Genomic DNA, 72,089 nt, shown 5'->3' on the forward strand with positions numbered 1-72,089 from the left:
AGAATCTCTCACCCTATTTCCTATTACGACATTAAAGGTTAATAAATGATAAAATGGTATGTTATGAATTAATAGATATGTATAATTAATTAAGGTTGTTAATGGAGGCCGAATCTGATGTATTTTTCGGTCAGGTGTTGTTTAATTTATTTTACAGTTTTGAATGTAGTATAGTGCCTGATGTGTTTATTCTATAGTTTCGTATGTATGAATCACAGTTTCATTTATTATGTTTTGAATTATTGTAAACCCGATGTTGTGTTGCCTTATTTTGTGTCCATTACGGGTTTACGTTTGATTGGATAATTGAGATTAAGAAAAATGAAAAAAGGTATGTGAATTGATAAATGGATAATGTCGATAGCCTAACTAGATATTCTGGGAGATGGTGGACGGATCGGGTCCATAAGGAACCCTACCGGGAACGTGGTCTCTCATATCGGACGGGGTATGGAGACTTTATGTGTTTTGGCGCCCATACCAGACGGGTTATGGGGACGACCCGTTTCACCCTCATACCGGACGGGGTATTGAGGTTTATGGTTTTGGCGCCCATACCGGACGGGGTATGGGGATGACCCTGAAATTAGCGGAGACCCTCTATGGATCCCTATAGATACTAGTAGGTTGATAACAGAGAAAATTTGTTGCCTGATGATTGAAATACAAAAGTATGATATGTGTTATGTTACAGAGTGTGTATGATCTTATGATATTTATGATGTTATTGTTTCTCATAAGTTGTTTTCATGAATCTCATCGAGATAAGTTGACAGTAAAGGTTTTTATTATTGATAAATGAGTTTGTTATAAATTATGTTTCATTGGTCGTTTTTGTTTTCTACCAACATTTACTTATGTGACAGTGAGATAGTGTGATGTCTTTATTAGGTTAGTGTAGCTCATTCCTTACTTAACCATTTCAGATCAGGAAAACTTGGTTCCCAAGCCCGTCTCGCAGGAAAACAGCGAGTAGATGTCTAAAAATTTCATAATTTTATTTATAACATTCATCTATAATATATACTTTATTTAGTTTATTCTTTCATACGTTTAGTACGTTTGAATTATTGTGTAACAGATATTAATCAAAATTTTTATTCCGCTTCCGCACTCAAAATTTTTCTTATATATACATTTCTCTTTAAAATTCCAGGACCGTTACAGTGCAGGACATAAATTAAATTGTAATTAACATGCCGATATATTATTTGCAGTACAGACTGTCCTCTTGATAGAAGAATCAATGTGAGATCATTAATGTGTGTGTGTGTGTATATATATATATACACATATAGCTAATGAGATCTTTAAAAGAACATATACGAGATCGTCAGCGATGCTACAAAGGTGGGTCTTCTCACCACTCATCAATCTTGTTATTTTAGCGAGATATATAAGTTCGCTACATGAAATATGATTGAATGCAGAAGTAAAGAACTCAGGCCAGATATTATAATATGTTTCAACATCTCATTCCGAAAGTAAATTTATCCTACAACCATATCTAATTCACAATTCAGAATCAAAATCTTTATCCTCTAAAATCAAAATCAGCTTTTATGGAATTTAATGTGAACAGCATTGTCTACTACATTTTGAAAACTTGTTTTAACCACCGCAAAAAGAATCAGATATCCTCGTAATCACAATTAAAAAATTCCAAAATGCTCGTTTCTCAGATCTAACATATCCATAATTAGTTTTACTCACATTTCAAATCTCCTTAATCACTAACATGCTGTGGAGGTTTTTATCTTTTGGGTGAGTTGGAAGTATATCTCTCATGCTTTGGCTTCTTCGGTTTTTGGAGTCTCAGTTGTCTCTCCAAGAGTGAACTTAACAAACCTCCTGACTTTTATGTTCTCTCCAAGAGCAGCAACAATTTGCTTGACCATATCTTTCACTAAGAGACTATCGTTCTTGATAAACGGCTGCTCTAAAAGTGCAAGCTCCCCGAGCCTCTTTGAGACTCGCCCCTCAACAATTTTTTCTCTTATGTTCTCCGGTTTTGATAAAATATCCTCACGCTGCATCTCGAGCTCCTTTTCCTTTGTCACGATGCTCTCTGGAATTTCTTCTATGGACACAAAATTCACCTGTGGACAGGCCACAACTTGCATTGCTAGATCATCCACCAACTCCTTGAACTTTTCACTTCTACCCACAAAATCAGTCTCGCAGTTGACTTCAATTAGTACTCCAATGCGGGAGTCATGAATGTAGGACCCAATTCTGCCTTCAGCAGCAATCCGGCTGGATTTCTTATCAGCAGTTGAAAGACCCTTCTTCCTGAGGTACTCTTGTGCCTTCTCAATGTCCCCTCCAGTTTCCGATAAAGCTTTCTTGCAGTCCATCATCCCTGCTCCTGTTTCCTCCCGGAGCTGTTTAACGAGTGCAGCAGAGATTGCTACTGTTGGTTCCCTGCAATAGAGTGTTGGCCACATTTAACACTAGCAAGGTTTTAAAGGGGGAAAATAAAGACTGGGTTTATTGTAACAAGAATTTCAACATGTCCATACTCCATTAATAAAAAATGTCACTCGAACACAAACGAAGAAAATGCACATGAAAGAAAACAACAAGTGCATTTATAGAACAGGGAGTAAATAAGCTAAAACAATTATAGGCACTCAGAAAAGCTTGAGTTTACATACGTGCAAGAGTTTTCATCTAATTTTACAGATCTGAACATTTGATAGCAAAATTATTATGCGAAAAAGCTCAAGGGGCATTACCGACAATGTTCTAATTTTCTTTTCTGAAGGAACCATCATTGACAATGTTCCATGCATTTGATGCGTTATATTCCTTAGAAAGTTTATGCATTGTATTACCGTAATCATTACTTATTTCCCCAAGTGGTATATAATGCAACTCTAGTTATAACAATAATGCTTATGCAGCATCTGATGTCATTTAATTCCATACCATCCATGTTATTTAATAATGGCAGTGAATTAATAATCACAGAATATTTCATCTAAGAAGTCCAAAATGCAGTTGCTTACTTCTCAACAATTTCTTTGTCTTCCACCACAGCAGTTGGCTTTTTCTCTGATGTAGGAACTGCTCTTTGTGCAGTCTGGGCAGCCACCTCAGCAGCAAAATCTTGGCTTTTCTTTTCCAGACCTTCTCCAAGGTTGTAGCGGACAAATCTCTTCACTTTTATATTTTCTCCAATGGTTGCAATTGTCTGCTTCACCCAATCCTTCACCACCACCTTATCATCCTTAATATATGGCTGCTCAAGCAATGCTAGCTCCTCCAGCCTCTTCCTGATCCGTCCTTCAACAATCTTTGATCGAATCTGCTCTGGTTTTGACAAAAGATCTTCTTTCTGTATCTCTATCTCCTTTTCCTTGTTTACAATCTCTTCAGGAATATCTTCTGTTACAAGATATTTCACCTGTGGGCAAGCAGCCACTTGCATGGCTAAATCATCTACCAGCGCCTTAAAAATGTCACCTCGGGAAACAAAATCTGTCTCACAGTTCACCTCAACCAGAACACCGATCCTGCTATCATGTATGTAAGAACCTATTCTTCCTTCAGCTGTGACCCTACTGGCTTTCTTTTCTGCACTTGCTAACCCTTTCTTTCGTAGGAACTCCTGAGCTTTAGTGATGTCTCCCCCAGTCTCAGTCAGAGCTTTCTTGCACTCCATCATTCCTGCTCCTGTCTCTTCACGAAGTTGCTTTACAAGAGCTGGTGATATAGCTGACATATTTCATATATGAAATAAAAATAAAATAAGAGATAGCAGGCAACCAAAGTTCTAGTAGTATGAGATGGATGGAAATGAATGGCTACAGAAGAAAGCTCTGTGAGCTTCCAAGCTTTTTTTGGACTTTAAAGCATAAATAAGCAAGATGAATAGCCAAAATGGACGAAGTATAAACCTTTTGTTGCCTCACTGGGGGAAGAACCATTTGAATTGGTAATGCTGCCATTTTTCCCAGAGGAAGATTCCACCTCTTCAACCCCAGAAGCAGGAATTTCACTCATTTCACTGTTGGCAACTAATGTTTGTGCCTCTGCTTTGTCCTCAATATTGTTATTTTGAGTCTCTGCAGCTTCTTCAACCACCTGACTTTCTGAAGGTGAAAGTTGATCATCAGCCGAGTCTGGAGATGGATCAGATATTCCATCACTTGTCACTACACCAGGCACAAGATGAACAATTAAGATAAGATAGAATGATCTTAATAAACAAATATAAGACATTGTCCATCAAATTATCCCTCACTTGTATCTCATGCCCTGGAAAGAGAAAGCAAAACATGAATCATATCAAAAGTGAAAAAGGTGGACATAAGCCTCAGCAAAAACATGCATATAGACACAACACTTTAAGAACAAACTCCGTTGTAGTTAATTCAAGTAAGAAGAAAAAGGATTTATTTCTATTTTCCAGAGTGTGGCTCTTAGTATGGCACTATCTTCAATTAAAAAGTGGAGTTTCTTTTACAATTTACTTTAGGAACCAAATTGCGGGAAATAGCCCATTTGCCTACAAACATTGGGAATTAACCTGCTTTCGTTAATTTCTTCTCTGCACATGAATATATAAATATACTCTGGACAAGAAACTCTCGGCTTTTATGTTTACTTGCATAAATTAGTTTAACTTTTCGATATGATTTTTTCTTTTTGCGATACTATGGAAGTTTTAAACAGATACAGAAATATTAAAAAGCTTATCTCCATGCACCTTTACCTTCCTGTGAAGAAGCAATATCTGATTGGACCACTGAACTGGTAACATTCTCATTTTTGTCTGAGATAGCTCCTACTTCTTCTTCAACCCGTGCCTCAGGAATAGTTTTATCATCTGTAGTACCTGTCTCTACTTGCACCTCATCTTTTACTACAATATCATCAACTTGATTTTCTGTAAGTTCATTGCTTTTAGGAGTTTCTGCAGAGAGAACCTGGCTATCTGTTCCTTGGGATGAATCGGGCAATCCATCACCTTCTACTACCTCTACTAACTGATTCTCAGTAGATAGATTCACATCAGCAACTGAAGTTTCTGAATTCTCCTCTGTCTCTTTCTCCATGGTTTGGATGGCAGCATCTATCTCCTCTGAAGAAGCTTCATCTTCTTCTACGATTTCATCCACAGCAGACGATTCACCAACCACTTGCTCGTTGATGGTCAATGGTTGGTCCTTCACTTCAGGAGTACTGGTGCCAGCATCAGCTTCTCCTGAAGTGCTTGTGTCTGCTGGTTTTCTGGCCACCTTCTCCCTCTCATCCAGAAAAGCAGCAACGTCCTCGTTCTTCCGGAAGGCCAACAAAAAGGGATTTGTAGCAGCATGGACAACCCCCTGGCTAAACTGTGCATCAAATTTCTCGTCACCTTCTCCTTTCTTCATTGTCAATGTTACTTGTCCCCTAGTGATGCGTAGCACTCGGACACTGACTTCTTGTCCAACTTGCAGTGAAGAACCTCCCATCATGCTTCCAAGTCCATCATCAGACTCCTCTGATGCAGGCAGGAATCCTTCCTCCCCTTCGGGCAGGGATATAAAAGCACCAGATCTGGTTAAATTTTTCACTGTCCCCTCTAGGTCCTGCCCCTTGACAAACTTGGAGCTTTTTACCTCCTCCCTTCTCTGACTGGACTTTGAAGTGTTCCTTCTTGTAGGCCTTTGCTTATCGCTATTAGCAGGACCGTCTTTCCGCTGTTGGACCTTGCTGGAATCATCACTCTCACGCATGGTAAGTGATATACGCCCAGTCTCCATGTTCACTTCAACTAATCTTACCTTCACCTCCTGTCCAATGGAAACCACACTTCTAACATCTTTTACAAAGCTATTGCTCAACCTGGAAACATGTACCAGCCCATCTGTGAAAGCTCCAAAATCAACAAAAGCACCAAATGGCTGGATTGATCGAACTTTCCCAGTATAAGTTGCACCAACAACTAGTTCCTCATTCTTAACAGGTGGCATTTCACTTTTCCTACCTGGTCTTGTTCGCTTCGATTGAGTTGTTGTCGGACTAGCATCTGAGTTGGTAGAGGATTTCTCACTTGTTTCGGCTGCATTTGATGGATTTTCCAAGGTTCCACTAGAATCCTCATCTGCCACAGGTGAATCAGGTTCCTCAACAGCTAAATCAGTACCTGTGGCTGATAATAAATTGGCTCCATATCTTTGGTCTAAGGGACACCATCTTCTGTATTGTGGAAACAATCTAAGGGAAGTTGAAAGAGGTAGAGAAAATCTATGTGAGGATGCTTCATGCTTTCTAGGTTTGTTTGAAAAATTGCATCTCGTCAAATAAGTGTTCTTGATAGTAAAGGTTACTCCAGGAATGAGGGGAACACTGCTTATGGAACATGGGATCACAGGTGTCATGTTGACTTGAAAATTTTAAAACATAATCAGCACCTAAATTGGCTTGCCGTTCCTATCTTCACCTGAAGAGAGTTTAAAACACAAATGTAAACTTTGCATGAGACTGAAACAGGTTACAGAATATTTGGGTAAAAATTAAAATTGAACCATCATACCTAATGTCTTTTTTTGGTTATATCTTACAGCAAGATATGGTCATTTGGTTCAACAAGTAAAATGTTATTAACACACAACATTAATAAGGTAGCAGTTTTATGATAAAACTTTGCACCAGAAATTGCCTTCATATTCCATTAGAGGGGCACAAAAACACAGGCAACACTAGCACTAGACCTAATACACTGTAACGGAATTATCGCTGACTTATAAGCATATAGAACAATAATGGACAGGAAAAAGAATATGTTACATATTGAGTCATATACTTTTCCTTTTTAGAGCACCATAATTTATTCTATGCTAGCATGTTCTTTCACTGCTACAAAACACCTGACAGACATTGTATTTAGACAACATATTTATTTTAAGGATGAAATATTAAATTACCAAGCAGGCCAGAGTTCCCAAGTACTTATAAGACAAGCAAACTCTGGGACATTAACTAGATATTGCCAAGAACGATAGAATCTATTCATGCTGATGCTAGTCAACTGCTAAAAAAGAATAGTTTTGGAGCACTGATACTAAGTAAGGATAACGAATTCTTGCTATGAGTGAAATGAAAAAAGAAAAAAAAAAAAGTTCAGTTTCGATTTTTATCAATCTTAAGCTTTTGTTGCTGAAATATACTTTTAAAGAATCACCATCTATTTAATAATTACGGCAAACTATTAAAATTGACAAGAGATAAGGACTCCACTCCTAGGTTTTATTTATTTATTTCTCTACTCCAACTCCAGGATCATAAAATTTAGCAAGAAAGAAACTTCCAATTCTCCATTTCATTCCAGCAACAATAGGACTTAGTGATCAGTTTCAATTTCCTTTGATAGCGGAAACTGAAGAGAAAGCAAATTTAAACAATACCATAGCTCTAAGTTTTCTCTCATTGAAAAAGTTAATTCAATCAATCCTGATTGTGTTACATTATGCAGGATAGAACAATGAAGTTGGACTCTGGTTTTCCGAATCCCGCTCGTTTCGAAGTTCAAAGAGCTCAATTCACGCATTTTCATCTCCAAAAATTTTCTCATCTCACCAAAATGATACCAAAAAAACCAGCCATTGCAACTTTGCTAATATATGGAATATAAAGAAATGAAAGTACCTCAACTCAGTTTCAGTACTTAGCTTGCCGTGAGTGGCGAGTGAACGGACATAGAGAGCTGCTGGGTGCAGTCGAGGAGGAGGACGAAAGAGAGTAGAGAGCTGTGTGTGAACCGTGTGGCGGGAGGGTCAGATAATGGATAGAGGGAATGGGTGACTGGATAGAAAACAAACGGCGAGGTTCGTATTAACCATTTTACCATACTGCCCATATAATCGGACAAAACTGTAACTCTACAAATTTCCCATTTCATTTTATTTTTAGCTAAAATTTTTAATTTTAATTAAAACTTTTAATATTTTTAGTATAACAATATATATATAAAAATAAACATGTAACAAAGAGGACATTTAATTAAATAATTTTTAATTGATGGATTTAGAATTAAAACAAAAAAAAATATGTTATAATGAGATGAAACTAATTGTAAAAAGTTATTTATTTTTAGGCCAAAGTGAAGTGGTCTTATTTAATTAATTTATTTTTTTTGGAAGAAAAATCGGTGGATTTATTGATTATACCAATAAACAACCATTATATTATTGAAGTTAGGAAAATAGGAGACTCCAAAAAAAAGTAAGACTATTACACAAATGAAAAATCCAACTAGATAAAATCTATGTCATGATATTATAATTTTTTAAAAATCTAAAAAAATAAAAATGAACTAAAGCATGAAGAAAATTATAAAACATCTTCCATTAGTATTCAAAACCATTTATGTAAGCATATTATATATATATATATATATATATTTGAAGATTGTTTGAGAATTATTTTCAACTAATAAGTTTCTAAGAACTTATATGATCGAAATTTTTGATTCATAAAATAACACCATAAATTTAACAAATTTCATTGAATAAGGAATTAGCACATACCTCATCCTATAAAGATAATCATATCGATCTAATCCTAATAGGTCATACTTTATTTACCGTTTCATTAAACTTTTATGATAATTTATTTATTTATTATAATTAATCGTTTACTGAAGAATAAAAATATTAATATCCATATAAAGTCATCTCATACTTTTCTCTTATTCCTTGTTATAAAACTTTTTTTATTTTTGTCATGTACATACCAAATGTTAATCTATTTAAAAAAGAAATTAAACTATATAGATTATTAAAAGTACTACAATTGAGATTAAATTGAGTATTAGAAATATCAAATTTAAGAGTTACTTATTTTAAATGTAATACCCGGAATTAATTTTAAAATATTTAAAATTAATATATAAAATATAATTTTTAAATTTATAACTTTTTATTTAATGTAAACAAATTAAGAAAAATAGGAGGAGGATGAAATTGAAAATAATTTTGAGAAAAATGGGTGAAAATTTGAGTTCTGGAGGTGTTTTTGAAAGAAAAATCAGAAACTGAAGGTTAAAACGCAATTTAGGAAAAATGTGCTACGTAGGACCGCCCACACAGCAGCCTCGAAGAACCGGAGCACATCGCGTGCCACGGCACGCTGACGTGGTGCGACGCGGGAGGCCACGTTAACAATCCGCGTACCTGCAATCGGACGGTCCGGATTTGTTCTGCTTGTGTGGACGGTCAGGATTCGTTCCCTCCTCAGACGCAATTGGACGGTCATGATTAAATGCGATGAATGGTCCAGATTCGTTCCCTAAATAAACGTGATCGTACGGTTCAGATTTATTTTCTATTTAAACACGATCGAACGGTCCAGATCAAACGCGATGGACCACCCAGATTAAAAAGAGATGAATATAAATACATCACTTCACACCAAACTCTAACCCTAACTGCCAGAGAAGAAGAATCAGTCACGGAAAAAATCAAAAATCGCGTCCGATGAGGCCCTTCCCAATTCTTGTTTTGTACAATTTTTTCACCATTGTATTCATCATTTTGTTTCTCACAGATTGACCAAAGAAAAATGCCTAACCGCGAAAGTGAGCCGGTGGAGCCGCCGCACTGGAAAATTCTATTGCCGGTAAGCTTCTGTTATTCGACTTTTCTCGGCCAACCGATGCCTTTTAACGTATTTTTTCGCAAGGATAAGTACAAAACCGACCGAAACTAGCCAAAAATGGCCAATCCGAGGTAAACCGCCGCGCAGATGGCGGTGCTGCCATACCGGAGTTTTGAAATTGGCCGAAAAAGGGTTTTAACACTATTTTAAATTTTTGGGGGTATTTTTAAGTACTTGGAGCGTGTTTTAATCTACAAAAGGAAATTCAGGGAACCTGGGAACTGCTAGTAGGCACAACTAAAAGTTAGTGTTCGGACACCGATTCGGGTAAGAATCCTTCACCCTATTTTTTGTTATGGAATTGAAGTTTAATTATAAATAATGTGGTATTTTGTACAATTTAAAAAATTTCGATAATTAATCACATGTTATTAATGGAGTTGGAACTGGTTATTATTCACTGTTAATCCTGTTTGATTGATTTTACTATTTCAAATACATAATATTACACTGGAGTTGATATGATGATTCAGTGGTGTTTTCTTGATGCATGTATTGCTTCTTTTGCGTGATTACAGTTAAATTGTGAAACTGAAAATTAAATATAAATGGAGAATTATTTGATTAAATGAATGATTGAATGATAGCCTTACTAGATATTCTGAGAGATGGTGGATGGACCGGGTACATAGAAAACCCTACCGTGAACATTGTCTCATATCGGACGGGGTATAGGGATGACCGGTTACTTGAAAATGTTAGATAAGAGTTCACGCGTAGTGATGACATCCCTATAAACTCCCATGGTATACAATAAATGATTTTATTTATTATAAATAAATTTACTTAAATTAAGAACTCAATTAGTTGTTTTCATGATTTTTACCAACCTTCATTTCTGTATCGGTGAATAGTGTGACCTTCTTACTAGAATAGTATAGCTCACTCTTTCATTAACCATTTCAGATCAAGAGGATCAAGATCCAAATCTCGATCCATAAAAAGGTTGCGAATAGGATATTTAGTTGTTTACTTTCTATTATTTCTTTGTTTTTTCGTTGTTCTTTTAGAAGTGTTATTTCCGTAGTCCTATTGAATATTATGAATTATTGTGTAAGGAATATAAACCCTAATACTATTATTTCGCTTCCGCATTCAATTTATAATTTATTTCCTTTCAAGTTCTGAGTCGTTACAGTTGGTATCAAAGTCGCGTTTCTCGGAACCATTCCTTACACAAAAATTCTAGGAAACACCAAAGAATGAATTATCACTTAACCATTCATTGTGAAATGCAGATACAGATAGATGATGAGAGGAAAACTCCTATTAAACCGAAGAGCCAAGGAGGGTTAGCTTCGAGAGGATGTTGACCGATTATTTGAAATTCTGAAGAGACTCATCATTGCCCAGTAGGTCTGAGAAGAAAGGAGGGAGCTACCTGACCCTCTCCCGCTACCACAAGTTGAGCCACCCCTACAGCGGGACGATCCTGAACTACATTGGTACAACCCTGCTCATCTGTAGTACCATCCGGCACCACTACTGTATGATCTAATGCCTCAACCACAGTACCACCCGGTACCACCACAGTATAGCCCGTTGCCCCAACTGCATCACCCAGCACCATCACAGTACAATCCGGTGCCTCCGTCATATCATCCAGTACCACCACATGGCTATCTGGTCCATCCCCAGCACAATCTAGTCCCTCTTCCACAGGACTCAGTTCCTCCTATAATGGACCCAAGCTACATTGAGTGGTATAAAAGACTAAATACATCTACTTTTATCGGGGGATCCTCATTTGAAGAGGTCGAGTACTGGTTAGCTGAGATAGAGAAGGCCTTCACGACTCTTAGGGTGATTCCCGAATAGAGTCATATTTCCACCTACATGCTAATAAGAGAGGCAGGTTGCTGGTGGCAGTTCATGCAGGACACCCTACCCGTTCTAGTCACTTGAGAATAATTCTTGATGGCCTTTGATGTAGAGTATCTCCTAGAGCATCTTCGAAATTTGAAAGAAATAGGCTTTGCACACCTGGTCCAGGGTGTCATAACTGTATCAGAATATGCTCGAAAGTTCCTAGAGTTTGGCCAGTATTTCTCTGAGAGCATGATGGATGAAGGCAGAAAAGTAAGAAAGTTCGGGTGGAGTCTCCATCTTAAGATCAGACAGCAGTTGTATGTGTTCGAATTCAGTACTTACTCGGTTGTTCTATCCAAAACACAGCTAGTGGAGATGAACCTTCGCATTTTTCCTCCAGCAATAAGAAACCTCAGGCCTTTGGTTTCATACCACAGACCAACACCTACTATACCTGTTTAGCAGAACAAAAGACCTAGGTCAATGACTCAGGCTCCCCCTTAGATTTCAATAACAGAATGCGGTAGGACTTGCCAACACTATGGCAAAGATCATGAGGACCGACTCTGCTATCACCACAACAATACTTACCGCATATGTTGGAGTGCCCAGCATTATGGGAGGAAGTGCCCGAGGAATCAAAACCAGGCTAGACCTCCTATCTAGGATAGGGCTTACAACCTCACTCAGCAGGGTGCAGAAGCCAACCCAGACGTGATACAGGGTACGTACACTATTTGTAATCATCTTGCACATATTTTAATTGATATTGGTGCCTTACATTCATTTGTTTCACATGCTTTTGTATCAAACTTGAATGTATTACCTGAAAGACTTGATTCTGTGTTGTTTGTGTCTACTTGTGGGAGTAGGACACTACTGGAGGAGGTTATATATAGAGCCTGTGTTATAGATATAACAGATAAAAAATTGAGTGCAGACCTAATAGAGATTGATACGGGGGACTTTGATGTAATCTTAGGAATAAACTGGTTAGCGACGTATCACGCCACTATAGATATTTTTCATAAGAAGCTTGTATTCAACCCTCCTAATGAGAAGTCATTTATAAATTAATAAAATTCTTTAACATTTGTTTCCTCATGAAAAATTTTTCTATTATCAAGTGCGTTAACCCGACTGTTTTGTTTAACTAGGCAAACCCAAGAAAGAAATTTATATTTAAGAGATTTTGGTAGTCTAAGACTTTTCGGGTGTGTTCCCGGATGAACTACCTAGATTGTCAGTGAATAGAGAAGTTGAATTCACCATTGACCTTCAGCTAGGCACCCAACCTATTTCAGTTGCCCCTTACTGCATGAGTCGTGTTAAGATGGAGGAGTTGAGAAAATAGATCAATGAATTACATGATAGTGGATTCATCCGATATAGTGTGTCCCTTTGGAGTACCGGAGTCACAGTTATAAGAAAGGGAGATGGGACATTAAGGTTATGTATTGACTACAGATGACTGAACCAGGTCACGATCAAGAACAAGTACCCCCTCCCCAGGATCGATGACCTTTTTGATCAGTTGTAGGGTGCCAAAGTCTTCTCCAAAATAGACTTGCGTTTAGGTTACCGTCAGGTAAAGATCAAGGTAGAAGAAATTCCCAAAACAGCTTTTTGGACCAGGTACGGACACTATGAATTCTTGGTCATGCCATTTGGACTAACCAACACACCAACCATCTTCATGGATTTGATAAATAGGGTTTTTAGATAATTCTTAGATTAGTTCGTTATTGTATTTATCGATGATATCCTGGTCTATTCAAAAAGCAGAAAGGAGCACGCTCACCACATGACTCAGGTTTTATAGGTTCTTAGATAAAAGAAATTATATGCAAAGTTGAGCAAGTGTGGGTTCTGTCTCGAGCAGACTAACTTCCTAGGGCATATCATATCAAGTGATGGAGTGTTAGTGAACCCGAAAAAGTTGAGGCAGTGTTTGGTTGGAAAAAATTAACCTCGGTTAAAGAGATTCGTAGTTTTCTGGGAATAACAGATTATTACTGCAGATTTGTGAAAGGATTTTCTAGTCTAGCTACTCATTTAACTCGGCTCACAAAGAAGAACGTCAAGTTTGAGTGAAACGAGAACTGTGAAAGGAGTTTTCAGAACTAAAAAAGTGGTTGACTACCGCACCTGTGTTGGCCTTACCGAGCGGGACAAGTGGATATACAGTTTAAAGTGATGCCTCTTACCTGGGCTAGATTGTCTTCTGATGCAGTATGAAAAAGTCATAACCTATGGGTCCACACAGTTGAAGAGTCATGAGAAAAACTACCCCACCCATGACTTGGAACTTACCGCGATTATCCACGTCTTAAAGAGTTAGCGCTATTACTTGTATGGGGAGACCTTTCAGATTTATACTGTTCATAAGAGCTTGAAACACATATTCACTCAAAAAGATCTCAACATGCGTTAGAGAAGATGAATACAACTCCTCAAGAACTATGATTGCAACATCTTGTATCACCCGGGTAAAGGTAACTTGGTAGCCGATGCACTTAGTAGAAAAAATGCAGATATACTAACTTGCCTAATAGTTTCAGAATGCAAGGCAATAGAGGCCACACAATAAGTATAACTTTAGGATCTGAAGAGAGTCACATGTTTGACCCACCTGACTGTTCAACCTGAATTAATCCAGAGAATAAAGAAAGCTCAATCCGCTGATTCCTCCCTAGCAGCCCTCAAGAAAGATGCAGAATACGGAGTTAATTTAGAATTTCGAGTCTCTGCTTATGGGTTACTTAGATTTCAGAATAGGGTGTGTGTTCTATGTGATAGTAAGCTAAAAAGGGACATCATGACAGAGGCTTATAGCTCAAAGTTTTCCATGCATCCCAGAAATACTAAGATGTATCAAAGTATGCGACCTCGATTTTGGTAGAACAGGATGAAAAGAGATGTGACCGACTTTGTTTCCAAGTGTTTATATGTTAGCAAGTCAAGGTAGAGCATCAACGCCCAAACAGACTGCTTCAGCCATTACTAATTCCAGAGTAGAAGTGGAAACATATCACAATAGATTTCATGACATGATTGCCTAGGACATGCTCGGGACATGATGCCATTTGGGTAATTATTGACTGACTCACCAAGTCTTCTCACTTCTTGGCCATTAGTATGACCGACCTTTTGAACAAGATAGCAAGAATGTATATCTGAAAGATAGTCAGATTACATAGAGTGCTAGTGACAGTAGTGTCTGATAGGGACCCCAAGTTCACTTCTCGGTTCTGGTCTAATTTTCAGCAGGCCATGGGAACGAAACTATCTCTTAGTACTGCATTCCACTCTCAGACCGATGGACAATCAAAAAGGACGATTCACACACTGGAGGATATGCTATGAACTTATGTTCTTGAGTTCGGGGGCCATTGGGATGATCATTTACCCCTAATAGAGTTTGCCTATAATAATAGCTACTAAATAAATATCGGCATGACTCTGTACGAGGCGTTGTATGACCGCCCATACAGATCGTCGATCTGTTCGGAAGAGGCGGGTGATAGAATATTATTTGGTCTAGATCTTGGTGAAGAGACTACAACCAAAATAGTTAAGATCAGGAAGAACATTCAGACGGCTCAGAACAGGCAGAAGAGTTATGCGAATACCCGGAGGAGGGATTTTAAATTTGAAAAAGGTGATAGGTTGTTCACTTAAAGTCACTTTATTCAAAGGAATCAGTAGGTTTGGCAAAAGGAGGAAACTAAATTTCTGGTTTATTGGGCTATTTGAAATCTTACATAAAATCGACATCGCCACCTACAGATTGACACTGCCTCCAGAATTTTTCAGGGTGCATAATGTGTTTCATGTGTCCATGCTACGCAAGTACAACCTAAACTTCTCTCACATCTTGGCTCATGATCCTCTTTCATTCCAGGAAGACCTGTCCTACAAGGAGGTACCGGTCGTTATTGTGGATCGAAAGAGTAGAGTATTCCACAACTGAAAAATTCTCTTCGTTAAGATCCTATGGCAGAATCACACACAAAGAGAGGTCACATGAGAGTTAGAATAAGATTTTAAAGCCCAGTATCCCAAACTGTTTGATTGAATGAGAGAAAGACAAATTTGAGAGAGTAAATTTTTTTTAAGAGGGGGAGAATTGTAATACCTGGAATTAATTTTAAAATATTTAAAATTAATGTATAAAATATAATTTTTAAATTTATGAATTTTTATTTAATGTAAAAAATTAAGAAAAATAGGATAAGGATGAAATTGAAAATAATTTTGGAAAAAAAGAGTGAAAATTTTGGTTCTGGGGTATTTTTAAAAGAAAAATTAGAAACTGGAAGTCAAAACTTAATTTTAAAAAAATATGCTACGTAGAACTGCCAAGTCAGCATTCTCGATGAACCAGTGCGTACTGTGTGGCAAGGCACGCTGATGCAGTGCCACGCGGGAGGCCACACTGATAATCCGCATGTCCGTGATCGGAAGGTCTGAATTTTTTTCCGTGTGTGTGAATGGTCTGGATCTGTTCTCTCCTCAAGCACGATCGGATGGTCGAGATTAAATGCAACGAACGGTCCAGATTCGTTTCCTCTTTAAATACGATCGTACGGTCTTGATCAAATCGCGATGAATGGTTCATATTCATTTCCTATTTAAACGCAATCGGATGGTTCATATCAAACGTGATGGACGGCCCAGATTAAAAGGAGACGGATACAAATACCTCACTTCACACTAAACCCTACCCCTAGCCGCTAGCCCCCCTCCCCCTACCGGAGAAGAAGAATCAGTCTCCAGGAAGGGAGTCGACTACTGTCTGTCGTCGCGCTATCGCCACATTCGACTGCTAAAAAAGGTAAAAAATTATTTCAGTCACTCGAAATTTTATTTTCAACACCTCCATGATCAAATTGAAGCAAAAATACCGGTGGATTAGCCAGAAATCATGAGTAAAGCCCAGCGGCATCGCCGCGAGAAAAATCAAAAATTGCATTTGATGAGGCCATTTTCGATTTTCGTTTCGTTCAATTTTTTCACCATTTTATTTATCATTTTTTTCCTACAAGTTGACCGAAGAAAAATACCGAACCGCGAAGGTAAGCCAACGGAGCTGCCACACTAAAAAACTCTGCCGCCAGTAAGATTCTGTTCTTCGACTTTTTTGGGCCAACCAAGGCCTCTTAACGTGTTTTCTCGCAAGGGTGAGTACAAAACCGACGAAAATCAATAAAAAACAACCAGCCTGAGGCAACACCGGAGTACGGCGATGTCGCTATGCCGGAGTTCTAAGAAATTGCTAGAAAAGGGTTTTAACACCGGTTTTGGATTTTTTTGGATATTTCTAGGTACTTGAAGCGTGTTTTAATTTCCAAAAAAAAATTCAAAAAACCCGAGAACTACCAATAGGTGCAGCTGAAAGTTAGTGTTCGGACACCGATTATGGTAAGAATCCCTCACCCTATTTCTTGTTATAGAGTTAAAGTTTAGTTATAAATAATGTAGTATTTTGTACAATTTAAAAAATTTTGATAACTAATCACAGGTTACTAATAGAGCCAGAACTGGTTATTATTCACTGTTGATCCTGTTTGATTGATTTTACTATTTCAAATACATAATATTACATTGGAGTTGGTATGATGATTCAGTGGTATTTTTTTTATGCATGTATTGCTTGTTCTGCGTGATTACGGTTAAATTGTGAAACTGAAAATTAACTGTAAACGGAGAATTATTTGATTAAGTGAATGATTGAATAGTAGCCTTACTAGATATCTTGGGAGATGGTGGACGGAGCGAGTGCATAAGAAACCCTACCGTGAACATTGTCTCATACCGGACGAGGTATTAAGGATTGGTATTTTGGTGCTCGTACCGAACAGGGTATGGGGATGGCCGGTTACTTGAAAATATTAAATAAGAGTTCACGCATAGTAGGGATATTCCTATAGACCCCATGGATACCAGTAGGCAGATAAAGAAGGAAATTTGTTGTTCTAGTTAATTGAATATGAGATTATGATATTGTTTGTGCTATTGTCTCTATATGTTAGTTTTAGAAATTTTGCTACAATAATGATTTTACTTATGATAAATAAATTTACTTATATTAAGAGCTCCACTAGCTATTCTCATAATTTTTACAAAACTTTATTTCTGTATCAGTAAATAGTGTGACATTCTTACTGAACTAGTGTAGTTTACTTTTTCATTAATTATTTCAGATTAAGATGATCAAGATTTAGATCTCGATCCATAAGAGGGTAGCGAATAGGATGTTCAATTATTTACTTTTTATTATTTCTTTGCCTTTTCGTTGTTCTTTTAGAAGGGTCATTTTTGTAGCCCTATTAGATATTTTGAATTATTATGTAAGGAATGTAAACTCTAACGCTATTATTTCACTTCCGCATTTAATTTATAATTTATTTTCTTTCAAGTTCCGGGTTATTACATTAAAAGACTAATAATATTGTCAAATCATTTTTAAGACAACATTTGAAATAAACCTAAAAAATTTGTGAAAATTCATTTGTAAAATTGGTTGGAAAATACATAAAATTTATGTAAGATCTCCTATTTAATTGAATTTTATTAAAACAAAATTATATAAAATTATTATTATTTTACTATTTTCATAATTAAAAAGATGTGAAAAATACTATTGGGAGTCTTGTATTTGAGAAAATATATAGAGTAAAAATAAACTCCTCATAAACAAACTTATATAAAAGATTAGTGAAGCCAATGAAAATTCTTAAATAATTGAGTTGAAAATATTTAAAACATAGACATATATTTGGTAGTCAAATCTCTATAAATAATGTTTGGACTTTCTTTACTATTAGCTATGTTATTTACAAAGTATTTCTTACTTGTTTAATACATTAAATATTTGTATATTGCATTTATTGTCATATTGGTCTAAAAAATTTTAAAAACTCAATATATTTTCCTATTAGATTCTTTAACTATATGAGCAAACACTAATAAATGAAAATTTCATTAAAGACATACCTTTAGAAGTACTTTTTATGCTATTTAGAAAAAAAAAAAATTTGATGAAAAAAGAAGATAAAGTAATTCCAATTAAAAATAAAGATCACAAATATTATAATAATAGAAAAATAATAAAGGAGATGTAAGACGTGCATTCATTTCCATAGAGAACTTTGGAGATGTAAATTGCATATTAACAATCTTATTTTTGTTTTAAAATCATACCATTTATTATAAAAATATTTTTAAACTTGATTATAGTTAGAATCTTACGTATTACATTTTGATTAAATTTTCTTTCTTAAGAGTTTAGATTAATTTTAGAAGTAAAAGTTTTGTTTAATCGAGTGCATTCATTGTTTTTAGCACTTACTTTAATAAAAAGACAAGCTAATTAATAACGTAATCTAAAATTAAAATAATAAACTTAAGCATAATGTTAATCTATTTTTCTATTTATAAATAATAAAAATTAATAATTTTTTTTTTTTTACTTTTGGTTCATAAAATTTAATAATTAAATATTTATGTCATACCCGGACCCAAAATTTGACATGAGATCAATTTTATTATTTTAAAATAAATAAAAAATTAATTATAAATTAATTTATATTCAGTTTTATTTAATTATTGAAAAAAAATAAGTAGGGATGTAAGTGAAAATAATTTTGAAAAAAAAGGATAAAAATTTGTGTTTGAGGGATATTTTTGAAAGAAAAAATAGAAATAGATGGTCAAAATATAAATAGAAAAAATTCAGCCATATAGGACCGCCCAGTCAGCAGCCCCAACGAACTGGAGCATGCAGCGTGGCAAGGCATGCTGATGTCGATGCCATGAGGGAGGCCACGCGGGCGATCTGTGTGCCCTGCGATAAGATAGCCCAAGATCGATCCCGCACGCGTGGACGACCCGGATTTATTTCTCCCTTAAGTGTGATCGGAAGGCCAAAATCAAATCGTGATAGATGACCCAGATTCATTTTCTCCTTAAGTGCAATCGGATGAATGAGATCAATCACAATGAATAACCTAAATCGACACGCGATGAGTATAAATACTTTGCGTCGCATGAGAGCCCAAACTCTAGCTGCTAGTTCCCGTCGGAGAAGATGAACCAGGCGCGCCAGAGAAGGAGGTCGATCGCCGATCACTGCCGTACCGGAACCACCATCGGTCACCCAAAAAAGGTGAAAATTCTCCCTAGCCACTCGAAATTCGATTCCGAGCATCCTTGTGGCCAAATCGGAGCAACAGGGATGGCGAATGAGCTAGAAATCATGGGCAAAACTCGACAGAGTTGCTGCGACTAAAACTCAAAATTCCCTCCAATGAGCCCCTTCCCGTTTCCTATTTCACGTAATTTTTTTATCATTGTGCTCACTGTCCTTTTTTGTATAGGTTAGCTGAAGAAGGAACCCCAGCCACGAAGAATGACCGACAGAGCCATCATACTTGGTGACCCCATCACTGGTAGGTTCAGTGTTTTTGGTGATTTTTCGATCAACCGAGGCCCCTAACGTATTTTTCTATAGGAGTATGTATAAAACCGGTCAAAACTGGCTAAAAATGGTCAAAATCGGCTAGGCCGAGACGAACCAGCGTCGGAACCCCAAAATCAACCATAAAGAGTCTTGGGCACTGATTTTGAATTTTTGTGGTATTTTTAGGTACGCGATGAGTGTTTTAAATTCTAAAAAAAATTTAAGAAATCAGGTACTTGTTAGGAGGCGTAGCAGACAGTGTAACGTTCCGAAATATCAATCCAGGTAATAATTCCTCACCCTACTCCTCATTACGATAAATTGAGGTTTAACATTGTATAATTTCGTATTTTTATAAAAAATTAAAGAACCCTAAAAATAATTACAGGTCACTAGTAGAGTCGAAACTGTTAGTTCATGATTGTCCCGATTTCCTGTTTGTATTCTTGTACTGCTCTATTTGCTTGTTATTATATAGTGCATGTTTTAAATTTATATTTTCTATAACTTTATCGATTTATCTTATTTATTCGGTTGTATACTATCAGTATGAACATAGTTTAATGGATCTATAAATAAAATATGAGATAGTGGTTTATATGGTTGATTGTTTTATTGATGGGAATCTCTATGTGAAAGACTTAATGGGTACCCAAGGAAACGGCAGACGAGCCCGATACATATGGAACCTTACTGTGAACGTTATCTCAGTCGAACAAGACTAAAAAGTTCCTTACCAGAAAGGTTTAAGAGATATGGTTCACTCTCATATCGAACGAGGTATCGAGACAATAGAATGTTTGACGCTCATTACCAGACGAGATATGGAGACGATCGGTTAATTGTTTAAATGAATATTGGGTTCACAAGTAGGAGGACATCCTTATGAACTCCCAGGGGGTACCAGTAAACAAGTAAAAAATGCAAGTTATCGTCTCTTGTTATCATATATATTAAAAAAAAAAAGTGGTATGAATATGGGTCTCCATAAGCTATTTTTAGAAAAACTCGTTACATAAGCATGTAATAAATGACTTTCTTTATATTGAATGAATTTACATCAAATTAAGGGATCAATTAGTTGTTTTTCTAATTTTTAACCAATCTTCAGTTTTCTGTATCTGGGATTAGTGTGATATTCTTACTGGGTTAGTGTAGCTGACCCTTTCATTAACCATTTCAGATCAAGAAGACCAAGATCCATATCCTAATCAACAAGAAGGTTGTGAGTAATTTACCACCTGAACTCCCTTTAAGTACTAGTGAAGGTTGCCATAGGATATTTATTATCGTTTTTCTCTAATTACCATTTGTCTTTTAGAAGGGATATTCCCATAACTCTATTGGGCATTCTAAACTATTATGTAATGAATGTAAACCATAACTCTATTATTCACTTCTGAATTTAAATTATAAATTCATTTTTCTTTAAGGTTCCGGGCCTTTATAGTTTGTATCAGAGCCGTATTTCTTGGAACCATTCTTAATACAAAGACTTAAAAAAAATACCAAATACGAATTTTCGCTCAACTCTTCCTTATGAAATATAAGTACGGATAAATTAGGAGAGGAAGGCTCCCACTAAACCAAGCAGCCTGAAAGGGTTCGCTTCGAGAGGATTTTGAGCGATTCTTTAAGATGCTGAAGAGATTCATTGCTGCCCAGCAAGCTCGGGTGGAAAGGAGGGAGATACCTGTCCCTCCCCCACTACCACAGTTTGAGCCACCTTTGCAGCGAGAAGATCCAGAGCCACCCCAGTACAACTCTGCTCCTCCACCGTACCATCCGGCACCACCTCAATATAATCCGGTGCCTCTATTGCATCATCTGATACTGTTACAATATAATTCAGTGCCTCCACCGTATTAGCCGGCACCACTACAGTGCCACCTGGTCCCTCCTCAGCACAATCTAGTCCTTTTTTCACGAGACCCAGTTCCACCCATGATGGATCCAAACTACAATGAAATGTATAAAAGACTAAACTCATATACCTTTGTAGTGACATCCTCTTTTGAAAAGGCCGAGTACTGGTTAGCTGAGACAAGAAAGACTTTCGAAACTCTTAGAGTGATTCCCGAATAAAAAGTTATACTTGCCACCTACATACTTGTGGGAGATGCAGGTCGCTGGTGGTAGCTCAAGTAGGCCACCCTGCCCGTTCCAGTTATTTAAGAACAGTTCCTGATGGCCTTCAATGCAGAGTACCTCCTAGAATACCTCTCGCATCTGAAGAAAATAGAGTTTGCACACCTAGTCTAGGGTGATATGACTGTGTTGGAGTATGCCCGAAGGTTCCTCAAGTTGGGCTGATATTTCCCTGAGAACATGATGGATAAAGGCAGAAAGGCAAGGAAGTTCGAATGGGGCATTCGTCCTGAGATTAGACAGCAGTTGTATGTATTTGAACTCAGTACTTACTCAGCCGTTTTGGCCAAGACACAAGTAGTAGAGAGGAACCTTCGCATCTTTCCTCCAGTAGTCAGGAATCTCATACCCTCTATTTCACACTGCAGACCAGCGCCCACTATACCGGTTCAACAGAACAAAATACCTAGGCTAGTGAATTAGGCTCTTCCTCAAGCTCCAGTGACAGGACGCGATATTACTTACCAGAACTGTGGTAAGGATCATGGGGACTAACTCTGCTATCGTCTTAATAATACTTGTCGTATATGAAGCAGTGCCCAACACTACACAAGAGAGTGCCCGCTAAATCAGAACCAGATCAGACCTCTTATCTAGGGTAGAGCTAACAACCTCACTCAACAGGATGCCGAAGAAGACCAAGATGTGATATATGATATGTACACTATCTGTAATCACCTTGCATATATTTTGGATACTAGAGCTTCACATTCATTTATCTCTCATGTTTTTACACCAAACTTGAATATATTACCTGAAAGACTTGATTCTCTATTATTTGTGTCTACTCCTGGGAGTAGGATACTATTAAGAGAGGTTATATACAAAGCTTTTATCATATACATAACATATAGAAAATTAAGTGTGGACCTAATAGAGATTGACACGAGGGACTTTGATGTAATCTTAGAAATGAACTGTTTAACGGTGTATCATGCCATTGTAGATTATTTTCACAAGAAACTTGTATTCAATCCTTCTAATGAAGAGTCATTTAAAAGTTAATAAAAATTTTAAATATTATTCCCTCATGGCAATTTTCTTATTATAAAGTGTTTTAACTCGGTTGTTTTCTCTACACTAGGTAAACCTACGAAAAAAAATTTACATTTAAGAGATTCCGGTAATCTGAGACTTCCTGGATGTGTTTCCTGATGAACTCCTCGGACTGCTAGTGGATAGAGAAGTTAAGTTCATCATAGATTTTCAGTTGGACCCTCAGCCTATCTCGGTTGCCCCTTACCGCATGAGTCGTGTTGAGATAGAAGAGATGAGAAAATAGATCAATGAATTACAGGATAATAGATTCATCCGACATAGTGTGTCCCCTTGGGGAGCTAGAATCACATTTGCAAGGAAAGGGAATGGGACATTAAGATTATGTATTGACTACAGGGGATTGAATAGGGTCACGATCAAGAATAAATACCCCATCCCAGAATTGATGACCTTTTGACCAGTTTTAGGGTGCCTAGGTCTTTTCCATAATAGACTTACATTCAGGCTACCATTAGCTAAAGATCAAGGCAGAAGACATTCCCAAGACAGCCTTCAGAATAAGGTACAAACACTTTGAGTTCCTGATCATGTCATTTGGACTAACTAACACACCAGCTATTTTTATGGACTTGATGAATAGGGTTTTCAAACAAATTTTGGATCAGTTCGTCATTTTATTTATCAATGATATCCTGGTCTATTCAAAAAGTAGAGAGGAACACGTTCACCACTTGACTCAGGTTTTATAGGTTCTTAAAGAAAAGAAGTTGTATGTAAAGTTGAGTAAGTGTAGATTCTGACTCGAGTAGACTATCTTCTTAAGGCACATCATATCAAGGGATTGAGTGTTAGTGAACCCCAAAACGATTGAGGCAGTGTTTGGTTAGGAGAAATTAACCTCGATCAAGGAGATTTGTAACTTCCTAGGAATGACAGATTATTACCGCAGGTTTATAGAAGGATTTTCTAGCCTAATCGCTCCTTTGACCCAGCTCACAAAGAAGAACGTTAAGTTTGAGTGGAATTAGGACTATGAAAAGAGCTTTTTAGAATTGAAGAAGCGGTTAACTACTGCACCCGTGTTGGCTTTACCGAGTGGAATAGATAGATATACAGTTTATAGTGATGTCTCCTACCTAGTGTTGGGTTGCGTTCTGATGCAGTATGAGAAAGTCATAGCCTATGAGTTCAGCCAGTTGAAAAGTCATGAGAAAAACTACCCCACCCACGACTTAAAACTTGTCGCTATTATTCACGCTTTGAAGACCTGAGGCCACTACTTGTATGGGGAGACTTTTGATGTCTATACCGATCATAAGAGCTTGAAGTATATATTCACTCAGAAGGATCTCAACATGTATCAGATGCGTTGGATAGAGCTCCTCAAAGACTGCGATTGCAATATTTTGTATCGACCAGACAAGGGCAATATGGTAGCCGACACGCTCAGTAGAAAAAGTACAGGTATGTTGACTCACCTAATAATTTCATAATGCAGGGTAATAGGGGCCGCACAATAGATACGACTTCAGAATTTGAAGAGAGTTATATATTTGGTCCACCTGACTGTTTAACTAGAATTGATCAAAAGAATAAAAGAAGCTCAATCTACCGATTCCACCCTAGTAGTTCTCAGGAAAGATGTAGAATAGGGAGTAAATTTAGAATTTTGAGTCTCTATCGATGGATTGTTCAGATTTCAGGACATGATGTGTGTTCTAGGTGATAGTAAACTGAAAAGGGACATTATAACAGAGGTAGCTAGCTTTGTTTTTAAGTGTGTAGTATGTCAATAGGTTAAGGTAGAACATCAACGCCTAGGTAGGCTACTTCAGCTATTACCAATCCCGGATTGAAAGTGGAAACATATCATAATGAGTTTTGTAACAGGGTTGCCTAGGGCACGCTCATGACATGATATTATTTGGGTAATTGTCGATCGATTCACCAAGTCTTCTCACTTCTTGGCTATCAAGATGATCGACCCCTTGGATAAGCTAGCAATAATATATATCCGGGAGATAGTCAGGTTATATGGAGTGCTAGTGACAGTAGTATCTGACAGAGACCCCAGGTTAACTTCTCGATTTTGATCTAATTTTTAGCAAGTCATGAGAACGAAATTATGCTCTGAGCTTGTGTTCTAGACTTCGGGGGCCTTTGGGATGATCACTTACCTTTAATAAAGTTCACCAACAATAACAGCTACTAGACAAATATCGGCATGGCTCTGTATGAGACATTGTATGACCGCTTATGTAGATCGTTGATCTGTTGGGAAGAAGTGGATAATAAAAAATTATTCGGCTCAGATCTTATGGAAGAGACGACAGCCAAGATAGTTAAGATTAGAAAAAACATTCAAACAACTCAGAGTAGGCAGAAGAGCAATGCGGACACCCAGATAAGGGATTTGGAATTTGAGAAAGGTTATCAAGTGTTCCTTAAGGTCACCTCTTTCAAGAGAATCAGTTGGTTTGGCAAGAGAGAGAAATTAAATCTCCAGTTCATTGGGCAATTTGAGATCTTAGACAGAATTGATACGGTCGCCTACAAACTGACACTACTTCCAGAGCTATCCAGGGTTCATAATGTGTTTCATGTGTTTATGCTATGCAAGTACAACTCAGACCTCTCACACATCTTGTCCCACGAGCCTCCTTCACTCTAGGATGATCTATCCTATGAGAAGGTACTAGTGGGTATTGTAGACTGAAAAAGTAAAGTACTCCGCAACAAAAAAATTTCTTTCGTCAAGCTCCTATGGTAGAATCACACACAAAAAATGCCACATGGGAGCTAGAATTAAACTTCAGAGTCCAGTATCCCCAACTATTTGACTAAGTGAGATGGTGACAAATTTGAAGAACCAAATTTCTTCTTAAAGGGGGGAGGGGAGAATTGTAATACCCGTGTCTTAAATTTGGCCTATGATCAATTTTGATATTTTAAAATAAATAAAAAATAAATTATAAATTAATTTCTATTCAATTTTATTTAATTGTTGAAAACAAAATATATAGGAATATAATTGAAAAAAATTTAGAAAAAATGGGTAAAAATTTGGGTTGGGGGGTATTTTTAAAAAAAATTAGAAATAGGGGGTTAAAGTACAAAAAAAAAGTTCGGCCACGTAGGACCGCCCAGTCAGCAGCTCCGACGAACCAGAGCATTCCGCGTGGGAAGGTACACTAATGCCAGTGCCACGCTGGAGGCCACGCGGGCGACCCGCGTGCCGCGTGATCAGACGACCCAAGATTGATCCTGCGCACGCGGACGACTTGAATTTATTTCTCCTTTAAGTGTTATCGGACGGTCGAGATCAAATCACGATAAATGGTTCAGATTCCTTGTCTCCTTAGATGCGATCAGACGAAGGAGATCAATCGCGATGAACGGTCCAGATCGATGCAGGATGAGCGTAAATACTTCGCGTCGCATGAGAGCCCAAACCCTAGACATCAACCCCGCCGGAGAAGAATAACCAGACGCTGGAGAAGGAGGTCGATCGTCGACCGCTGCTGCAGCGGAGCCATTGCCGGCTGTCAAAAAATATAAAAATTCCTCCTACCCTCTTGGAATTCGATTTCGAGCATCACTGTAGCCAAATTGGAGTAAGAGGTATGTGTGAACCGAAAATCGCGGACAAAGTTCGACGAATCTGCCGTGGCCAAAATCCAAAAATCCCTCCAATGAGCCCATTTCCATTTCCTGTTTCACGCGATTTTTTGTTTGTTGTACTCACCGTTCTTTTATGTATAGGTTAGCTGAAGAAGGATCCCCAATCGCGAACAAGGACTGGCGGAGCCGCTGCACTTGGTGACCCCCTCCCCCCAATAGGTTCGGTATTTTTGGTAATTTTCTGGCCAACTGAGGCCACTAACATGTTTTTATGTAGGGGTACGTTTAAAACCGGTCAAAATCGATAAAAAACGGTCAAAACCAGTCAGGCCGAGGCAAACTGTCGCTGTGGGCGGTAGAGCCCACGTTGGAGCTCGATGGCACCGTAGTGTTGGAACTCCAAAATCAGTCAGAAAGAGTTTTGAGCACTGATTTTGGATTTTTTGAGGATTTTTAGGTACGTGACAAGTGTTTTGGATTCTGAAGGAAAAATTCAGAAAACCCAATACCCGTTAGGAGGTATAGCAAATAGTTTGACCTTCCAAAACATCGATCCGGATAAGAATCCCTCACCCTATTCATCGTTACGGTAAATTGAGACTTAACATTGTATAATTTTGTATTTTTATAAAAAATTAAAGAATCGTAAAAATAATTATAGGTCACTAGTGGAGCCGGAACTAGTTAGTTCACGGTTGTTTCGATTTTCTGTTTATGTTATTGTACTGCTCTACTTGCTTGTTATTATACAGTGCATATTCTAAATTTATATTTTCTATAGCCTTATCGATTTATCTGGTTTATTCAGTTATATACTATCAGCATAAATATAATTTAATGGATCTGTAAATGAAATATGAAATAATGGCTTGCGTGGTTGGTTGTCTTGTTGATGGAAATCTCTATGTGAAAGACTTGTTGGGTACCCAGGGAAAAGGCGGATAGGGTCAGTACATAGAAACCTTACTGTGAACGTTACCTCAGTTGAACGGGGCTGGGAAGTTTCTTACTGGAAAAGTTTGGGAAACATGGTTCACCCTCATATCGGATGGAGTATCGAGGTGATAAAATATTTGGCGTCCATTACTAGACGGGGTATGAGAACGACTAGTTAATTGTTTAAATTAGATATTGGATTCACGAGTAAGTGGACATACCTATGGACCCCCGAGGGTGCCAGTAAGGATGTAAAAAATGAAGATTTTCGTCTATTGTTATCATATGGGTGAAAATAAAAAGAGGTAAGAAAATGAGTCACCATAGGTTATTTTTGGAAAAACTCGTTACGTAAGTATGGAGTAAATGATTTTCTTTATATTAAATAAATTTACATTAAATTAAGGGTTCTATTAGTTATTTTTCTGATTTTTAATTAGTTTTCAGTTTTCTATATATATGATTAATGTTATTTTTACTGGGTTAGTGTAGCACATTTTCATTAACTATTTCAGAGCATAAAGACTAAAATCCAGATACTGATCAGTAAGAGAGTTGTGAGTAATTCACCACTTGCATTATCTTCAAGTATTAGTGAAGGTTGTCCTAATATATTTATTATTCGTTTTTTTTTTAATTACTGTTCGTCTTTTAGAATGAACATTCCTATAATCCTATTGAATATTTTAAACTATTGTGTAATGAATGTAAACCCTAATTCTATTATTCGTTTTCGTATTTAAATTATAAATTCATTTTTCTTTAAGATTCCGGGCCTATACAATTTACATTTTAACTACAATATTAGTTAAATAATTATATATTATCTTTTTTATATTAGAGAGTCAGTTTTGATTTTTATTTTGTCTATGTTTATTGTATAATATATTTGCATTTAAAAATATTTATATTTGAAATTAATTAATTAAATATTAAATTTTATAAAATAAAAAAAATAAAATATTTAAAAACTTTAACTGAAATCCAAATAATCCTAAAAAATACAACTAATCACCATCATTAAGATTATCTTTGAATTATTTTATGGGATCAAACTTTTCAATAAATAAATGCAAAGCAACAAAAAACCAATAGTTTCTAATATCATTTAATAAAAATTTAGAAGTGAATTATTTACAATATTATTGAAATATTAAATTTAAAACTAATAAGTAAACAAATATACTTTTTTTTTTGGTTCTGTGATCGGCTATCAGTTTATCTAAAAATATTTTAATTTTTAAATTCAAGATTTATTCATTAAAATTAAAATATAAAGATTAATTTTGACTTTTGTGAAAATTTTAGTATTTAATGCATTTTGGAAATAAAAAATTGCTAACGTTGTTGATGCTTATACGGGGAGTTTTAAGTATATATATATATATATATATACCAAGGAAGCAGTGAGTTCTAATATTATTATACTTGATTAAACCTCTTCGATTTAATCTTCTCATCCGTTTTTCCGATATCCAAACGGAGAGAGGAAAAGATTCTAAAGTTTCAGTTGGAAAACTCGATTGTTTTCTTCTGAGAACACGGATAATGGGAACATCTTCTTCAACAGAGGAGAAGGCGGTCTCCGCCGAGCAGCGGGAGGTGGAAACCATGGCTGCCTCCACCGGAGCTCTGCCTATGCTTCAAAAATCATTTTCATGCCTTCCTGATGTTCAAACAAATGCAATTTCTCCTCAATCTTTAAAGGTAATTAAGTTGCTTCTTTCTTAATATTTAATCAAAAGTTATGTCGCTTCCATGAAAACTGTTAATTCAGTGGAAGAAACGAAGATGTACGAACTTTCTTGTTTATGGCTTCTTGATTTGCAATATTAATATTCTCTGCTATTACTATTTTTGTGAAATTTATTTGTTCCACAGACAGTGTAACTTAATATTGTAATTCTCTTTCTCCATGTATTTGTCAAATTGAACTTCTTCTGTTTTTGATATTCAGTTCTTTTTTCTGGTTCTTTCCTTCTGTGCAATCATAATTATTTCAGAAATTCTTCAATTTAAGCTATAAAGTGCCTAGTTGTGAAGCACCTGTGGCAAGGATGTCTGATTCCTTTTCTGCGTTGTTGGATCATCTGGGGTCATCAATGGTAGACTTATATTTCATACCCGAAAAGGAAGACGTAAGTTGGGTCAATTTTGTGAAGGGTTATGTGAAGTGCTGCGGAAGATTGTCAGCTTCAATGTCGTTTAATAGGTTGTTGAGATTGTTTGCTGTGACAGCTAGAAAAGCCGGACTTCCCTTAAAACTGGAGTTTGAATCTGATGAAGCTGATTGCAAAATTAATGGGTTTCTTAAACCTGCTGATGTGCTTATGCTTCTTTGTATGTGTTGGACCATGTCTTGGGATTCAAGAGCAAAATCTTTGAAGGAGCAACAGAATCTTTATCTGCCAGATCTTGGCCATTTGGTATTATCTGCTGTTTTGTCCTGTGCTGAAGTTGGCAGTGACCTGAATTTATGGGAGTGGGATATCTCTGGCTTAGAAATTGAACTTCCCATAGGGAACTTTCTTACATGGGCCTTCACTACGGTGCCTGCCATTACAGATTGCTTTATACAATTTTTCCACGCAAGACTGGAGAACTGTTCTACCGTGAAGGTAATGTGTTTAAATTCTGTGCCAAATGAGTTTAACTGTAAAAGTTGTCTTCATGAATTGAAAATACTCAAAATGCAAAACAATTTCAGCTTGCATAAGTTTGCTGTGTGGCATAGAGAAATTTTGGTTAAAGATTTCGTCATGATTTGAGAACCTAACTGGAAATTAGGTGTCTCTTTTCAAGTTCTTTCTCTGTTGTGGTGCTTCTCAACTTTAGTTTCTTCAAGAAAAGGTTCTTTGCTTTGTCATGTTTAGGGTGTCTTTTTCTTTTTCTTATATTCGTTTTCACAATGAAAGAGAGGAGGGAGGTTGGGAGGTAGGTGCTAAATAATCTTCTAAGTTGTATTTGTTCTGCTGACCTGTTTCTGACTTTGTTCTTTTGGCATTAAAATTTTTTGGTAGCTGTGGGAATCCACCACTTGATTCAGGAACTAAAGGCCATATACAACATGGCAGTTTTTATGAAGTATTGTTTGTCATTTTGCTGCCAATGCTACTCATTTCTTCTGTATGTTAAGTTTTTGTCACACTATCTTGCAATGGAACATATGAACAAGTAATCTGTTTATATCAGTCTGTTCTCTTCCTATCTGGTTGGATTACATTTTCTAATTCATACGATTATTCTAAAATACAACATTCAAATGTTAGAGATTTATATGGTCATTATAAAATAAGTTTTCAACATTCAATTGTTCGAGATAATAAGATTTCTGATTTTCTTGGTAAATGGCAGGAGAAATCAGAAAGTTTGAAGTCAACATTAGGACAAACTTTAACCAAGACTTATGATGATTGTCTTCTAGACTGTGGAAGGGCATGGGCAGTTTCCCTTACATTTACAAGTACAATGAGTGAAGAAATTCTGAAATCATGCTTTCCTAGTGATGATGGTGGCAGAGATGAGAATCTTCTTTATCGGTTTGTAGCTTCCCCTTTCCATTTCGTGTCATGAGCTATCTACCAGCACCTTAAGCTGCCGAACACTGTTGAAACTTTTGGTATTATCTATAATTTTCTTGTGATATTTCAGTTGGTTGTGCACAGATGTCACTTTTACATCTCAGTATCCTGCTTGTGCTTTCACTATCAGTCATCATGTGCTCAATCCCTTTCAGGACTACGTACCTGGAATTTATTATTTAACTAGCACCTGCTTTTTCTTTTGCTCCTTAGGTCTTCTCTTCACGGGAGGGGTTTGAACAGATTCTGGTCTAATATTGAAGGTTATCATGCTCCATTGTTTATTTTAGTTTCTGCCAGTTCTGCTGATATCCATGAGAATAGTACCACAGAGAGGAAATGGATGATAGGTGTACTTATTCATCAGGGTCTTGAAAGCAAGGATGTATTCTATGGAAGCTCAGGAAACTTGTATGCTATAAGTCCAGTGTTTCATGTGTTCCCCCCTACAGGTACATAATTTGAAGAGTGAAGGCAGAGAGGAATCAATTTTAGATTTATAATAATATCTTTTCTGAGATAGATAAGCCAATTTCAAATTTCTAGATGTCAGTAACTTGATCTTTGTGAAACTGATTAATGTTAGCATTGCCAGGGAAGGAGAAAAATTTTGTGTACAGCCATTTGCATCCTACTGGTAGAGTTTACGAGCCACATCCAAAACCTGTTGGAATTGCATTTGGAGGAACAATTGGGAATGAAAGAATTTTTATTGATGAAGATTTTGATCGAGTTGTAGTTCGTCATCATGCCATTGACAAAACTTACAAACCTGGTTCCCTTGCCCCAAACCAGGTTTGTCAAATTATATGTTCAACAAATTAAGATTGAAATTTTTTCTTCATTTTAGGTAGATATTTTAAATGAGGGCATCTGGTAAGTGAATACTCTTTGTTTGAAACTAATATCGTCATCTCTCCCTGCTCCCTGGATCACGATGGTTTGATGGCTTTAAGCCTAGCTTATCTGACATTTTCACTCTACATTTTGGATGCTTTGTTGGCCTTGAAGTTGTTATGCATGCAATTAAATTTAGTTTGTTTTAAGTCATTCTTTTATGTATTTGTGGTGTCAGATGGTTTAAGTAAAAAGAAGTGGATACACTATAGAGGTTGAATTCACAGCCATTGTAGGGTATATCTCTTAGGCTGCACATCATTGGAATTCTATCAAGAGTTGAATTGTAAATATGAATTGACACAGGGCTTTCTCCCAGTTGAGTCTCGGATTTCAGAGGTGGAAGTTTGGGGATTAGGCGGCAGGAGAGCAAGGGAGGTCCAAAATTCTTATAAGAAGAGAGAAGAACTTTTCACTGAGCAAAGACGCAAGGTAACATATCAAGATCGGGTTTAAAGTATCTAGAATGGTCTTGAAGATTTACGTGCATTAGTTGCAGGTGCCTTAAAATGTATGTTTGTTACCTCTTTCGCAGGTTGACCTGAAAACATTTGCAAATTGGGAAGATTCACCTGAGAAAATGATGATGGACATGATGTCTGATCCCAACAGCGTTCAACGAGAAGACCGCTAGATACAAACGAATTACACTGAGGATATATAAAACTACAAGTTACTAGTTTGCATTATTTTTCTCTCGGTCCTTTCTGTTTGTTTTGGTATGTTTGTTACAGGTATCAAGAATTCTGGTGAAAGATCTATATGTTTGAGCAAAGTGCCAATGTATTGTAGTAGTATATAAACATCCTGGGTTTGTTTGTGCAAACATATCCAGAAACACCTGTCTGTTGATCCTTATGTCTCGTCAATTAACTGCAGGACAGCTGATTACTACTGCTTTGTTGTGTGTATAGCGTATGGAAATACCAACCCATACAAGTCTGTTGTAATCCTCTGTTGTGGAAAGAATTCCCATATCTTTGGATCTTTAATTTGGTTTCAGATTTTGTGTTTCAACAATAATTTCTCAGTTGAACTACGTGAGGAACAGCTTGTTTTGGCAGCTAACTAGATTTTTTTTTGCTTGTCGACTTAAGAGTTGAACTTGAGCCTCTCTTCTGAGCAGGCCAGAAGTAGAACACCAATCTTCCCTTGTCATTTATTTGAATGATTCAAATGGATTTGGAAAAAAAAAAAAAAGAAATAGAAAAACTCAAAGTGTAAGAAAAAATTACTTACAAAAAATTATTAGGGGTTATAATAGTATAGATGAGTTTACAAATTTAACAAATGTAATTTGATTTATTTTAAATTTTTGTTTTATAAAATTTTTAATTAATAAATTATGATAATTCAAACTAAAAAGACAATTTTTGCAACGCATTATGAGATCCAAGATCAAATTAGTCCAAAATCATTGCATTAAGAACAAGACAATGCTCAAATACTATTTAATTTTTCTTCGAAATGCAATTCCAACAGGTCGTGGATGTGGCTCGTAAACTCTAACAGCAGGATGCAAATGGCCGTACACAATTTATCTCCTTCCCTGACAATGCTAACATTAATCAGTTTCACAAAGATTCAAGTTACTGACATCTAGAAATTTGAAATTGCCTTGCTTTCAAGACCCTGATGAATAAGTACACCTATCATCCATTCCTCTCTGTGGTACTATTCTCATGGACATCAGCAGAACTGGCAGAAACTAAAGTACCCAATGGGGCATGATAACCTTCAATATTAGACCAGAATCTGTTCAAACGCCTCCCGTGAAGAGAAGACCTACGGAGCAAAAGAAAAAGCAGGTGCTAGTTAAATAATAAATTCCAAGTACATAGTCCTGAAAGGGATTGAGCACATGATGACTGATAGTGAAAGCACAAGCAGGATACTGACATGTAAAAGTGACATCTGTACATAGTCCTGAAAGGGATTGAGCACATGATGACTGATAGTGAAAGCACAAGCAGGATACTGAGATGTAAAAGTGACATCTGTGCACAACCAACTAAAATATCACAAGAAAATTACAGATGATACCAAAAGTTTCAACAGTGTTCGGCAGCCTAAGGTGCTGGAAGATAGCTCATGACACGAAATGGAAAGGGGAAGCTACAAACCGATAAAGAAGATTCTCATCTCTGCGGTCACTAGGAAAGCATGATTTCAGAATTTCTTCGCTCATTGTACTTGTAAATGTAAGGTACAATGCCCGTGCCCTTCCACAGTCTGGAAGACAATCATCATAACTCTTGGTTGAAGCTTGTTCTGATGTTGACTTCAAACTTTCTGATTTCTCCTTGCCATTTACCAAGAAAATCCGAAATCTTATTATCTCTAACAATTGAATGTGAAAAACTTATTTCATAATAACTATATAAATCTCTAACATTTGAATGTTGAGACTTATTTTAGAATAACTACGTGAATCAGAAAATGTAATCCAACCAGATAGGAAGAGAACAGACTGATATAAACAGGTTGGTTGTTCATATGTTTCATTGCAAGATAGTATGGCATAGCACTGGTAGCAAAATAACAAACAAAACTTCATCCAAAACTGCCAAGTTGTATATGGCCTTTAGGTCCTGAATCAAGTGTCGAATTCCCATCAGCTACCAAAATTTTGAGTGCCAAAAGAACCAAGTCAGAAGCAGGTCAACAGAACTAAATACGACTTTAGAAAGTTATTTAGCACCTACCTCCCAACTCTCTTCCCCACCTCTTTCAATGTGAAAAAGAATATGAGAAAAGGAAAAGAACCAAATAGGCAATTTACAGCTTAAATTGAAGGATTTCTTAAATAAATATGATGGCACAGAAGAAAAGAACCAAAAAAGACTGAATACAAAAAATAAAAGTTCAATTTGACAAATACATGGAGAAAGAGAATTACAATAGTAAGTTACACTGTTTGTTCTGTCTGTGAGACAAATAAATTTCACAAAAATAGTTTAGATTAAATACATTTTAAATTGTCCTTATCATTTAGATTATGGAATTCATTTTAAAAATCAATTGTATGTAGAATTTGAAGATGTTCATTCCAATCCTATCAAATCATGATAAACTTGAAACTTTAGAAAGACAAAAGTCTTGAAAGTTCTTTTGCAGTTGCCTTCTGAGATCGATAGACTTCCATAAGTAGTTTAAAAATATTATAGATTGCAAAAAGTCTCATTTTCAATTCATTGCAAATAAAACATAATCTCATTGCAGATTTATTTTGAGGAAAGCCTCAACAGGACAACTGAGTAAATATACAGATAACTTTAACGAAACCCGACTGCTTAAAGTACTTGTAGTAATAGCAGAGAATATTAATATTGCAAGTCAAGAAACCATAAATAAGGAAGTTCATACATCTTTGTTTCTTCCACTGAACTAACAGTTTTTATGGAAACGAATTAACTTAATAAAAGACTAAGAAAGAAGGAATTTAATTACCTTTAAAGAGTAAGGAGAAATTGCATTTGTTTGAACATCAGCAAGGCATGAAAATGACTTTCGAAGCATAGGCAGTGCTCCCGTGGAGGCAGCCATGGTTTCCACCTCCCGCTGGTTGGCGGGTACCGCCTTCACTGTGGAAGAAGATGTTCCCAGTATTGGTGTTCTCAGAAGAAACAATAATGTTTTCCAACTGAAATTTTGATAGAATCTTTTTCTCTCTCAGTTTGGTTATCGGGAAAGTGGATGGGAAGATTGAATTGATACCGTTTTAATCAAGTATAACAATATTAAAACTCACCGTTTTCCTCATTATATATACTTAAAACTTCCCATATAAGCATCAACCAGGTTAGCAATCTTTTTTTTTTTTGAAATAATGTTAGCAATCTTTTTTTAAATGCATTAAATATTAAAATTTTCACAAATTCAAAATTAATCTTTATATTTTAATTTAGATAATTAAATCTTGAAATTAAAAATTAAAACAGCTAGTTTAAGTATACATACTGAGAAAAACGGTGAATTTTAATCTACTCATCCATTTTCCCGATAACCAAACAGAGAGAGAAAAAGATTCTACAAACTTTCAGTTGGAAAACTCGATTATTGTTTCTTCCGAGAACACCGATAATGGGAACATCTTCAACAGAGAAGGTGGTATCCACCAAGCAGCGGGAGGTGGAAACCATGGCTGCCTCCATGGGAGCTCTGCCAATGCTTCAAAAGTCATTTACATGCATTGCTAATGTTCAAACAAATGCAATTCCTCCTCAATCTTTGAAGGTAATTAAATTCCTTTTTGCTTAGTCTTTAATTAAAAGTTAATTCGTTTCCATAAAAACTGTTAGTTCAATGGAGGAAACGAAGATGTATGAACTTTCTTGTTTATGGTTTCTTGATTTGGAATATTAATATTTTCTGCTATTACTACAAGTACTTAAAGCAGTAGAGTTTGTTAAAATTATCTGTATATGAACTCAGTTGTCCTGTTGATGGCTTTCTTCAAAATAAATCTGCAATGAAATTATGCTTTATTTGCAAGAATCTTGCAAATTGAAACTGATGTTTTCGCAACCAATAATATTTTAAACTACTTATGGAAGTCTACCAAATCTTAGAAGGCAACACAAGTGCACGAGAAACTTCAAGAATCTAGTAAATTACTTCTAAAAGGTATGTTCCTTCATTGTAAAAAAGAATGAGAAAAAGCAAAAGAAATAAGTTGTCTTCATGAATTGAAAATGCTCAAAATGCAAAATATTTCAGCTTGCATAAGTTTGCTGTGTTGAATAAAGAAATTTTGGTTAAAAATTTAGTCATGATTTGAGAACCTAACTGGAAATTAGGTATCTCTTTTCAAGTTTTTTCAACTCTGTTGTGGTGCTTCTCATCTTTAGTTTCTTCAAGACAGTTCTTTGTGTTGTCATGTTCAGGGTGTCTTTTTCTTTTTTCTCATATTCTTTTTCACAATGAAAGAGGGGGGAAATTGGAAGGTAGGTGCTAAATAATCTTCTAAGTCATACTTAGTTCTGCTGACCTGTTTCTGACTTGTTCTTTTGGCATTAAAAATTTTGGTGGCTGTGGGAATTCACCACTTGATTCAGGAACTAAAGGCCATATACAACATGGCAGTTTTTGATGAAATATTGTTTGTTATTTTGCTACTAGTGCCACTCCTTTCTTCTTTATGTTCTTAAGTTTTTGTCATACTACCTTCCAATGAAACATATGAACAACCAACCTATTGGATTACATTTTCTGATTCACATGGTTATTCTAAAATAAGTCTCAACATTCAAATATTAGAGATTTATATAGTTATTATAAAATAAGTTTCCAACATTCAATTGTTAGAGATAGTGAGGTTTCGGATTTTCTTTGTAAATGGCAGGAGATATCAGAACTTTTGAATTCAACATCAGGACAAGCATCAACCAAGACTTATGATGATTGTCTTCTACATTGTGGAAGGGCAAGGGGAGTTTCCCTTGCATTTACAAATACAGTAATGAAGAAATTATGAAATCATGCTTTCCTAGAGATGATGGTGGTAGAGATTGGAATCTTCCTTCATTAGGTGGATATTTTAGACGAGGGCATCTGTAAATGTATGTAAACTGATTCTGATAAAAATCTAAACTGATTGTCTAATATAAAAAAAATGATAGATGATCATTTAGTTGAAATCGTATATATTTTCACCACCTCCTCAAGTCTAACTCATCCCCATTCACTTCCTATATTTATCATGTCAGTTTTAATGTATCCCGACCTTTTAATTCTTATTTATCCTCATTAGCTCATCCATTTGCTTACCCATCCAAGGTTTAATTCAATTTTCATGGTCATCAAATTATTCCCTATCCGTTCATTATGAAATCAAAGACAAAGACGCAAGCAAATCGGTTCATATGTAAGAAAATGTAAAGCACGCAAATATGGCAACATCATGCAGACAAAAATTAATCTCATGCCAAAAAGGATTTGAATGCAGCAACCGAGACCCTATCTAGTCCAGTATCCCCTTTTCAGTCATATTGCACTTTCTTCCACTTCCAAACACACAATGTTAGTTATTTTAGATAAATGCCAAGTGAACGCCACGGGTTCAGGAACCAGCATACTTACAGTGATTTCCCGTGGATTTTTCTTCACTAGAGTCGGGTCCCGGGACCCGATGAACTTCCTCTCAGCTCACCAAGTCCAGGTGAGCGATTCTTCTCCTGAGAGACCCTGCATGCCGGCACTACCGATTAGAAATCGGCCGGAGGTGAATGGAGGTGCAATGGAAAGAGTAAAACCTCTATCGATTCGGTCGGGCTCCGGTTCTGCTTCACGCGCGCGAAAAAAACTTTCTTCCGGCGTCCCTTCTCTCGCACTCCCTCTCCTCCGCCGGCTCGTCCGCTTGAAAGGAAGAAGAAGATCTCCCTTCACGCAGGCGGTGTCCGCCCCACGCGCGCGGAATCCCGGCGTCTCGATGGCTCTCCTCCACCCCCGCGACAACTTCTTCTTCTTCTTCTTCCACGCGGCCGACTGCACCCGGCCGCATGCCTTCTCTCTCCCGCACGACCACCGCCTCTCTTACCTCTCTCTCTCGGTTGGGTTCCTCCTCTCCTCACTCTCTTGGCGCCACCCTCGAAACTCATAGGAAACCCAATTAGGGTTTTCTTAAATACGTTACGTGTTGACCGTTCGATCTATTTCCTAACGAAGTCGAACCGTTGGATTCAAGAGGGTCATGTTCGTCATTGCAAATCTTGATCGTTCGTTTGATTTAGACCGGAAGAGATCTGGACCGTTCGTTCAATTTTAGGAAGAACAAAGCTGGACCGTCCATTTAGGCGGGATGATATCTCGACCGTCGTTGCGGCGATGAGATATCTTCCGTTGGATCTCCATTGCGCGATCTGGACCTTCCGATTTGATTACTTTACCTTAGCTTGCGTGGCTTTCATGGGCACGACTTGCTTGTGTGCTCACCACGCGGCTTGCATCGATTAGATACGCGGGACACGTCACTCGCTGACGTGTCCCGACCTTCTGAATTTATAGAAAATTCCAAATTCGGTAATTTGTTTTTATTTAGGTGTCCGAGTCCCATTTTAATTCGCAGCAGGCCCCCAATCTTATAATTTCAATCGTTTGGGTCCCCGAACCTGTAATTTATTATTTTCAATATTTTATTTCCTAATATTTTTATCAACATTAACTTGATTAATTAAAATTATTATCTGAATTTATCAAAATCTTACAAAATAAAATCAAGACTATTAATTTAAGAGGAAGTTTACTTGTAACACCCCAAGTGTATTATTATTATTATTATTTTTTCAATTTATTTTACTTGTTTTATTTTGTAATTATTAGAATTTTATTTGATTTTTTATTTAATTTAATTTAATTTGATTTAATTTAATGAAAATAAAAATAATAATAATGACAAAATTGGGTAAAAATATTATTTTGATTTAATTGAAATTGATTTTGGAAAAAATGGGTGAAAATTTGGATTCTTGGGTATTTTTGAAAAGAAAATCAGAAATTGGGGGTAAAAACACAATTTAAAAAAGTTGTGCCACGTCAGCACCACGTCACAGCCACGTCAGCGGCCCGGTCAACAGCCCCGGCCAACCAGGAAGCGCCGCGTGGCAAGGAAACGCTGACCAGGGGACGGCCCAGATCCGATCCCGCACACACGAACGGTCCAGATCAAACGTGCGCACGGATGGCCCAGATTCACGCGCACGGACGACCCAGATTCAATCAGGCACGGACGGCCTAGATTGCATCGCGATGAACGGTCCAGATTTAATCCCAATTAAATCGCGATCGAACGGTTCAGATTTAATCTTGATGGACGGTTGAGATTAAAAGGCAAAGGGTATAAATAAACCCACTCACACCTGACCAAAGAAACCCTAGCAGTTAGTGCTCGCCGGAGAAGAAGAACCAGACGCCGGAGGAGCCGGCCGCCGCCACCCGCCGCCGCACCGGGGAAGTTTCCGACCGCCGATCGAGATAAATTTTCTCCTCCCTGCTCGTTTTTCGATGCTGAGTCCGCCTATGGCCAAACTGGAGCCAAACCACCGACCAAACAGCCGGAAAACCCAGCCGAAACCCAGCGGCGCTGCTGCGCCCCTCCTCAGTTTTTGCCTCCGATGAGGCCCTTCCCGGCCTCCGTTTGATGCAAATTTTATACCACTGTGATCACCGTTCTTTTCTCTACAGGTTGATCAGAGCCAAACATTAAAACGCGACTCACACTGGAGGAGCCGCCGCACCCGAGAGCACCGCCGCCGGTAAGTTTCGGTTTTTCGTGATTTTTCAACCCACCGAGGGCCCTAGGGTTGTTCTATATCAGGGACCGAGGCAAGCGTGGCCGAATTCGGTCGAAAACGGCCAACTCGAGGCGAATCGCCGCCGCTTGTGCCGGAGCACGGCAGAGCCGCTGTGCTGAAATTGCGATATTGGCCGAAAGGGGCCCTAGGTCTAATTTGGGATTTTTTTTGGGACACGTGCAGGTACCAGTAGTGCGTTTCAGTTTCCCATAAAAAATTCAGGAAAAATTAGGGACAGCCTGTAGGCGCGCTGTAGAGTCGAATTCAGACTCCAAAACAGGTAAGGACCCCTCACCCTATTTCCTATCACGGTATTAAAGCTAAATAAATAATTAAACTGTACTGTGTGACTTTATAGATGTATAATTGATTAAGGTTGCCAATGGAGCCCGAGTCTGATACAGTGTTGGTCTGTTATTGTTTGATCTAATTTTCAGTATTAAATGCAACATGATGTTTGATGTAATTATGTTATGGTCTCGTATGCATGAACTATGTTTCTTTTATTATGATTTGTATTATGGTGAACCCGGTACTGTATTGTCTTATTTGGTGTCAATTACTGGTTTACATGTTTTGTATGATTAGTGTAGCTCATTCCTTATTTAACTATTTCAGATCAGGAAGACATTGTTCCCGAGCCCGTTCCGCAGGAAGACGGCGAAGGGGACGCCTAAAGACTCCATAGCTATATTTATAGTTCTTATTTCGAGTATCTCTTTTAGTTAGTTTGTTCTTTCATGTTTTGAGTTCGTTTTAGTTATTGTGTAAGGGATGCTAATCAAAATTTTTATTACGTTTCCACATTTGACATTTTTAATACATATATTTCATTTAAATTTTCGGGGCCATTACAGTTGGTATCAGAGCCGCGTTCCTCGGACCCATCCCTTACACAATAATGCTTAGAAAAAAATTCACCGATAAACCGTTACTCAACCATTTCTTATGAAATGCAGGTGCAGAGAGATGAGGAGAGGAAGACCCCTACTAAACCGAGTGGCCCAAGATAATTCACTTCGGGATGATGTTAACAGGCTATTTGAAATGATGGAAGATTCATAGCTGCCTAGCAAGGGCGAGGGGAGAGAAGGGAGTTACCCGACCCTCCTCCACTACCGCAGGTTGAGCCTCCGCTACAGCAGGTTGATCCCGAGCCACCCCGGCACGAGCCTGTTCCTCCACAGTACCACCCGGCACCACTGCCGCAGTACAACCCGGTGCCCCAGCCACGGTACTACTCGGCACCGCCACAGCACGACCCAGTGCCCCCAGCATATCAGCAGGTGCCACCACAGGACTCCCCAGTCTATCCCCAGTCGGGCCCAGTCCCTCCTCCACGGGACCCTGCTCCTTCCTTGATCGACCCGGGCTATATAGAGAGGTACAGGAGACTGAACCATTCTACCTTTGCAGGGGGATCCTCTTTTGAAGAGGCCCAGTACTGGCTGGCGGAGACTGAGAGAGCTTTCAGGATCTTAGGAGTAGTTCCTGAGCAGAGAGCTGCCCTTGCTTCCTTCATGCTGGTAGGGGAAGCAGGACATTGGTGGGAGCTCAAGCAGACCACCCTGCCTACACCAGTCACTTGGGAGCAATTCCTAGCGGCCTTCTATGCGGATTATCTCCCTGAGCACCTCCAACACCTAAAGGAAGCAGAATTTGTTCAACTGGTTCAGGGAAACATGACAGTATCAGAGTATGCTTGTAAGTTCCTCGAGCTGGGCCGATACTCCCCGGAGACATTGACGGATGAGGGCCGAAAGGCTAGGAGATTCCAGTCGGGTCTCCGCCCAGAGATCAGGCAACACTTGTTAGTACTGGAGCTCAAGACATATTCAGCAGTCCTAGCAAAAGCACAGATCGTGGAAAGAAGCTTCAGCACCTGTCCTCAGCCAGGAGGGAGTTCCCGACCCTCAGCTCCGTTCCGCAGGCCAGCACCTACCGCGCCTGCCCAGCAAAATAAGAGGCCCAGACCAGCCATCCAGGCCCCTCCTCAGGCTCCAGGGGCAGCACGTGGGAAAATCTTTCAACACTGTGGCAGAGATCACGGGGACCGACCCTACTACCGCCTCAACAACACTTGTTGGATTTGTGGCAGTGCCCAGCATTATGCCAGAGAATGCCCAAGGAACCAGAATCAAGGGAGGCCTCATATCTAAGGCAGAGCTTACAACCTTACCCAGCAGGATGCCGACGTCGACCCGGATGTGGTACAGGGTATGTATACTATCTGTGACCATATTGCTCATGTTTTATTTGACACTGGTGCATCACACTCTTTTGTTTCACATGCTTTTGCTTCTAAAATTAATGTATCACCTGATAAACTTGAATCACTGTTGTTTGTGTCTACTGCTGGGGTTGAAACACTACTAGGGGAAGCTATCTATAGGGCTTGTGCCGTGGAGATAGCAAATAAAAAACTGAGTGTAGACCTGATAGGGTTAGACACGGGGGATTTTGATGTAATCTTAGGAATGGATTGGCTAGCGGCGTATCACGCCACCATAGATTGCTTCAACAAGAAAGTTGTATTTAATCCTCCTAACGAGGAGCCATTTATAAATTAATAAAATTATTCGGTACGTATTCCTTGATGGCTAATTTTCTTAACTTCTAGTGCCTTAATCTTGTTGTTTTCTCTGACTAGGCAAGCCCAATAAGGAAATTTATATTCAAGAGATTTCTGTAGTCCGAGACTTCCCATATGTATTTCCGGACGAACTGCCCGGTCTGCCAGTGGACAGAGAAATCGAGTTCACTATAGACCTACAGCCAGGTACCCAGCCCATTTCGGTTGCTCCTTACCGCATGAGCCGCATTGAGAGGGAAGAGTTGAGGAAACAGATCACTGAATTTCAAAACAGTAGTTTTATTAGACACAGTGTGTCCCCTTGGGGTGCCGGAGTCACGTTTGTAAGGAAGGGAGATGGAACATTGAGACTGTGCATTGATTACAGAGGATTGAACAAGGTCACGATCAAAAACAAATATTCTCTTTCCCGGATTGATGACCTCTTTGATCAGCTGCAGGGTGCACAAGTCTTCTCTAAAATAGACCTATGATCAGGTTACCACCAGGTGAAGATAAGAACAGAAGACATCCCCAAGATAGCCTTCCGAACCAGGTACGGACACTATGAGTTCCTGGTCATGCCATTCGGGCTAATCAATGCCCCAGCAATCTTTATGGATCTGATGAACAGGGTCTTCAGAGAGTTTTTGGATTAATTTGTCATCGTGTTTATCGATAATATCTTAGTCTACTCAAAAAGCAGAGAAAAACATGCTCACCATCTGACCCAAGTTTTGCAGGTCTTTAAAAACAAGAGGTTATATGCGAAGTTGAGTAAGTGTGGATTCTGGCTTGAGCAGACTGCCTTCCTAGGACACATCATATCGAAGGAAGGGGTATCAGTGAATCCTGAAAAGGTTGAAGCAGTACTTGGTTGGGAGAAGCTGACATCAGTTAAGAAAATCCGTAGCTTCCTAGGAATGGCAGGTTATTATCGCAGGTTCGTTAAATGATTCTCCAGTCTAGCAGCTCCTCTAACCCGACTCACAAAGAAAAATGTCAAGTTTGAGTGAAATGATGACTGCGAAAGAAGTTTTTCAGAATTAAAGAAGCGGCTGATCACTGCACCCGTGCTAGCCTTACCGAGTGGATCGGGAGGATATACAGTTTATAGTGATGTCTCCTATCTGGGTCTGGGTTGTGTCCTGATGCAGCATGGAAAGGTTATAGCATACGGGTCCAGACAGTTAAAGAATCATGAGAAGAACTATCCCACCCATGACTTGGAATTTGTCGCAATCATTCATGCCTTGAAAACCTGGCGCCATTATTTGTACTGAGAGACCTTTCAGATCTATATCGATCACAAGAATTTGAAATACATATTCACTCAGAAGGATCTCAACATGCGTTAGAGAAGGTGGATGGAACTCCTTAAGGACTATGATTGTGACATCTTATACCATCCGGGTAAGGGCAACGTGGTAGCAGATGCCCTCAGCAGGAAAAGTGCAGGTATCTTAGCCCATTTGATGGTTTCAGAATGCAGACCGATTAGGACCACACAACAGGTTCGACTTCATGATCTGAAGAGAGTCACATGTTTGGGCTGCCTAACAATCCAGCCAGAGTTAATTCAGAGAATAAGGGAAGCCTAGACAACTGACCCTGCCTTGGAAGCCCGCAAAAAGGATGCAGAACAGGGAGGGAGCTCAGAATTCTGAATATCTGCTGATGGACTACTTTGTTTCCAAGACAGTGTGCGTGTCACAGATGACAGTGAGTTAAAAAGGGACATCATGACGGAGTCCCATAGCTCGAAGTTTGTCATGCATCCAGGAAGCACCAAAATGTACCAAAGCATGCGACCCAAGTTTTGGTGGCATGGGATGAAGAGAGACATAGCCAACTTTGTATCTAAATGTTTGGTATGTCAGCAGGTCAAGGCAGAGCATCAGCGCCCAGGTGGGTTACTTTAGCCTTTACCGATCCCGGAGTGGAAGTGGGAACATATCACCATGGACTTCGTATCGAGGCTACCCAAGACACATTCAGGATACGATGCCATATGGGTAATCGTTGACCGACTTACCAAGTCTTCCCACTTCCTAACCATCAGGATGACCGATTCATTGGACAAGTTGGCAAGGATGTATATCCGGGAGATAGTCAGATTACATGGGGTTCCAGTGACAGTAGTGTTCGACAGGGATCCCAGGTTCACTTCTCGGTTTTGGAGTAGCTTCCAGCAAGCTATGAGAACAAAGCTATCTCTTAGTACTGCTTTCCATCCCCAGACTGATGGACAATCAGAGAGGACAATTCGTACGCTTGAGGATATGCTCCGAGCTTGTGTCCTTGACTCCGGGGGCCATTGGGACGACCATCTGCCCCTGATAGAGTTTGCCTACAACAACAGCTACCAAGCAAGCATCGGCATGGCTCCATATGAGGTGTTATATGGGCGCCCGTGCAGATCACCGATTTACTGGGAGGAAGTGGGCAATAGAAGATTGTTCGGCCCGGAGTTGGTAGAGGAGACCACGTCCAAGATAATTAAAATCAAGAAGAACATTCAGACAGCTCAGAGCAGGCAGAAGAGTTATGCAAATACCCGGAGGAGAGACCTAGTGTTTGAGAAAGGCGACCGGGTGTTTCTTAAGGTTACTCCTTTCAAGGGAATTAATAGGTTCGGCAGGAGGAAAAAATTAAATCCCCGATATATTGGACCCTTTAAAATCTTAGACAGGATTGATACTGCTGCCTACAGACTAGCACTGTCTCCAGAGTTCTCCATAGTCCACAACGTGTTCCAGGTATCCATGCTACGTAAGTACAACCCGTACCCTTCTCATGTCTTGGCTCATGAACCGCTTCCACTCCAACAGAACTTGTCTTATGAAGAAGTACCAGTCGGTATCACGGATCAAAAGAATAGAATACTCCGCAACCGGAAAATACCATTTGTAAAGGTCGTGTGGCAGAACCACACGTCCAGGGAGGCTATTTGGGAGCTGGAATCAGAATTTAGAGCCCAGTATCCCCATTTATTCGACCAAGAGTAAGAAGCAAATTTGGGGGACCAAATTTCTTTAAAAGGGGGAGAGTTGTAACACCCCAAGTGTATTATTATTATTATTATTATTTTAATTTATTTTATTTATATTATTTTGTAATTATTGGAATTTTATTTGATTTTTATTTAATTTAATTTAATTTGATTTAATTTAATGAAAATAAAAATAATAATAATGATAAAATTGGGTAAAAATATTATTTAGATTTAATTGAAATTGATTTTGGGAAAAAGTGGTGAAAATTTAGATTCTGGGGTGTTTTTGAAAAGAAAATCAGAAACCGGGGGTCAAAACACAATTTAAAAAAGTTGTGTCACGTCAACACCACGTCAGCAGCCACTTCAGCGGCCCGGTCAACAGCCCCGGCCAACCAGGACGCACCGCGTGGCAAGGAAACACTGACCAGGGGACGGGCCACGAGGGCGATCCGCGTGCGAGCGATCGGACGGCCCAGATCCGTTCTCGCACTCACAGAAGGCCCAGATCAAACGTGTGCACGGATGGCCCAGATTCAATCAGGCACGGATGGCCTAGATTGCATCGCGATGAACGGCCCAGATTTAATCCCAATTAAATCGCGATCGAACGGTCCAGATTTAATCTTGATGGACGGTTGAGATTAAAAGGCAAAGGGTATAAATAACCCCACCCACACCTAACCAAAGAAACCCTAGCCGCCAGTGCTCGCCGGAGAAGAAGAACCAGACGCCGGAGGAGCCGGCCGCCGCCACCTGCCGCCGCACCAGGGAGGTTTCCGACCGCCGATCGAGGTAAATTTTCTCCTCCCTGCTCGTTTTTTGATGCTGAGTCTGCCTATGGCCAAACCGGAGCCAAACCATCGTTCAAACGACCGAAAAACCCAGCGGCGCCACCGCGCCTCTCCTCAGTTTTTGCCTTCGATGAGGCCCTTCCCGGCCTCCATTTGATGCAAATTTTATACCACTGTGATCACCGTTCTTTTCTCTACAGGTTGATCGGAGCCAAACATCAAAACGCGACTCACGCCGGAGGAGCCGCCGCACCCGAGAGCACCGCCGCCGATAAGTTTCAGTTTTTCGTAATTTTTCGGCCCACTGAGGGCCCTAGGTTTGTTCTATCGCAGGGACCGAGGCAAGCGTGGCCGAATTCAGCCAAAAACGGCCAACCTGAGGTGAATCGACGCCGCTTGCGCCGGAGCACGGCGGAGCCGCCGTGCCGGAATTGCGATATTGACCGAAAGGGGCCCTAGGTCTAATTTGGAATTTTTTTTGGGACACGTGCAGGTACCAGTAGTGCGTTTCAGTTTTCCATAAATAATTCAGGAAAAATTAGGGACAGCCTGTAGGCGCACTGTAGAGTCGAATTCAAACCTCGAAACAGGTAAGGACCCCTCACCCTATTTCCTATCACAGTATTAAAGCTAAATAAATAATTAAACTGTACTGTGTGACTTTATAGATGTATAATTGATTAAGGTTGCCAATAGAGCCCGAGTCTGATACAGTATTGGTATGTTATTGTTTGATCTAATCTTCAATATTAAATGCAACATGATGTTTGATGTAATTATGTTATGGTCTCGTATGCATGAACTATATTTCTTTTATTATGATTTGTATTATGGTGAACTCGGTACTGTATTGTCTTATTTGGTGTCAATTACTGGTTTACATATTTTGTATGATTGGATGATTGAGATTAAGGAAAAAGGCAAAAAGGTTATGTGAATTGATAAGTGGATAATGTGGACAGCCTGACTAGATATCCTGAGAAATGGTGGACGGACCGGGTCCGTAGGGAACCCTACCGGGAACGTGGTCTCTCATACCGGACGAGGTATGGAGACCTTATGTGTTTTGGCGCCCATACCAGACGGGGTATGGGGACGACCCGTTTCACCCTCATACCGGACGGGGTATTAAGGTTCATGGTTTTGGCGCCCATACCGAACGGGGTATGGGGACGGCCCTGGAATCAGGTTATAAATGTTAATGGTTCACGTGTAGAATGGACCCCCTATGGATCCCCAGGGATACTAGTAGGCTGGTAAAAGAGGAAATCTGTTTTCTGATGATTGAAATGTAAAGGTATGATATGTGTTTATGTTATAAAGTGTGTATAATTTCATAATATTACAAGGTTATTGTTTTCATATGTTGTTTTCATGGATCTCGCTGAGGTAAGTGGACAGTAAATGATTTTATTATTGATAAAAGAATTTGTTATAAATTATGCTCCATTGGTCATTTTGTTTTCTACCCAACTTTACTTCCGTGGCGATGAGATAGTGTGATGTCTTTACTGGGCTGGTGTAGTTCATTCCTTATTTAACTATTTCATATCAGGAAGACATTGTTTCCGAGCCCGTTCTGCAGGAAGACAGCGAAAGGGACGCCTAAAGACTCCATAGCTATATTTATAGTTATTATTTCGAGTATCTCTTTTAGTTAGTTTGTTCTTTCATGTTTTGAGTTCGTTTTAGTTATTGTGTAAGGGATGCTAATCAAAATTTTTATTATATTTCCGCATTTGACATTTTTAATACATATATTTCATTTAAATTTCTGGGGCCGTTACATTACTAATTTAAATTCGAGTATGAATGTAGGATATATTATACCTAAAGTCTTCACAAATAGATCTTGCATTCGAAAAATGGAGAACTGACAACCTAATGGTAAAAAAATGGCTAATCAATTTTATAGATCCAAAGGTAGCGAATAATTTTATTAGATTTGTAACGACTAACTCGTTGATACATTACAAATATATAATCTTAAAAAAAAGAATAACCACTTGAAATAAAGAGGATCTATTGAGACATGCGGCAACACTACAAGGATTGCCGGAAGAATTCAATTAAAAAGCTGGCAATAACTTAAAAAAGAACATTTTTATTGAAATTTATTTGTACACTTAGACATATTCAATTAAAATTTATAAAAAGTTATAAAATGATAAAATTTGACTTCGTATAAAATAAAACAATTTGCATCAAATTTTATAAATTAAAGAATAGTATATTCTAAATTTTATCAATTTAAATCAATTGATCATTCTTTTTTTTTAATATAAAAAAAAAAGAGCAAATCCCGCAAGTATCTACTTAAAGATTGTATGAGTCACAATTTTGTAACTATATAGTTAAAAAATGAATTGAAACTTATCTAATTTAAGTTTCTATTAAATTGCACTAACTGTGTAATTAAAAATGTCTAAGCATGTGTCACAAATATACTAAAAAATCTATATGTCATAATTTTTATTAACTACTTGATTGAAAAATTAATTGAAAATAAAACTACCCAACTAAAATTTCCACGGTCTTTCTAATAAAATTATATCATAAGATTTCCATATTTTGCAATTTTATTGGGTGTTTCTTTGAAATTTGTATTAAACTTAAAGCTATTTGATTAAAAAAAAAAATTTCTTAAATTGTATTAAATTTAAAAATGCACTAATCTTACTAATTATTTAATTAAAAATAACTATCACCGTCTAGTTGAAAATTAAAGTCCAAGCGTTGCAATTGTTTTAAAACTTTAACCTATCACAGTTTTTACTAATTTTCTAATTAACAAAGTTTAGTAAAATAATTTATTTAATGAAAAAAAAAAATTCTATTAAAATTTTTAATGAAAAGTTATGCTAAAGTTTGGAAATGTCCAACCGAAATAAAATTATCTAATTTAAAATAATGTTAGATATTTCATTAAAATAGTATTAAATTATAAAACTATTTGATATCATATCATAAATATATCATTAGTTGCTACGTGGGTTTTATCTAATTGAATTTTCAACAGTTTTAACTTTTTTTTTTTTTCAATCCTTTTCTAATAAAATTTTTGTTTCATCCCCAAAACAAGTGTTAATTTTCAAAATAAAATTTGAATTTGTTACGAAAAGTTCCATGAGGTCAGAATTCAAGAAATTCTTTTCTATATATATATATATATTAAAAGAATATCTCGTAAATGAAATATTTTTAAAGGACAAATCTCTAAAATCACATTGCCTGTGGAAGAAGGTATAAAAAACCAATTTATAATTATGATTAATCAAATTTTATTATTTTTTCAGAAGAGATTTTTCATCGATTTCTTGAATTTCCAAAGTTTGTGTGATGAAATGATATTCATATTTCGTGCATCACCAAATGATTGCATTAATTTGGTGCCAAAATCCTCATTGCTTCTGGACCAGGCAATATACAGATCCTATCCCATGCAATATTAATTATTTTTATTATTATTTTTTAAATTCTAAAGAGCAAACAAATGGGATATTGAAGGAGTATTTATGATTCATTCAATTTTTAGGCCACCATAAAAATTCCTTGTGTGTATAATACAATTTTCTCCAAGAAAAATTGAGTCAACGGTTGACTATGTACAACACACACACATATATATATATATATAAACATATAAATAAATAAGGGGGACCATATTTATATATGTTGTCAATTTATGTTGTCAGAAGTATTAGTGCCTCTCCCTTGAGGCAAAATTAAAAGCTACCTTTTACTTGGACCCATCTTATTTATACATTTTCTTATCCAATCATCCCCACACTATGTTTATGCAATTTTATGAATGTGATTCAACTAACTCTAACAAAAATTAAAAATTAAATCACTTACGTAACGAGTTGTATTTTTTATTTTAATTATTCGAGTTCCTTTCTTATTATTAATGTTTTAAAAAATAGAATTTTCGATGTGTTTTAAAATTTTTCCAAAAAAATTTAAATTCTATACCATAAAATTGACTTAAAAAGTATATATATATATTTTTTCTAAAAACTAGATATTTTTCTTTCTTTACGTAGTAGTATTTTTGTAATAATATAGGTAAAGATATTTAAACATTATGTATAGTGTATCTTGATTAGCTTAATTTAATTGAGAAAGTGATAAAACGTTGACATATATATGTATATATAAAAATAAAATAAAGACAACTTATATGGATTAATGTTGCGTCACTATTCATATAAATGTTGATATATACATGTGTGTGGGTAAATTATATGATGTTTCACAATCTTAAGGTCCAATATCATATCAAAATGATGAAATTAAGGAAATAAAGAAATGTGTTATTGATACGTATGTTCTATGATGTGCCTTACTCATCAAATTCGTCCAATTAATTCGGTGTTCATAGTTAAGTGACTCTTTAGCTTTATGCATACTAGCTACTATTACTCTTTTTTTGATATTTTCATTTTATTATTTAAGACTGTTATCATGGGACTTATTAGTGAGATGTTTGGGGTGGTATTGTAGGTTTCAAGAGAAAAAATATGTGAGATGTTTGGGTTTAAAGAAATTATTAGCTTTTGGAATGGAATGTGCCTTCCGTATGCATTAATCCAATAATTTCAAAACAAGAAATTAATTGAAAACATATAGAACTAGATTTGCTAATTAATTACTTTATCACCCGAACTAAATTATTAATCATATCGTGTTGTGACATATTACAATCACATAAAGAATTTTTAAGAATAGCTGAAAAATAAACAACATCAACATTTGTGACCATCTTCACAATTAGCGTTGGAATAATTTCGGAGATTTGTTTTTTTTTTTTTTTAAAAAAAACTTTTAATATGGACATAGAAAAGGCTTCTTTGAACTAAAAAATTGACAAATAATTAATTAATTAATTCTTATTTAGAGTTTTTTGTTTTTGTTCTTTTTCATGTTTTGCTCTTAAAAGAAGGAGTAGGCAACAAGGATGGGAATGATTGAAGATGACTTGCTAGGGAGTGAAGAACATCGAAACAAACTCATGCATTAATATTTGCATATGTAGTTATAAGCTGTTAAAATATGCATAAATTTCTATACAAATTTAAACTATAGTACACTAGCTTATTAATTTGGTTCACAAATCAAACAAGGTCATCCCTAGACCTCTCTCCCTCTTAACATTGAATTCGGAAGGTTTAATAGGATACAATCTAATACTTAGTCATATGAGAAGGTCTCAGAAAGGATGCATGTAGAATTGATATACACTCGGGTTTGCTTCTGATTCTAAAAGTTGGAATACATAATTGATAAGTTTCTATGATGTCATGTAAAATTTATAATTATATACCTGTCAATACACATAATGAGATAATCTTCATTTTTTTTCGAACTCGTGCCTTCACATGAATTATATTTTACTATTTAGATCGTTTCATTTTCCTTTTTGATGATTTAAGTTGTGAAATATCTTTTAAAGAAAGGGTCAAAATTTTTGAGTATTTTTATTTTTCTGGTTTTGGTTCATTTGAGTATAATCGGGACCAAAGCAATTGGGTTGTAAGCAGAATGTGACGTGAAACTACCAGCAATAAAGTCTGTCATAAATACATATCTCATTGGATATATATACATATACAGATATATAATAAAGTTGTAAATATAAAAGGATATTACTTGTGGACAATTCATTCACATCATACCAACAATTTTGGCAATCAGTTTCCTCAATCAGACCCATATCTTTAAGCCATGACAAGCTCTACTTCTTTTTACAGGAACGACAAGTTACGGGTTGAAGAAAATTAAGATACACACAGAAAACAAAGGAAGTACATCATCAAACTATAAAACAACATATATATATATATATATGCACACACACATATATGTGATTTCAAAATATCCAGCTTGCAACCATTTATATTGCTCTAAACTAAAAGGTAACCTGACACAATGACTTTCCGGCATGCTCGAATTATTAAGCAAAACCATCGAATATTAACTTACTGTTTATTTACTTTGTCCTTATTATAAAAATTACTAAACAAGAGGCTAAATTTCTAAGTAATCAATTAATATTGATTGACTTCAAGCTTTATATGAGTTTCGTTGTTCAACATGTTTCTACATATATACATACATGTTATATCGAACATGATTAATTTAGTAAAAACTAAACCTATATGAGTTGGTTTCTGGGTCAAATAAGAAGATGATAAAGTCTAAATTAATCAGCCATGAGAAATTAGGGAGTGTATATGTAGATAGGATGTCTGAGATGATATAACATTTCAAATGGTGAGATAGATCAAATAGACACAAATCAACCAAAGCTGTATCTGTTGCTTTCAGCGAGAAAGATACAATTAGAGAAAATCAACTTTATGCTACACTTTTTAAAAGAGAAAACTCCGCAAGCAGCAAACACATTCAGTTCCCTACTAATAATATTAATCCTTTTAGTAATAACAAAAGGCAAAAGAATTAATTGATGTTGAACATTAAGTGATTCATTAGAACATGGTGGGTGAATCAGATGGTGACGAATTCACCAAGTTAAGAATGCTGTTCCAGTAATTCTTGTTATCTTCATAGTAATCACTCCCACCACCTCCACTTCCATGGCTGTTCTGATCTGAGTCTTTGCCGCTATCATCTGCTGACAAGCTCTTATCAATGGAGTCATTAAGCAAGAGATTGGTGAATCCTTCCTCCATTGGCGAGTTGTTAGTACTGCTTGTTCTTAGGCTCTGATGGTGATGGTGATGATCTGGGGTAGCGGCGGTCCATGGACCGTCCATGGACATTGTTAGATCATGAAGAGTAGTTGATGTGAAAGACAGAGAATTATGATCAATACTCTCTTTGTATTCAGACAAGTGAGTGGAGTTTGTAAGTCCTTTCCAGTCATGTACTTGTTCCCCTTCTTCCTTGACAATGCCAGCTTCAGACGACCCGGACGATGTGCCGACAAACTCAATCATGGGAATTGGAGATGAACTGAGACCTATCCCAGCGGTCAAAGCCCCCGGTGCATTGTTCTCGGAAAAGGTAAGTGTCGACGTTGGAGACTCAAGATCAATATTGTTGCTTCCATTCCAGGCTGTCTTGTTCACGAGCTGATGAGAAGACGAGGAAGAAGAGTAAGTAGTAGTATTACCAGGAGTAGGATTATTGTTGTTGAGCTGAACAAGATGATGATTGTAGTTGCTATGGTGGTGGTGCTGGTGAAACGAGGACTGCGAGCGAAGCTTTGATTCTCGAACCAGTCTGGCCTCGGCTTCGAGCCGGGCGCTTTCCCATTGAGCCATGTGGCTAAGATTGGCTGCATTCTTGGACTGACCATCACTTGAGAGTAAGGCTTCGTTTTTGGGCTTGTGGGTGACCGGATCTATTCCCATTTTGGCTAACCTTTTCTTGAGATGCGTATTCCAGTAATTCTTGATCTCATTATCTGTTCTTTTTGGCAAGTGAGTCGCAATAGCCGACCACCTATTCATAATAACACAACATAGAAACTATAAAATCAAGCTCTAGAAACCATCAATTGCCAGAAACCACACACTGTTAATTTTCCTATCACAATTGCAAAAAATAAATAAATTATTAGAACCCGACTCTAATTTTGGACAAAGTTCAAGAAAAGAAACACAAAACAAGAAGAAAATATTTTGTTTTGAAGGAAAAAATCAAGATCCTGTTGCATTTAGTTAGAGTACCATCCTAATAAAGAAGCCGGATGTCAGACATTATTTCAGAGTAATGTGGGTCAAAATTTAAAATAAATAGAAACTATAGTTTGGAAGTTAATTAATTTTTGTAGGCAGTGGATTAGAAGCAATCAGTTGAAAGTACTTGCTATCTAGAGGTTATTAATTAATTAATCTAAAACATTGGGTTTGTTTTACAAATAAGGGAGGGAATTAGTATTTTTTTCCAGCTGAAGACTAAGATCATCACTAATTAGAAATAGTATTATATATTCTTGAGGGAGAAGGTAGAAAAATTAAAGAAGACCAAGTCTAACATCTTCATATAATTCATATATATATATATATATGTATATATAGAAATTAAAAGTCATGGAAAAAACTAATTGGACGGGATTTTACAAAATTATATACTGAAGTAAAATACAATCACATTCCCATTTTCTGAAAGGAACCAAGAGAAATTATACCTGTTACCCAAGAGGGCATGAAGTTGAATTATAGTCTGTTCTTCCTGCAAACTGAATTTTCCCCTTTTAATATCAGGTCTTAGGTAATTAGTCCATCTAAGCCTGCAACTTTTTCCACATCTTTGAAGACCTATATATATATATATATATATAATCACCAGAAAGTAAGTATTTTTATAAGCTAAATAACAAAATAATGAAGTGGGTATAAGGGTAAATGACGATCACCAGCTTTGGCAGGCAAGGCTCGCCAGCTTCCGTGGCCATGTTCTTCGATGTAAGCTAACAGCTTCTGATCTTCTTCAGGTGTCCATGGCCCTTTCTTCAAACCCACTTTGTCACAGCACGGGGATCGACCCATCTGCTACTACAATCACTTACACCACACACCACCTAGATATATAATCTACTTAACGTTGCTCTTTATATAATATATATATATATATAAATATATATGTATTGCAACACCAAAATGGAGAAGTTATGAGAAAGAGATGAAGGGAGAGAGAAAGAGGATATGTATGTATGTAGATGATGAAGAAGGAGAGACGAGATGGGCAGTGAAATAAATGGAGAGTGTGAAATTAATTTTGATCAGAGAGAGTATAGCATATGTTAACTCTCTCTCACATGACACTCAAGTACCCTTTTCATTGTTTTGAAGCTCAACTTGTTAGCTACTACCTAGCTCTATATATATATATATATATATGCAAATATTTTACTTGATTTTATAGGGCATATAAGAAAAATATTGATCCATTTGGGATTTTAATTTTTTTTTTTTTGGGAAAATTTTGTTATTTAATATTATGTACTCATCTCACATGGCAAGGTAGTAATTGCATGGGGCCAGATCTAATTAAAATTTTCATGGTTCAAGTCTCTCTCTCTTGTTCACTGCACAAAACTGATGATCAATTGGTGATAATGACTTGCATTACCCGTTGTGACTTTTCCAAGGTGGATTTGTCTCTGTGTATACATATACATATATTAATTTGATATACATATGAACAAATATACACTAAATATTAATTTTATTGTTATTATAAATTTTCTTGGTTAATTCTATATGGGTGTGGAAACCAAATGATGGTGCAGTAAAACAAGTAGTTGGGACATCTACTTGAATAGCAATTACTGATGATCATGTAAAATTATTATCACCGTCATGATCATCAGTACTGCCTTATTTATATCGTCGTCGTCGATCATTAATAAATTTTTGGCATGCTAAATTGTACGTGATGATATATGGGCCTTATATATAAATCATGTAGTTATAAATTTTTGTGTGTGGTAATAATTCCCATGTGACCGACTCCAATAATAATAAAACTCATACCTAATATATAATACAGGAAATTCCGGATAAATATTAGTTTTTTCTTTCTGAATTGAAATTCTATATTTGCCTAATTAAAGGTTAGACTAATGGAAAATAAGTCATACACATGTAAATATATAGTTAGCATTTCAAAATATTTATACAATACATGTAAATAATCATATGAACATGAATCACCATGAGGGTTCTAGTAAATTACATCAGACGATCATGAGGCTGTCAAATTGGAAATTCCTACTAAAAAGAATTAATCTAGCTAGACAGCTAATCTGAATCTGCTAGCCAACTTTATGGGCCAGTATTTGGTGGTCAAGAGACTATGCAGCCATCAGTAAAAGAAAAATCAACTATGAGGAAGCATGTATATATTACACACACACACACACACATATATATATATGCAGTAGGTTCTTGAATTGCTCGGTGCATGTCTTCATGTTTATAGTCTAACTTACACCATTGACAAGAGCAGAAACAGTGATGATCACTTGGAAACCTAAGGCCTAGCTTGACGTCGAGGTTAATTATATTTGTATTATTGGAAATTTGGTTTATTAATCTTTAATTTCAAACTCGTTAACTTATTATTTTTGTAATTACTGCTAATCCTTTTTTCTTCATTTTCTCCCTTAATTAAACACTTAAACTTGATTATGACAATGGTTTAATTAAAAGAACAGCTTGCAAGTAGGAAAAAGAATTTTATATATTAAACGAAAAGTAAATCATATATTATTAAAAGAAAATGATTGATCAAATCAAAACCAACCAGTATTTATTTTTCGATTTAGAAGAGATTAAAATGTTTTTTGCCATTAGGAAAACTTGAATTTGTTTCAATTTTCTGAAATATATATATAGCTCGTACAAGTTAATTTTTGAAAGGTTTTGGAATCCTTTACTATGCAAATCATTTACCACATCCTGAATTTGAAAGACATATCTGCTTATAATTAAACATCTCTATATACATATTCTTTAGAAGATATAACAAATAATATATATATATATGGCTAATTAATATATGTATGTCGAACTTTATTGTTTTTGAAATGTACATATGATTTACACTCAAGTAATTAAAATCTAGTAAATGAGTTTCCATTCATTTGAATTATACTTTATGAAAAACTTAAATCATTATCTATGGATTACTTAGTAATTATGACGCTGCAAAGTGTTAATTAATTAGAGAAAATACAGAGAAGTTAAACCTTTATTGCAAGAAATATCTATTGATGCAAGTGTAATAATTCTTTACAATTACTTACGCTTTTAACAGGCCGAAAGCAAAAAGTTAATGACTCAATGCCTAGTAAAGATGCTAATTACTAATAGTTACAATAATCTTTTTAAAAAAATATCTCAATTTTTCCAATTGATTTCTTTTCATATCATATTGCAAAACAAAACAAAAAAAAAAAGGACAAAATAGGTTGCAATAATTGTTATATTTCTGAAATTCGAATTATACTACATTGGATTCAAAAGTATCGTTATATATTTGTAAAAGTTAACTACCAATATAAAAAAATATATAAATACAAGAAAAAACCTTGGTACATGTCTCATTTAGGAAACATGTCCTATAATGTGAACATCTCTAGATCACAATGGTGTGTCAACTTGCATTTGGAAACCTAAGTCCCAAAAACGGACATGAAGATGAATTTTAGTAAAAATACCAGCCTCAACCTCTAATTTACGAAAAATATGGAGACTATGTTAAGAGTGTTAAGTGTAATATGATAACAACCAAAATAATAATTAATTTGATATCTTTAGTAAACTGGAGAAAGACATATTTATAAACAGTTCGGCAATATTTTGATTACCAAAACATATAAGAATAATAGAAGAATGGTTTGCGCTTCCAATTATATCAATCTTCTATATAATAAATTAATAAAAACATATAATCATCTCCAATAGACAAGTTGTTTGAATTTCAAATCTTTAAAAATGATTTAATAGTAACTCTTCATCATGAAGATGAGATTTTGTAAAAATATTAAACTTATGACTTGCTAAGAATGTTGAGATCAAGAGTGTTATGAGTAACATGATGATAACCAAAGTGACAATTAAATTAATATCTTTAATACGCTCGTGAAATATATAATTACATGTAATCTAAACAACAATTTATTTAGTAGAAGAAGTAGTTTGTGTCTCCAACTATATTGGTCTAGCAAATGATAGATCAAGAAAAACATATAAAAATATAATTATCTCTAATAGACATGTTAGTTCAACTAAAAATCCATAATGATGATATAACAATATTTCATCAGTTTAAGAACACTAAATTTAAAAGAGTTAGAGTATAAAAATACTTTTCTGTTTTAATTTATACTTTAACTTTTAAAATAGATATATCGTTTGCTTAGTAGTCGTATTGCGTAAAAATGTATGAATTAGGAGTTTACAGCACTTAGATAAGTGAACAAATCCAATAAACCTAAAATAACCATTTAAGAACAAGATTTTTTTGTCAAGCAATGCTTAACACCTTATTTTTTTTTTTACAATTTTACCTAGCTTGTACCCTATAATTAGAATAAATATAATTAGGTCCTCATGCAAAGAATCCTAATTGTCATGATAAAGTCCAGTTATAACTTCTTCTAAGATAGAAAGCTTTGAAAGTTAGGAAACACAAAAGGTGTCTCTCCAAAACCCTCTTGTACCATGCTATCGAGCTAATAAGAAATAAATTGCATAATAAAAAATTATAGGGATATAATAATCATTCTAAAAATAAAATAAAAATTTAAGATATTATTTTCTTTAGAATTAGTCACTACCTAAGTGACATCACCAATATATTACTATCTTTAAAATTAGTCGCCACATCAAGAAATCACCATTATGCACATTAATTTTTGCTTGCATTATAAACTTTAGTAACCTTGATACTATTAATATTAGAGCTCCTTAGCACAAATTTGGTATACAAGTTGGAATGGATAGATCATAAAAAAAATCTCCATATATATAATAGTCAAGAACAATTGTAATTATGTAATTTCAAGTGAATAGTAACATATTTAATCAAATATCGCTACTAATTGACTCAAAATTAAGTAGATCTAAAAAATATGTAAGGGACCCTATTAACTATGATCCATTGTAGGTTTTCCTTCCTTTTTTTTTTTTTCCATTTCAACAAAATTTTTATTTTTTCTCACTACTTTTTATAATGGTCATTTACCTAATGAAGAGGCATGTGAGTACTATTTATTAAGTACATACCTATTGTAACTTGGTACACATATGACACAAAAAATTAATTATTTTTTAACCTAAGTTTTGCCTAAAGTTAAGTTTGACTCTTCGTCACTTTGTACCCTTGATACGCACATACTTTAGATGCTTAAAGCATGATTGAAACTTATTGCTAGGCTTTTGGTGTTCCCTTCTCATATTCGCTCTTAAGCTTAATTCTTTTATCCATAATGCTGACTGTTGGCTTGTTGATCATTATTGAGAGTTTTTTTAATTCAATACTATGTTTATAGAAATGTGTGCTTATAATAGTATTTCATAACTTAATACTTTAAAGAGAAAAAAAAAAAATCAACCAAAATTATAAGAAACAATTTCTTAATAGAAATATAATGTTTTGGATAACAAAAATATGTAAAACATGTATAAGTTTTAATAATATGGAAGAATTAAAGTATGACAAAAGCAAATGGTGTTAAAAGTACGTAACACATTTGATTTGAAGTTGTTTGTGTCTCTTATACTTGTTGCCAATAATTAAGTTAGTAGTGTCACAAGTGACATAATGAGTGACAATAGTTTTAAGATAACATTAGAAAGGTTGAAATTATTACAATATTGGTAGAATATTTTATTTTTACATATAAAACACGTAGCACTAAGAAAAAAATTAAATTTTATAAATAATTTCATTAATGGTTAAACTTTTAGGGGACAATATTTTTGGTGATATAGTCGGTAATTTATTATATCAAGTTTTCATCAAATGAAATGTGCCAATAGACTATAATAAAATATTTATGTCCATATTTGCTACTTCAAATTTTCTTGAATATTTAAAAATAAGCTATGTCTAGAACAAATATAGTGTTTTACACTAACGATTTACTAAAAATCTCATTAACAAATAATAAAAATTTAGTTCATACAGAATTTCATATATGTAACTAAAATTATACATTTTAAATTTTAACGCCGGTGATGAATGTTAGAAATTATTAATTTAACTTTAATGTTAGACATAAAAAAAAATTAAATTTAAGTATTAGACATGACTCTCACTATCTTTTAAATTAAAATAAACATAAATTTGTAAGTAAAGTTTAAATTTATTTAAAATATAAATTGAAATATTTGTGGTGGCAACAAAGGTTGACAATTTATGGTAGGGTGAGTGACATTGAAGTTGAGTCTTGACTTTTTGGAGTTATGAAAGTTTTGAGTAAGAGAGGGGTAATTTGGTAAAATAAGGGAAACACGAGGGAGATTTATTATGTGGATTGGATGGAAGGTACAGCAAAAGACAAAAAAATATTTCATTTAAAAGAAAAAAGAAAGACAAAAGCAATTGGACGATCACTACCCCACCACACTATTAATGTAATTTAGAAAATAAATTATATTTTCAAATTTTACGAATTATTAATCCAATAGGGTTATATGTTTTGTAATTAATAAAAATATTTTTGAAATACATTTTTTAAAAATTATATTTAATCAAATTAAAAAGAGAATAAAAATTTCATCTCAAATAATAATATTAAGTACAATAAGAATAATTGAAAATTTTAGATTTCACAAATTAAATGCATGTTGGTTTGATTATACTTTAAATTATTTCTAATTTTTCAAATGAACTTTGATCAATTCTAATTTTTTTTTTCTCAACTAAATTTAGCTAGTTAATTTCAGAACCAAGATGATCAAAAAAGAAAATATACCTCCTTGACAAGTAAATTATTTCCTATTTGATTAATCTATAATGTCAATTCAAGAGAATTTGCATGTGAGAAGGCATGCTATAATATATATATATATATGATTCTAAAAAAAAAACATCTTCACTTAATACATTCAAGAAACTCAATTAAAATGAAGTATATGTAAACCCTTCATAAATATGACATTTGTGATTTGATTTCAATAAATAGAAATATAAAGAGGGAGAAATTTTTTTAAAATAATAATAAATGCTCTTCGAATTATCAAAAAGTAAACTAAAATTAAAAAAAAAGGTATTTGTAAAAATTATGTCATGTTTAAACATTAATTGAATATTTTCTTAATAAAATCCATTCGTGCCAAATCGTTAGCAACTTTATGTTAATGAAAAATTTATGTATTTTAACAACACTAATTAGATTGAATTTAAATATTCTATACACATTAAAAAATATAATATGTTTAAAATAATTTCAATATTCATAGAACTTTTTACATTGTAAAATCCTCTAAAACATCAACATGATCAAAGGTTCTAAATTTGGCATTGAATACAAAAAAAAAACCTACTAATCCACTAGTGAAAATCATTATTGATGTCCAATGTCAAGGAATTCTTCTGCCGAATGTTGGAAGCATAGGAAAAACTTCAAAAATGTGAATCGTAAACTCATCTTCTCCACCACAATTGAACAAATCAAACAGAAAGAAATATATATATATTTTTTTACTTAGATTTTATTTATTTCGAACGTATTTTTTTATGAATAATAAAATTATTATTTTTTAATAGATAATAAGTTATAATTAATTACGTATTTAGTGAAAATTATTAAAATCTGATAAAGTAATTAAATAAATAATGAATTATCAATTATCAATTATCAACCATCATTTTACTTTAGTGTATTTAGAGTAGAAAAAGTTGGCACACCACCTTAAATTCCCCTTCAATGGCTGCCAGCTTCAGCCTTGTGCAATGGGTCCAACTGCTTTAATTACCATCTTAAATGAATGCTTCCTTCTTCCCCTTACATTTGTTTTTCTTTCTAACCCTCCACGTGGTTTATTACCCTTCTAACAATATATATATATATATATATATATATATATTTTTATTACCCTTCTAACAATATATATATATATATATATATATATAACTAATTACCCCATACAGTCACATATTGCTCAAATCTTATATCATTCTCATTAATTGCTGTTCATTTGAATTCGAATCTTCTTTTTTATTTTGTTTTGAAAAATTAAATTATCAAAACTATTGACTTAAATAATAACATTTTTTCATTATAAAATTAACAATTTGAATTGGAATTTTATTATTGAAAAAATTAACTATTTGAATTCAAATCTTAATCCCATTATATTAATGTATATTATTTATTATTATTTTTAATAAGTTCGATTAGAGATTATGTATTTAGAGGAAGAATCTTCACAATTTGGCTTCAAAAGAATCGAAATTCGGGTGCTACCATATAAGTCTTGCAACTTATGTATAATTAATTATTGGATGTAATTTCCAGAACACCAATAAATTAAATTAATAAACAATATATATACATATATATGTATATATTAGGACATAAATGCAATTTTGTAGAATTTAGCTGTTTCAATAAAAAAAATTTTGACCTCTCAACTAATTGAAATTTAATTAAAAGACTTCACACAACTAAATAAAACTGAAATAAATATAAGGTAAATTTTATAATTATAATTAGTTAACTTCAAATGTTCATTGAAAGTCTTAAAAACATAATTTATCCTATAACACTACATAATGCTTTAGCTAGAGCAAGGTAATTCCAAGAAAAGTAAATAGTAAAAAATATTTTACATTAGTAGTACTAGTTTTGATAATTAAGATCCATTAAATAGCATATTATTCTGCAATATACATAACGTATTATTATTATATAGTATATATGAATATTTATATTTGACGTTGTTATATAATATTATTATCACCTTCTAACTTTTCTTTTAATTTTCTTAATTGTAAGCACTTCAAAACTCTTTACTATAATTTTGTACTTCACACGAATATATGGTCAGGCGATAATTATTTTAAAAATATAAGTTATTTTTAATACAGAATTATAACGGAAACTCTAATTTTAAAAATATTATGTAAAAAAAAAAGTAAAAAATACTTATAAAAAATTATAATCTGTCATTTTCTTGAGATTTTAATTCTATATTATAACTTCATTTCAATCGATTCTCAACAAATTATGTTCATATTTTATTAGGGTCATTATGTTTTCTATATATACGTGATATGCAAAATTCTTAATAAAAGAATCTTTAATATATACATATATGTATATCTCTTATCTAGAAGTAGGTGAACACTAATTAGCAAAATAGGAAACTAACAAATTCATTCTCTTATTACTTATTGTGTATTTAGTGGCTTACGTATAGAATTTTGGTAACATTGCCATTTCATGATATGAGCAAACAAATTGAGTATTTATGTAGATTTCTCTTGCATAATAGAAGACTTAAATATAAGCACCTCATTTAATATAGCATTATAATATGTGTGTGTGTGTGTGTGTGTGTAAGGGTTTGCTTCTGAATTCAAGTGGCTATATAAGCCAATATACATGGATAAAAAGATAAATACTTCGTTAGGTAAATCATAAGCATCTATTACGGGCACTGCACACACATGTACTTTACTTGCAGAACAGTGGTGAAAACTTGAGCTCATATAACTAATCAAATTATTTGTAGTGATATCCAGGAGAGAAATCAGCAGAATGCCATTCAATTTCTTCTGCACACTATTATTTAATTTCACCCAACAATATATATTTATCTACCGGACATCAACACATCAATCATACAGTGCTGGCATGTATATACCTTAATTTTCAGTGGGTTGATTATTGTTTCTTACATACTGTAGAGTTGCATTGATAGCATACCGGCAGCATAAAAATTTAAGCAGACCTGGCAATGTTTTTAACTTTGGTTAGACGCTACCTCATTGACTTCTAGGGTTTTCTTTTTCATCACCAAATGTTCCAAATTGAATTTCAACCACCAAGGGCCATGTATATAAATCTCTTTGTAAGGTGAATAGGGGCTTAATGCATGTGAAGCTGATCTCATATGCATACTGACTACTCGGGAACATATATATATATATATATATATGTAGTCAGGAAAAATTGCACATCTTTTCAATATTAAAAAAAAAGAAAAGAAAACATAAGGTTGTATGAACATTTCAACCAATTTACTTTATAGTCTTCACCCACTTCTTGTTAAGACTGAAAAACAACAGGTTGTAGAGATGATATACTCAACTAATTACTTTATATTCTTCACCCACCTCCTCTTTACACCATGGTCCATGTGCATAACTTTCATGCAAACTTGATTATTATCCCATCAATTGGGTTCTTCTACCACGAGGGTCTACCGTTAAGGTTTTAAATAACTTCATATATACATAGATGTATATGTATAAATTTATGTGTGAAAAAGTATATTTATAACAGCTTAAGAACAACTTGGTATCATCTAACTTTGATTTTAAGCCCAACTCATACTCACTCAGTATCTTCATTAATTTGTTTTTAATCTTTCGCTTGTATATGTTCAAAATTACTTATTAATAAATAAACCATATGAAAGTTTTTTGAGCCTATATGATTTAACATGATATCGTAGCACTATGGAAAAATGCAATGTTATTTCTCACTGATTAACAGCAAATATGTCAACGATAGCTTAAACACCTTATTTTCTATGGTTGTTAAACTCGTATATATTCTCACTCTTTCGCACATCATTCCTTCTATATTAGATTAGTGCCAACTAATTTTCTTCTATGAACAAAATACAATTTCTACAAATTTTAAATATTTTAGATTTGTATGAAAATAGTTTATAAATTATTTGAACTTGTGAGAATTTATCTCATTCTCTATTATTTTTGTTTGTCTAACATCTAAGATAACAAAAAGGGGGAAGTGAGCTAGGTTTTGAAATCTTTTTAAGCTTTTAAACAAATTTCTTAACTTTTTTTAATGTAATATTTGGTTTAAGATAAGCAAATTTTCTTGTGAGAATATTTTCATTAATTAATATGTAAAGTAGTTAAACAATAGTGAGATTTATTATTTTCATCAAATTTTTAAAAATAATACTAATAATATGAGCAACTGACAATAAATAATTTACTTTGTAAATAAATCTCCAAGTGTGTATGTGAAATGTAAGATAGTATGTGATATCAAGTTATAATGAATAATGAATCAAGAATAAAGTAAAGAGAAAAAGAAAGAGAAGGAAATTTTTTTTTTTTACGGAGGGTCGACCATATTTCTTGTGTTAACATCTTCTTTCTTAAATCAATCACTTGAGATTTCATTTTTTTTTTAAACTTTTACAATATGTCAATCTTTCTTCGTGTTTACCTCACTAATCATATGTGTATCCTCTATGCAAAACTCACAAAGGTCTCCCGAAACTTTTCTTGTACTGCTAATTTTTCTTGATGTCTAACTTATTAATCATTTATATTTTCTCTACACAAAAGCTCCCAAAAGTTTTTTCAAGCCTTTTCTTATAATGCTCTAGAAAATATAAATAAAAAGATGATAAATTTTTCTCTCAAATAAGAGATTTGTAAACAAAAAGATAATTAGGGCTCAATGGAGGTTCAAGAGGAATGAAAAAAAAAATTTCTTTTGATTTTCAAATTATATACTTAAAAATTTGTGTAAGTTTTGTTTAAAGAAAATATTTATATGAAAATGTCAAAACAACTATTAGAGATAATTTAAAATCAATTTTGATCTTTTTAGGTGAAACACTCCAGAACTTAAAAGGGAGATAAAGACATTAATTGAATACGGAAGCGAAATAATAGAGTTAGAGTTTATATTACTTACACAATAATTTAGAATACACAATAAGGTTACGAGAATGACCATTCTAAAAGAACAAGTAAAAAATCAAGAAATAAATGAAAAGTAAACAATTATGTATTCTAAGACGACCTTAGTCTTTGAAGGGAGTTCGAGTGGTGAACTATTCACAACCTTCTTGTCGATCGAGATCTGGATTTTGGTCTTCTTGATCTGAAATGATTAATGAAAGGGTGAGCTACACTAGCCCAGTAAGAATATCACACTACTCATTGATACAGAAATAAAAGTTGATAAAAATTATAAAAATCACTAATGGAACTCTTAAATTAAGTAAATTCATTTATCATAAATAAAATCATTTATTGCATACTTTTAGTAGCGAGATTTTCAAAACCGACCTATAGAGGCAATAACACAAACAACATCATAATCTCATATTCAATTAGTCAGAACAACAACTTTCCCTTTTTTATTTTCTTACTGGTATCCATGGAGGTATATATGGATGTCTCACTACGCGTGAACCCGTAACAAAACTTTTCAACTAATCGGTCGTCCTCATACCTCATTTGGTATGAGCGCCAAAAATATCATCCCTCAAGATTTCGTCCGGTATAAGGGTGAATCAGGCCATTCCTATAACTTGTCCGATATGAGTGTCAAAAATACTATTCGTCGATACCCTGTTCGGCATGAGGGTTAGTTCACAGTAGGGTTCCCTATGTACCCGGTCTGTCTGCCATATCGGAGGATATCCAGTAAGAAAATCGTTTAATTAATTCACTTAATCAAATAATTTCTCGTTTATATTTAATTTTTAGTTTCACAATTTAATTGTAAATCACGCAAGACAAGCAATACATACATTAAAGAAACACAGCTGAATCATCTTACCAATTCCAGTGTATTATTATGTATTTAAAACTATAAAATCAAACAATCAGTTAAAATATGACAAACAGTAATAAATAACCGGTTCCGGCTCCATACTGTAACGGCCCCGAAAATTTAAATGAAATATATGTATTAAAAATGTCAAATACGGAAGCGTAATAAAAATTTTGATTAACATCCCTTACACAATAACCAAAACGTGCTCAAAACATGAAAGAACAAACTAACTAAAAGAGATACTAGAGATAAGAACTATAAATATAACGATGGAGTCTTTAGGCGTCCCCTTCGCCGTCTTCCTGCGGAACGAGCTTGGGAACAATGTCTTCCTGATATGAAATAGTTAAATAAGGAATGAGCTACACCAGCCCAGTAAAGACATCACACTATCTCACCGCCACGGAAGTAAAGGTGGGTCGAAAACAAAAAATGAGCAATGGAGCATAATTTATAACGAACTCGTTTATTAATATAAAAATCTTTACTGTCCACTTACCTCGGTGAGATCCATAAAAACGACATATGGAAGCAATAACATTATCATCATCATGAAATCATATAAACTTTATAACATAACACTTACCACACCTTTGCATTTCAATCATTAAACAACATATTTTCCTCTTTTACCAGCCTAATAGTATCCATGGGGATCCAAAGGGGGTCCCCGCTACCCGTGAACCATTAACATTACAACCTGATTCTAGGGCCGTCCCCATATCCCGTCCGGTATGAGGGTGAAATGGGCCGTCTTCATACCCCGTCCGGTATGGGCACCAAAACACATAAGGTCTCCATACCCCGTCCGGTATGAGAGACCACGTTCCCGGTAGGGTTCCCTACGGACCTGGTCCGTCCACCATCTCCCAGGATATCTGACTCTGTCCACATTTTTCACTTATCAATTCACATAACCTTTTTGCCTTTTTCCTTAATCTCGATCATCCAATCATACACAACATGTAAACCAGTAATTGACACTAAACAAAACAACACAGTAACGGGTTCACCATAATACAAACCATAATAAAAGAAACCATGATTCATGCATACGAGACCACAACATAATTACATCAAACATCATACTGCATTTAATATTGAAAATTAGATCAAACAATACAGACCAACACTGTATCAGACTCGGGCTCCATTGGCAACTTTAATCAATTATATATCTATAAAGTCACATAGTACAGTTTAATTATTTATTTAGCTTTAATATCGTGATAGAAAATAGGGTGAGGGATCCTCACTTGTTTTCGGGGTCTGAATTCGACTTTACAGTGTGCCTACAGGCTGTCCCTAATTTCTCAGAATTTTTTCCAAAAAATTAAAAAGCACTACCGGTACCTGCACGTGTTCCAAAAAAAAATCCCAAATCAGACCTAGGCCCTTTTCGGCCAATATCGAAATTCCGGTACGGTGACTCCGTCGTGCTCCGGCGACGGCAATTCGCCTCGAGTTGGTCGTTTTCGGCCAAATTCGGCCACACTTACATCGGTCCCTGCGATAAAACAACCCTAGGGCCCTCAGTGGGTCAAAAAATCACGAAAAATCGAAACTTACCGGCGGCGGTGCTCTCGGGTGCGGCGGCTCCTCCGATGTGAGTCGCGTTTTGATGTTTGGCTCCCATCAACCTATAGAGAAAAGAACGATGATCATAGTGGTATAAAATTTACATCGAACGGAGGCCGGGAAGAGCCTCATCGGAGGCAAAAACCGAGGAGGGGCGCGACGGCGCCGTTGGACTTCGGCTGGGTTTTTCGGGCATTTGGCAGGTGGTTTGGCTTCGGTTTGGCCATAGGCGGACTCAGCATTGAAAAACGAGCCAAGAGGAGAAAATTTACCTCAATCGGCGGTCGGAAACTTCCCCGGTGTGGCGGCGGCCAGCTCCTCCGGCGTCTGGTTCTTCTTCCCCGGCAAGGCACTAGCGGCTAGGGTTTTTGTGGTCAGGTGTGGGTGGGGTTATTTATACCCTTTGCCTTTTAATCTCAACCGTCCATCAAGATTAAATATGGACCGTTCGATCGCAATTTAATTAGAATTAAATCTGAGCTGTTCATCGCGATGCAATCTGGGCCATCCGTGCCTGATTGAATCTGGGCCGTCCGTGCGCGTGAATCTGGGCTGTCCGTGCGCACGTTTGATCTGGGTTGTCCGTGCGTGCTGGAACGGATCTGGGGCGTCTGATCGCGCGCACCCGGATCGCCCACGTGGCATGTTCCCTGGTCAGCGTTGCCTTGCCACGCGGCGGGTCCTAGTTGGCCAAGGCTGCTGACCGGGCCGCTGACGTGGCTGCTGAGGTGGGTGCTGATGTGGCACAATTTTTCTAAATTACGTTTTGACCCCTTATTTCCGTTTTTTTTTTCAAAAACACCCTCAGAATCCAAATTTTTACCCATTTTTCCCAAAATCAATTTCAATTAAATCCAAATAATATTTTTACCCAATTTTATCATTATTTTTATTTTTATTTTCATTAAATTAATTTAAATTAAATTAAATTAAATAAAAATCAAATAAATAAAAATAATAAAATAATAAAATAAAATTTTATTTTACTTGGGTGTTACATTACTAAACTGTAATTAATTATTGAAGTTTTTAAATCACACAAAATACCGTATTATTTATAATTAGACTTCAATTCTATAAGAAAAAATAATGTGAGAAATTCTTATCTGAATCGGTGTTCGAAATACTGAATTTTTTACTACGCATACTAGCAATCTCCGAGTTTCTTGAATTTTCCTGTGGAGGTAAAAATATACTTAAAAATACCCTAAAAAATTCTAAATCGATGTTAAAAACCTTTTCTGGCTAATTTCAGAATTCCAACACAGCAGCACTGCCGTACTCTGGCGACAGCATCGCCGCTTGCGGCAACAGTTTGCCTTGGACTGACCGTTTTCAGCTAGTTTTGGCCAGTTTCAGTAGGTTTCATACCAATCCCTGCGAGAAAACAGGTTAATGAACCTCGATTGGCCGAAAAAAGTCGAAAAATAAAAACTTAACGGTGGCGAAACCTTTCGTTATGGCGGCTTCGCCAGTTCACCTTCGCAGCTGAGTATTTTTTTTTTCAATCAACTTGTAGAAAATAAAATGGTGAACACAATGGTAGAAAAATCGTACGAAACGGGAATCGGGAAGGGGCTCATCGGATGTGACTTTTAGTTTTTCTCGCGGCGGCACCGCCAGGCTTTACCCGCAGTTTCCGCCTCATCCGCCGTTCTTTTTGCTCTAATTTGGCTATGGAGGTGTTCAAAATCAAATTTCAAACAAATATGAGAATTTTTACTTTTTTTGGCAGTTGGAAGTGATTCCGGTGCAGCGGCGGGCGACGATCGACTCCCTTCTCCGGCAGCTAGTTCTTTTTCTCCAGGTGGGGGCTGGCGGCTAGGTTTTGGGTTTGGTGTTAAGTAAGATATTTATACCAATCTCTCTTAAATCTAAACCGTTCATCGTATTTGATCTCGACTGTCCGATCGCGTTTAAAGAAGAAATAAATCTGAACCGTTCATCGTAATTTGATCTCGATCATACGATCGCGTTTAAAGAGAAAACTAATCTGCATCGTTCATTGCGTTTAATCATGATCGTCTGATCCCACTTGAGGAGAGAACGAATGCAGACCGTCCACGCGCGCGGGAACACATCTGGACCGTATGATCGCGGACATGCAGATTGCTAGCATTTACGTCTCCCGTGGCACTGAGTCAGCGTGCCTTGCCACGCGGCACACTCCGATTCATCGGAACTGCTGATTGGGCAGTCCTACGTGACATATTTTTTTTTAATTACGTTTTAATCTCCAGTTTCTAATTTTCTTTCAAAAATACCATTCGAACCTAAATTTTCACTCATTTTTTTCAAAATTATTTTCAATTTCATCATCCATTTATTTTTTTTTCTAATTCTACATTAAACAAAAATTTATAAATTTAAAAATTATATATTTTTTTAATTTTAAAATTAATTCCGGATCAAATTTTGGGCATGAGTATTACATTAAGTCTTACATAAACATTACCCATATGTACAAGAATTTTTGCTAAAATATAAAACAAACATATAAAAAATCATATTTAACATTAAAGCTTCCTTTTTGTATGTTATGAGAAGTATTCTCTACGTTGGGCTTAATATGTAGATTCACATAAGTTCTTTACTTGTTCTTATATTTTTCTTGATAGTTTTTTTTATGACTTGGAAGATAAACAAATAGAGTACTATTTCTCGATCTTCAACAAATACTGAATATTGTGCTCTAGCAACAACAATCAGTAAAGTCATTTGGCCCAAGCAATTATTATTTCATCTTAGTTTTCTTGATATTTAACTATTATTAATGTCTTGTATCAACTAATATGCTATTCACATTACCAATATTCTTATATTTTACTAAAAAATGAAATATATCGAGATTGATTATCATTTCATTCGAAATCACTTGAATAAGCGAGTCATTAAGTTATTGCCTATCAAATCTTAGCATCAATTGACGGACACTAAAAATTATGAGTTTCAAATTGTTCTACTCATTGGTAGTCAATATTGAGGGAGAGTATTGGAGTTAGTTAATTAAATTTTTTTAATTATTAACTAACTTAAATACTTCTACTAATTATTCCTTTGTGTACGTTCACTATTTTACCCTTGCATGTATATGTTTTAGTATATAATGTATAGGATATTCCAAGTAGTGTAATTTTTGACATTTTACTCTCTTACATAAATACATAAGAAAGATTTTTCCCTCATTGCATTTTCTCGTCTTCTTGATTCTTAGTTGAGAATTTATCAACCCTAATATCTTGAAGCCAATGAGTGCTAATGTTCATCTCTATTTTATTGTTTGTTCTTATTATTGTTTCTCTAATGAATCGTGGGCTATTAAATTATATAGTATGGGCTTTATTTCCCAATTCTCCAATTGGGTTTTATCTGAATCCATCTAATTTCTTCTTCATTTTCTTTCTTTCTTTCTTTTTTTTTTTTTTTATTTAATCTTGATTCGAAGTTACCATCATAAAACAACTAAACAAGGGTTTTGATTCAATTTATCTCT

The 72,089-nt window shown here is 35.5% G+C and overlaps 3 protein-coding genes and 1 long non-coding RNA gene across 9 annotated transcripts; 1 reads left to right on the top strand and 3 right to left on the bottom strand.

Annotated features, from left to right (window-relative positions):
* Window positions 1-1,542: 1,542 nt before the first annotated feature.
* On the bottom strand, window positions 1,543-7,796 carry EMB2726 (elongation factor Ts family protein). 2 transcript variants are annotated; one of them, XM_088217412.1, is made up of 5 exons: window positions 7,639-7,796; window positions 4,721-6,433; window positions 3,903-4,160; window positions 3,012-3,720; window positions 1,543-2,424 (listed from the first exon to the last, which is right to left on the bottom strand). In XM_088217412.1, the coding sequence occupies exons 2-5, from the start codon at window positions 6,369-6,371 to the stop codon at window positions 1,785-1,787; spliced, it is 3,258 nt and encodes a 1,085-aa protein (XP_088073538.1). In that variant the 5' UTR covers window positions 6,372-6,433; window positions 7,639-7,796; the 3' UTR covers window positions 1,543-1,784. The 2 variants fall into 2 exon arrangements, with proteins under 2 accessions (XP_088073538.1, XP_088073530.1); XM_088217404.1 differs by having other exon boundaries at window positions 4,715-6,433.
* Window positions 7,797-29,029: 21,233 nt separating this feature from the next.
* On the top strand, window positions 29,030-33,105 carry LOC110820205 (TLD-domain containing nucleolar protein). Of its 3 annotated transcripts, none has more exons than XR_002540826.2 (7): window positions 29,030-29,332; window positions 29,629-30,243; window positions 30,980-31,164; window positions 31,420-31,658; window positions 31,802-32,001; window positions 32,423-32,535; window positions 32,639-33,105. XR_002540826.2 is itself a non-coding variant. In XM_022049632.2 (7 exons), exons 1-7 carry the CDS (start codon window positions 29,174-29,176, stop codon window positions 32,735-32,737), a joined length of 1,623 nt encoding a protein of 540 aa, XP_021905324.1. In that variant the 5' UTR covers window positions 29,031-29,173; the 3' UTR covers window positions 32,738-33,105. The 3 variants fall into 3 exon arrangements, 2 of the variants coding, with proteins under 2 accessions (XP_021905324.1, XP_021905325.1); XM_022049632.2 differs by having other exon boundaries at window positions 29,031-29,332; window positions 32,410-32,535; XM_022049633.2 differs by having other exon boundaries at window positions 29,194-29,332; window positions 29,646-30,243; window positions 32,410-32,535.
* A 401-nt stretch (window positions 33,106-33,506) lies between these two features.
* LOC110820182 (uncharacterized) lies at window positions 33,507-38,709 on the bottom strand. Of its 3 annotated transcripts, XR_015818298.1 has the most exons (5): window positions 38,358-38,709; window positions 38,185-38,289; window positions 34,227-34,721; window positions 34,003-34,100; window positions 33,507-33,888 (listed from the first exon to the last, which is right to left on the bottom strand). It is a non-coding gene; the product is annotated as an uncharacterized LOC110820182 (long non-coding RNA). The 3 variants fall into 3 exon arrangements; XR_002540822.2 differs by lacking the exon at window positions 34,227-34,721 and having other exon boundaries at window positions 38,358-38,708; XR_002540820.2 differs by lacking the exons at window positions 34,003-34,100; window positions 34,227-34,721 and having other exon boundaries at window positions 38,358-38,707.
* Window positions 38,710-53,046: 14,337 nt separating this feature from the next.
* Window positions 53,047-55,596, bottom strand: MYB16 (myb domain protein 16). Its single transcript, XM_022049694.2, has 3 exons — window positions 55,142-55,596; window positions 54,914-55,043; window positions 53,047-54,225 (listed from the first exon to the last, which is right to left on the bottom strand). The coding sequence occupies exons 1-3, from the start codon at window positions 55,272-55,274 to the stop codon at window positions 53,247-53,249; spliced, it is 1,242 nt and encodes a 413-aa protein (XP_021905386.1). The 5' UTR covers window positions 55,275-55,596; the 3' UTR covers window positions 53,047-53,246.
* Between the last annotated feature and the right edge of the window lie 16,493 nt (window positions 55,597-72,089).

This window comes from Carica papaya, chromosome 1, assembly GCF_054855325.1.
Source record: "Carica papaya isolate Zhongbai chromosome 1, ASM5485532v1, whole genome shotgun sequence".
Taxonomy (NCBI): Eukaryota; Viridiplantae; Streptophyta; class Magnoliopsida; order Brassicales; family Caricaceae; genus Carica; species Carica papaya.

Excerpts from the sequence above, each read along its gene's own strand:
- EMB2726 (XM_088217404.1), bottom strand. The coding sequence starts at position 6,371 with ATGACACCTGTGATCCCATGTTCCATAAGCAGTGTTCCCCTCATTCCT. Across the intron at positions 4,161-4,714 it reads TTCTTCACAGGAAGGTAAAG|TGACAAGTGATGGAATATCT; the intron begins GTGCATGGAGAT and ends TGCCTGGTGTAG. Across the intron at positions 3,721-3,902 it reads CCCCAGTGAGGCAACAAAAG|CTATATCACCAGCTCTTGTA; the intron begins GTTTATACTTCG and ends GAAATATGTCAG.
- LOC110820205 (XM_022049632.2), top strand. The coding sequence starts at position 29,174 with ATGGGAACATCTTCTTCAACAGAGGAGAAGGCGGTCTCCGCCGAGCAG. Across the intron at positions 29,333-29,628 it reads TTTCTCCTCAATCTTTAAAG|AAATTCTTCAATTTAAGCTA; the intron begins GTAATTAAGTTG and ends TAATTATTTCAG. Across the intron at positions 31,165-31,419 it reads GATGAGAATCTTCTTTATCG|GTCTTCTCTTCACGGGAGGG; the intron begins GTTTGTAGCTTC and ends TTTGCTCCTTAG.
- MYB16 (XM_022049694.2), bottom strand. The coding sequence starts at position 55,274 with ATGGGTCGATCCCCGTGCTGTGACAAAGTGGGTTTGAAGAAAGGGCCA. Across the intron at positions 55,044-55,141 it reads AGCCTTGCCTGCCAAAGCTG|GTCTTCAAAGATGTGGAAAA; the intron begins GTGATCGTCATT and ends ATATATATATAG. Across the intron at positions 54,226-54,913 it reads CATGCCCTCTTGGGTAACAG|GTGGTCGGCTATTGCGACTC; the intron begins GTATAATTTCTC and ends TATTATGAATAG.